This window comes from Medicago truncatula, chromosome 7, assembly GCF_003473485.1.
Source record: "Medicago truncatula cultivar Jemalong A17 chromosome 7, MtrunA17r5.0-ANR, whole genome shotgun sequence".
NCBI classification, from domain to species: Eukaryota; Viridiplantae; Streptophyta; class Magnoliopsida; order Fabales; family Fabaceae; genus Medicago; species Medicago truncatula.
Window position 1 is genome coordinate 15339169 of NC_053048.1, and position 72089 is coordinate 15411257.

General features: G+C 37.4%; 1 protein-coding gene and 4 non-coding genes across 5 annotated transcripts; 3 read left to right on the forward strand and 2 right to left on the reverse strand.

Annotated features, from left to right (window-relative positions):
- Positions 1-11753: 11753 nt before the first annotated feature.
- LOC120576982 (uncharacterized) lies at positions 11754-12386 on the forward strand. The gene has a single exon (XM_039827862.1). The coding sequence runs from the start codon at positions 11754-11756 to the stop codon at positions 12384-12386; it is 633 nt and encodes a 210-aa protein (XP_039683796.1).
- Positions 12387-18336: 5950 nt separating this feature from the next.
- LOC120577224 (small nucleolar RNA R71) lies at positions 18337-18443 on the reverse strand. Its single transcript, XR_005643299.1, has one exon. It is a non-coding gene; the product is annotated as a small nucleolar RNA R71 (small nucleolar RNA).
- Positions 18444-29784: 11341 nt separating this feature from the next.
- Positions 29785-29891, forward strand: LOC120577217 (small nucleolar RNA R71). Its single transcript, XR_005643292.1, has one exon. It is a non-coding gene; the product is annotated as a small nucleolar RNA R71 (small nucleolar RNA).
- A 17903-nt stretch (positions 29892-47794) lies between these two features.
- LOC112421475 (small nucleolar RNA R71) lies at positions 47795-47901 on the forward strand. Its single transcript, XR_003011801.2, has one exon. It is a non-coding gene; the product is annotated as a small nucleolar RNA R71 (small nucleolar RNA).
- A 21434-nt stretch (positions 47902-69335) lies between these two features.
- Positions 69336-69442, reverse strand: LOC120577211 (small nucleolar RNA R71). Its single transcript, XR_005643286.1, has one exon. It is a non-coding gene; the product is annotated as a small nucleolar RNA R71 (small nucleolar RNA).
- Positions 69443-72089: the final 2647 nt, after the last annotated feature.

The window sequence follows — 72089 nt, forward strand, 5'->3', positions numbered from 1 at the left end:
ACTTTGCCTTCCTTCTTTTTCTCATGGAAGGGCGTTTTGGAGGATTCAGAAGCAGGCTCCTCCTTCCTAGATTTGTTGAGGTTGTCCGCATACAGCTCCTCTTCATATGTGATATAGATTTTTGCGATCGCTAGGAACTCGTTGAGAGTCCTTAGGCGATCTAAGCAGATAGCTTTCTTGACGTATGTGCCTTTGCGATGACCTTTGGCAATGAGGTACCGCTTCATTGTTTCGTCAGCACCTCTTACCTTTACAACTTCTTTGTAGAACCTCTCGATGTAATCTCGGAGAGGTTTGCTTTTTCCTTGAACAATGGCTTCAAGGGATGCCACAATTATTGGTTGCATCCTTGAAGCGGTAAAGTGGGTCATGAAATCGTATCAAAGGTCGCTCCATGAGTCAATGGAGTTTCTCCGCACGTTCTTGAACCAGGTGACGGTTCCTCGTCGCAAAGTAGTGACGAAGAGTTTGCATTTTACGGCGCCTTACACTGATCGGTATGTGGGAACTGCCACACTATTCTCGATGTGCTCTTCTGGATCGGTTGTCCTGTCGTATGGGTTCATCTGGGAGGCTTTTCTAGTCTGCGAGGGATATGAGCTTCTCGAAGGCACCGTGTGAATGGACCATAAGCATTACGGTCATTTCGGGCATCGCAAGTATCCTCGGAGGTAAAGGAGGACCATGAGTGTCCGTTGTATCTTGGTGGGGATCTCCTGGGAGCGTATCGTCTAGGTGGAGATCGCCTCAAAGGAGTTCGTTTGGGTGATCTCCTTCTAACTAACCTCCTGGTGTAACTTGGAGATCTGATGCTTACTGAATGGCGCGGGGATCTGGAACGTGAACGACGAGGGCTACTTCCTCCTCTACTACGTGTCGGGGAAGGAGTTCGTTTGATTTGGACTAGTGGACGCGCTTGCTCCAGATCCATCAGGCGTCAGTTTTGAACCGTGCGGAACAAATATTCGACGAGGGCACCAGTTGGAATGGAATCTTCTGGTGTCTCTGTAGGTCACAAGGGACCCTGCAGAGGTCTTTCTTGGAGGGGAACTGCCTGCACTAGTTCCTCTCTGGGTGTACCCCCAGGGGAAGGTGAAGACATCATACCATCACGTTGAGGGATACGAATCTGACTTCTCAGCTTGGAGTTGGCAACGATGGTAAATTTTTGGAACGTTTTGGTTTTTAGCTAGGTAAAAACAGGGAGAGTTTGCAGTTCCTACAGACGGTACAACTGATGGTACCAGATCAGAACGTGACTGTCGGTGCCTTGAATATGGTGGTTTGAGTTGTGGTAGAATGCTTCGAGAATACTTATTGGAAAGGAGGGGGGTGTGTACCCGCATTCGCTCCGTTGTAATGGCACACCTGGCGGTTACGAAATTGTGGGAAGTGTAAACCGCTAGAGAGTTTATTGCAGGAACGTGCAGAGAGACGTTGTGGTTCGTTTGAACCAGTCTCGCTCCGTGCACCTGCTCGCGGGAAAGGGGTGTGTCGCAAGTAATTTTGCCAAACGTGGTGTTTGGGCTTTGAATAGTATTGGACCCAAGTAAATGGGCCAAAACTCCTCTAGGCCGGTCCATAACAAGACTAAAAAATGTGATTTTATTTTGTAGGGACTAAAAACAAAATTCTAAATATTTATAGGGACCATTTACTCAATTAACCCTATATTGAATTGAGAATAATGAAAAATAATATTAAAAGTATAATTAAAAAATAGTAATTAAAATTATATGAAAAAGTAAAATGAAACAATTTTTTTAAACAATTATTATAGAACGAGGGATGGTTACTATGACATACTACAAAAGATCTTCCTTTCCGAGATACATGAAATATGGGCTCAATATCTGAATCAAATCAAACAAAGCAGGAGTTGTTTTCACGGTCAAAATTTTGGAAACAATTTTGGAAGAGTTTACAAGATGCATTGGGTTCAAAATTAAGGTTGAGTTCGGCTTATCATCCGCAGACATATGGTCAGTCGGAGAGGACAATCCAATCTTTAGAGGATTTGCTAAGGGTATGTGTACTTGAGCAAGGTGGAGCTTGGGATAGTCACCTACCGTTGATAGAGTTCACATACAACAACAGTTACCATTCGAGTATTGGTATGGCACCATTCGAAGCTTTGTATGGTCGGAGGTGCAGGACTCCTTTATGCTGGTTTGGGTCGGGAGAAAGTGTTGTGTTGGGACCGGATTTGGTTCATGAGACTACAGAGAAAGTCAAGATGATCAGAGAGAAGATGAAAGCATCGCAGAGTCGACAGAAGAGCTATCATGACAAGCGTAGGAAAGACCTTGAGTTTCAGGAGGGTGATCATGTATTTCTGAGGGTTACTCCTATGACGGGTGTAGGACGTGCATTGAAGTCGAAGAAGTTGACTCCAAAGTTCATTGGTCCATATCAGAGTTCAGAAAGAGTTGGAACTGTGGCATATAGAGTTGGTTTGCCACCTCATCTTTCGAATTTGCATGACGTGTTTCATGTGTCGCAATTGCGGAAGTATGTACCAGATCCTTCGCATGTTATTCCAAGAGATGATGTGCAAGTTAGAGACAACCTGACGGTGGAGTCCTTACCTTTGAGGATTGATGATCGAAAGGTGAAGTCCTTGAGAGGTAAAGAGATACCTCTTGTGAGAGTTGTTTGGGGTGGATCGACTGGTGAAAGTTTGACGTGGGAGCTGGAAAGTAAGATGCAAGAATCGTATCCTGAGTTGTTTGTTTGAGGTAAGATTTCGAGGACGATATTCTCTAAGTTGGGGAGAGTTGTAACGCCCTAATTGTTATTTTTATTATTTTAGAATTATTTAGAGTCTTTTATCTGTTTTTAAATAATATATGTGAATTATGTGGTGTGTAGTATTTATTTATATAATTTATTTAATATAAATAGAATAATATGAGAAATTGAATTATTTAGGAGGTTAGGGAGTAATTAGAAATTAATAGTAATAAAGGGGATTAATGAGAAAAGAGGAGTTATACTTTGGAAGTTAAGGAAAGAATAAGGGAGAAATAGTTTGTACGTACAACTGAGAAGTTTCGGAGAAAAACCAGAGAAACCAAGAACAAGGGAGAGCTAGAGCAAGAGAGGATCGTTTTTGCTGGAGATTGTTCGTAAGTTTTTCTTCTAAATTAAGGTAAGGGTGAGATTATCTTGCAATGATCTTAATATGCAATTTTCTGAAAATTAATCTAATTGTTTGTTCATAAGGATAAAATTGGGGATTAAGGGTTGATGATGACTTTGAAAAGATTAGTGTGAAAATTGTGTTTAATGTATTGTAATTGGGTGTTCAGAATGATTCCTAATTCTTAATGTTGCTGTAATCAGAATTTGAGAGAGATTAGAATTTTTGGAGAGAATGGCTAAATTGTTTGAATGCTCTGAATTGTTGTTGTTGATGTCTGTTTTGTGTTCCTTTAGATGCCTAACTGTGTATAGGACCTGTAAACATTTGCTGGAAAACATTTTGGTGATCAGGGGATTAAAATTGCGTGTTTGGAGTGAGGAGAAGTCTGAAATCGTAGGTTTTTACCCTGCCCAGATGAGTTGTCGCTTGAGCGAGCTACCTGTCGCTTAAGCGAGCATTCAAGCTAGCAACCTAGAATTTGTTTTTAGCCGTTCGCTTAAGCGAACCGTAGGCGAGCCATAAGCGTAGGAACCTTTTACTTACGGCATTGAGTTCGCTCGAGCGAACCGCAAGCGATCCGTGAGCGAGCGAGAATCCAAACTTCCTGTAGCTGGTCGCTTAAGCGAACTACCCTTCGCTTAAGCGAGCTGAGCCTTAGTCAGCCTCTATCTGAACTTTGCTTCATGCACTAGGGGACCCTTTTGAGTATTTTTTAAGTTTTTCTTTTAGCTTGTATAACCCTTGTATAGGCATCAAATCCTACTTAAACACAATGATAATTGATTTGGTTAATTTTTATGAATTTTGGAGATGTTGATGTACTTGAACTAAGTGAATGAATATGTTGCATTAAAAGGGGTGGTGAGTCATATAAATACATATGCATTTGTTGAAGTTGTATGTAGATATACACAAGTGGGTCAGTTGCATAAGCATAAAAGCGGTGAGGGCCTCGGTCCTGGAACGCCTTGTCGTTCAAAGCGGTGGAACACTATGTTGTTCAAAGCGGTGTTAGCGGTGAGGACTCATGTCCTGATAAAAGAATGCTTTAACCATTCTATAGCGGTGAGGGCTCCGGCCCTGATATGGTACCACATGCATTGTAGAGGAGTCTTAGTGGAGTTGTGGAGTGTGCATGAGTCTATGTCGTTGGTCTTTGATTGCCTGGTTGTTGATATTGATAATGATGATACTTATAAATGTTGAAAGAAATTATTATGATGATAGGGTGTTAGATTGATTTGATGTTATTATATATTAATTTTATTGTTTGAGAGTCTCACCCCTTCTGCTTGAAAATGTTGTCCTTCCTATGGGTAACTTGCAGGTGATCTTGAGTGGTAGGTGGTGGCTCAAAGTGTCTAGGGCTCTGATACGTGGGATGGGATTTTATTGCTTGAATTCCTTCCTATGTATCAATTTTTGAATATTGCTGATGTAACCCTATGGTGATTGAATTTATGTTGAAATGGCTTTTATGCCAAAATTTATTCATGGAGATTTGAACAGTTGTTTGTCATTTGATGCAAATTATTTCGCTGCAAATTGATGTTATTTTTATGGAAGATGGTTATTAAATAGTTTTATATCTTACTTAATAAATTTTGAAAAGTAGTGTAGCATGCCCGTTGGGGTTTCACTCTGATGTTGAAAATATTATTATTTTATTGATTTTGGGAAACGGGGTGTTACAACGCCCACTTTCGTTTAATTATTTATTTAATCGAGTTTAGGCAATTATATTATATTTGTATAATATATGTGTGAGTTTTGTTGATTTACGTTGATTTGGATGATTTGATGTGTTTTGATGATATGATAAGATTATGAGACTTATTTTATTGATAAATAAAATAAGATTTGATAAGAAAATAAAAATATTTAGTTGAGGGCTGTTTTTAGATTTTAGAGAGTTTTGGGGGAGAAAGTGAGATAAAATAAGCTATTAAGAAGAGGTATAAAAGAGATAGACCTAGTTTTAGAAAACATTGTAGGTACGACTGTTTTTGGAGAAAAGGGAGAAAAAGCCAAGAGAAGAGAGAATCACTAGGAGTGCTGCGATTTTCTTCATACAAGGTAAGGGTGAGACTAATAATTCAGTAATATTGATTGTTATAATTCTAATGATTAATTGACAAAGTTATGATTGATTTAGAAAAGTTTTGAAATTAGATCAAATCCCTAAAATTGATGATCATACGGTAAAACTTGATTAGATTGATGTAGAAACCGTCCTATAACCTTAGAATATGTTTAGGATGAATTTGGGAATTGAAATTAGGCTTAGAACCTTGTTAGATCATGGAGATTGTGTAGAAACTGCATTGTGTTCGAGCCAAAGTTCATCGCTCGCTATAGCGAGCTATGATCCTCGCCTCGCGAGTGATGAATGTTCATCGCTCGCCACGCGAGCCAATACCATTCGCCTCGCGAGTTACTTATTGTAGCTCGCCACGGCGAGCAACCCTACTCGCCCTAGCGAGCTTGACCAGAGAGCATGTCATTTTCTGAGTTTTTGACTTTTGAGTTGAACCTTAGATGCCTTTGAGTACCTTTAGGTGCCTACTATTGATTAGGGAATGATTTAGAACGAGATTGAACCTGGAACAACCTTAGTTGGAAATCTGGCTTGTACTCGCTATGGCGAGCACTTCCAGAATTGAGTGTATTTGAGGATTGTGAGCCCTGAGTTGTTTGGATTGGTTAGGATAGGAACTTTAGGTGCTTATGAGACCTATTAAAGATATTGACTGAGAACTGTGAAGCTTTTATGATATGTTAAGTGGATATAAAGTGAATTATGGATTGATTGTACTTACTTGAATTATTATTGAATGATCAAGGAATTGTTGCAAATGAATTATTATTAAGCTTGATGTGATTGATTATGCTGCAATTGTTGTTTAACTAAGTTGCATGTGTATGAATAAGTTGAACGATGTTGCGTTAGCTGCTGCTCTACCAGCTGTTGCCCAAGCTGTGGGACAACAACCTAACGCGAATGCTGGTGTGAATGCTGAGACCAGGATGTTGGAGACCTTCATGAGGAATCATCCTCCAACTTTCAAAGGAAGATATGGCCCTGATGGAGCCCAGACGTGGCTAACAGAGATTAAGAGGATTTTCCGTGTGATGCAGTGCACTGAGGTCCAGAAAGTACGATTTGGTACTCATCAGCTAGCTGAGGAAGCTGATGATTGATGGGTTAGTCTGCTACCTAACCTTGAGCAAGATGGAGCTGCTGTGACTTGGGCTGTGTTCAGGAGAGAGTTCTTGAGAAGATACTTTCCGAAAGATGTTCGCGGGAAGAAGGAGATCGAGTTCCTTGAGCTAAAGCAAGGAAACATGTCTGTGACAAAGTATGCTGCCAAGTTTGTGGAGTTGGCAAAGTTCTATCCGCATTATGCTGCTGAGACTGCTGAGTTCTCGAAATGCATCAAGTTCGACAATGGTTTGAGGCCCAACATCAAGAGGGCGATCAGATACCAACAGATCCGAGTTTTCCCTGATTTAGTGAATAGCTGCAGAAGACCAAGGCTCACTACAAGGTTGTGAATGAGCGGAAGACCAAGGGCCAGCAGAGTCGCCCTAAGCCATATAGTGCCGCTGCTGATAAGGGCAAACAGAGAATGGTCGATGATAGGCGACCTAAGAAGAAGGATGCTCCTACGGAGATTGTTTGTTTCATGAGATTGTGTACTTCAATTGCAACGAAGAGGGTCATATTGGTTCCCAATGCAAGCAGCCTAAGAGGGCGCCTACTACTGGTCGAGTTTTTGCTCTGGCTGGTACTCAGACCGAGAATGAGGATCGTTTGATCAGAGGTACTTGCTATATTAATAATACTCCTTTAGTTGCTATTATTGATACTGGTGCTACGCATTGCTTTATTGCTTTCGATTGTGTTTCTGCTTTTGGTCTTGATTTGTCTGATATGAATGGAGAGATGGTTGTCGAAACTCCAGTTAAGAGTTCGGTGACTACTTCTCTCGTATGTTTGCGATGTCCTTTGTCTATGTTTGGTCGTGATTTTGAAATGGATTTAGTTTGTCTACCTTTGAGCGGTATGGATGTGATTCTGGGTATGAATTGGTTAGAGTACAACCATGTTCATATCAATTGTTTTAGCAAGTCCGTGTATTTCTCTTCTGCTAAAGAGGAAAGTTGTGCAGAGTTCTTAACTACTAAGCAGCTTAAGCAAATGGAACACGATGGTATTTTAATGTTTTCATTCATGACTTCTTTATCTATTGAGAATCAAGCAGTGATTGATAAGCTACAAGTGGTATGCGACTTTCCTGAAGTTTTTCCAGATAAAATTCCTGATGTACCTCCAGAGAGGGAAGTCGAGTTTTCTATTGATCTAGTTCCTGGAACGAAGCCGGTGTCAATGGCACCTTATCGTATGTCAGCTTCCGAGTTAGCTAAGTTGCAAAAACAGTTAGAAGATTTGCTTGAGAAGAAATTTGTTAGACCAAGTGTTTCACCTTGGGGAGCACCAGTTTTGCTAGTGAAGAAGAAAGATGGTAGCATGAGATTGTGTATTGACTATCGTCAGTTGAACAAGGTAACTATCAAGAATAGGTATCCACTTCCGAGAATTGATGATTTGATGGATCAGTTAGTGGGTGCAAAAGTTTTCAGCAAGATTGATTTGAGATCAGGGTATCACCAAATTAAAGTGAAAGATGAAGATATGCAGAAGACGGCTTTCAGAACGCGTTATGGTCACTATGAATATAAAGTTATGCCTTTCGGTGTGACCAATGCACCTGGAGTGTTTATGGAGTATATGAATCGCATCTTCCATGCATTTTTGGATTGGTTCGTTGTTGTGTTTATCGACGACATTTTGATTTACTCCAAGACTGAAGAAGAACATGCTGAGCATTTGAAGATTGTCTTGCAAGTGTTGAAAGGGAAGAAACTTTATGCTAAATTGTCTAAGTGTGAATTCTGGTTGAAGGAAGTAAGTTTTCTTGGCCATGTTATTTCTGGTGATGGTATTGCAGTATATCCGTCTAAAGTTGAAGCAGTATCGCAATGGGAGACTCCTAAGTCAGTTACAGAGATTAGAAGTTTCTTGGGTTTTGCTGGTTACTACAGAAGGTTTATTGAAAGATTTTCCAAGTTAGCACTTTCGTTAACACAGTTGACTTGTAAAGGTAAAACTTTTGTGTGGGATGTCCGTTGTGAGAACAGTTTCAGTGAATTGAAGAAGCGTTTGACGACTGCTCCAGTTTTGATTTCGCCGAAGTCCGATGAGCTTTTTGTGGTGTATTGTGATGCGTCCAAGTTGGGCTTAAGCGGTGTACTTATGCAAAACACAGTTGAGAATTCATGAGAAGAATTACCCGATGCATGATTTAGAGTTGGCGGCTGTGGTCTTTGTATTGAAGATATGGAGACATTACTTGTATGGTTCAAGGTTTGAGGTGTTTAGCGATCACAAGAGTTTGAAGTATTTGTTCGATCAGAAGGAATTGTTGGTGTAAGCCCTAGAGGCCAATAGCTTATGTTAAACCTATCTTATGTATCATGACTTTTATTATTGAATAATATATGGCACTCTTTATTATATTCAGATAATGTTAATAAAGTCCTTAGAATATATAGTTCGTGTAATAATATATTAAGTGTGGCTTAATCATGAGATTACATTATTTTAAAGAACCATATTCTTAAATGTATCCGTAGTCAAAGCTTTAATATGAATAAAGGATAATAATAAAGCGTCGAGACTATTATGTGTGTAGACTGATGACCGCATCTCATGGGTCATAGATATGAGATATCAAGTCTATACATAGATATAAATATTAGGAGTAATATTTATATTGGATTGACCCACCGTGAGAATACTACATAGTAAGTTATGAAATTGTCATAAGATATTCTCACAATGATAATAATGTATATCGCTCTTAGACATGAAACCACTATGATCCCTAGATGTGGACTCAAGTACTTTGTTGCGATTCTAACATTGTCTGTAAAAGGATAATCATAACGTTGGTTGACGGGTACTTGATGAATCATGCTAAGGGGCATGAGTGTCCTAGATGGGATTTGTCCCTCCTCATAAACATGAGATATATCTTTAGGCCTCTTCATGAAATATGACTGTAAAACTGCATGGCCATGCCGAACTAAGTCAATATGAGATATTGGACTTATTCGTTATTCAGTATATTTCGGAATCAATAAATATAATTATTGATCTATACAAGGGTGACAATACCTATGCCTTGAGATCAATAAAAGGTATCGAGACAAAGGAGTAATTGTACACATGAATATTATCATGAAAGGTTTCGTCAGATCACTTGACATTCTTGTCACTTGGGTAGCAATGATGTGTTGCTAGATACCGCTCATTGTTTATAATATTAAATATCAGATTTACTATTATTGCCAACGTGACTAGAACCTATGGAGTCACACAAAGAACAGTCAAAAGAGAGATATATAAGTACGACTTATATAAGGGGTGTGTTTAGTAAATAACGCTAATTAGTTAGCAAAATTACTAAACTCGTTATTGGGCTTAGTGAAGTCCAATAGTGACTTCTGACTTGCATAGCACACAAGGAGTTCTATAAATAGAATCCTAATGCTAAAGTTTAAGGTTACACATTTTGAAGAAACCCTAGCTCTCTGAGACTTCTGATTCCTTGGCTAGCACCGAGTTTTGGAGGAGCACTGTTTGTGTGGACTTGCTAGAGGCTTTGCTGCTTGCTGCTTGCTTTGCTGTGATCGTGATTCCGTTTTCCAGTTCCAGCTTTCAGTTTTCAGTTTCACACTTCGAGGTAACAATCGAATCACTGATTCACGTGTAATTCGTAATGATCCAAGGAAAGAAAATCGAATTATTTCCGCTGCTTATTCTGTATTAAAAATTGATTTTCCTTCAGTGGTATCAGAGCCTGGTTACAAAACCTTGAATCGGATTGCTTTGTTACTGCTTTATGTTTTAATTTGATTAAACATATTCAATGAACTTAAATAATAAAGAAAATTAAAATTGGCTTCGTATCATATTATGTTTTTTGTGCATGGCTTTTCGATTTGATTCAATGTTTCAGAAACCGTTTCTGGTGAAACATCGACGTTTCGATTATACATATCGACAGAAACATAATTGATCGATCATAAAACGCAGTTAAAAATAATATCAATCACGTGTATGTGCATGGCTTTTCGATCTGTTTTGATGTTTCAGAAACCGTTTCTGGTGAAACATCAAACCTTTCGATCATACATATCGACAGAAGCATGATTGGTAAATTCTGTATAAAAACGATATATATGATATACTAGATTTGATCATAGTTTAAATAAGTCAGATGATATTTTTTCATGTTAATTGATCTGATGTATGGAGCTGCGTAACTGATTCTGTGTACTCTGGTGAAGCATCCTAGACTCGATCATGATACGTGAATAAACAATCAAAGTACTTGTTTAATAAGATCAGATTATTGTAACAGAATTAGGGTTTGCCGAAACGATTAAGGTAATCAGAAAAGTGTCAAATGTTGATACGAAATACGGGTGTTAATTCAAAGTGAATCGTGCATGCCGTGCCTTTCTCTTATAAGGATAATCGTTCATGCCGGCTAATCTACGTAGGATGATCATATGTCGAATTTTAATTTAATTTATTTAATTATAAGGAATAATTAATAATAATAAAAGTGTGTTTGTTATTATTATTATCATGTGAATGATTATGGCCTTAGTCCTTTTATTTTATTTCTTTTGGATATTAAAACACGGCCTGCGTGCCGTGCCTTTCTCTTATATCTCTATTGTACATTCTCTTCTCATCCACTCCCTCGTATGTAAAACGAGTTTTCTTCATATGTAATGTAAATAGAATACAAAGGAGGTAATAGGGCTCAAGACGTAAGGATAGTCCTGGAAGTTAAGCTTGGAGAAGCAAGGTCGTTTCTAGGCTTGAGAGAGTCATAGCGTTAGGATGGCCATAATCATATCACTTTTATTTTGTATAAATGTTATGCATGTTTTGATTGCAGTGCGAATATATATGATATATAAGCCGTGGTGAGGTTAGATCAAATTTAATAAAAATCCTTCAAATCAAAATATTAAGTTTAAAGCTTTCCAAAAGTTTAACACCCTTCAAGACTAATATCGAATATGTGGGTTTTTCCTCCGTGAAGCGCATATTCTATACTAGTAAGTTGCGGTGCGGTAATCCAATTTACTCAAGTGTTATTCTTTTGGGACAAACTTAACTAAATTAATTTTAATAAGATTAGAATAAATTTAGAAGCTATAATTGGACGACTTCTATATGATAGATTTGAATAAAGAGTTATTCACCCAATTGATTTGAAAGTTGTATAGGATACAATTGGAAATGTTCCTACCTAAATAGCTGAGTTTTAAGTACAGTCCCCGTTGACTTAAAACAAGGTGAAATAAGGATTTCAATCCACTAGAAAATCTTCCAACGGGATTTTCCGAGTCAAGTGTTTGAAGGTCATTTGATTTGAGTAAAATAGTGGGAGCGTATTTAATTAAAGCCCTGTTTTCCACCAAGCTGTCAGAGGGAGGTCCCGTAGGACCTCATGTGCTCAAAATGATTGGGTACTCTGAAAACCTAACTCGTTTGGGATTTGTCCTTAAACAAGAGCTAGTCGTTGATCTTGTCCTGCAATCGTTGCCTAAAAGTTTCAACGGTTTTGTCCAGAACTTTCTAATGAATGACATGGACAAAGCGCTTCCACAGCTTGCAGCTATGTTGAGAACTGCTGAGAAAAACATGAAGGGAAAAGGAAAGGCTGCTGCCATTTTAATGGTTAATAATGGCAAGTTCAAAAAGCACCATAAGAAGCCTAATAAGTCTAAGGGAAATGGCAAAGGCAAAGCTGTTGCCAAGCCATCAACCAAAGCTTTGAAGCCTACTGGAGGCGTGGCTAAGGATGGTAAGTGCTTCTACTGCAACAACACTGGGCATTGGAAGCGAAATTGTGCCAAGTATCTGGAAGATAAGAAGAATGGAAATGTTCCTACTACTTCTGCAGGTATTGTTGTTATAGAAATTAATATGTCTACTTCTACATCATGGGTATTAGATACTGGATGTGGTTCTCATATTTGTACTAATGTGCAGGGTCTGAGAAAGAGTAGAGCATTGGCAAAAGGCGAGGTCGATCTAAGAGTTGGCAATGGAGCAAAGGTTGCTGCTTTAGCTGTTGGAACTTATGTATAGACCTTACCTAGTGGTCTTTTACTTAATTTAGAAAACTGCTATTATGTACCTGCCATTAGCAGGAATATTATTTCAATTTCTTGTTTGGACAAGGCTGGTTTTTATTTTACAATAAAGAACAAATGTTGTTCCGTTTATTTGGATAATATTCTTTATGCTAACGCAAATTTGAGTAATGGACTTTATATCCTAGATCTCGATATGCCTATCTATAACATTAACGCTAAAAGGTTGAAACCTAATGAGTTGAATCCAACTTACCTTTGGCATTGTCGTTTAGGACATATAAATGAGAATCGCATTTCCAAACTCCATAAAGATGGACTTTTGGATTCTTTTGATTTTGAATCATATGAAACATGTCGATCTTGTTTATTGGGAAAAATGACAAAAGCTCCATTTACCGGTCAAGGTGAAAGGGCTAGTGATCTTTTAGGTCTCATACATACTGATGTGTGTGGACCCCTAAACATAACTGCTAGAGGAAGCTTTCACTACTTCATTACATTCATTGATGACTTTAGTAGATTTGGATATGTGTATCTAATGAAACATAAATCTGAATCAATTACTTTATTCAAGGAATTTCAAAATGAAGTAGAAAACCAGCTAGGCAAGAAAATCAAAATGCTTCGATCTGATCGAGGTGGAGAATATTTGAGCTTAGAGTTTGACAATCATCTAAAAGAATGTGGGATATTGTCCTAACTCACACCTCGTGGAACACCGCAATGGAACGGTGTTTCTGAAAGGACAAATCGAACGTTGTTAGACATGGTCCGATCTATGATGAGTCATGCTGAACTTCCAAACTTCTTATGGGGATACGCCTTATTAACTGCAGCTTACACACTTAACCGAGTTCCGTCTAAAGCGGTAGAAAAGATACCATATGAGATATGGAATGGTCGAAAACCCAATGTGGGACATTTTAAGATTTGGGGTTGTGAAGCTTATATAAAACGACTTATGTCTACTAAGCTTGAACAAAAATCTGATAAATGTTTCTTTGTGGGATATCCTAAAGAAACTAGGGGATACTGCTTTTACAAACCATCTGAAGGCACAATTGTTGTTGCCAGAACTGGAGTCTTCCTTGAGAAGGATTTTGTCTCCAAAAGAATCAGTGGGAGCAAAGTAGATCTTGAAGAAATTCAAGACCCACAGAGTAATGAAATACCGATAGAGGAACAGGGACAGGATACACAAACTGTTATGACAGAAAATCCTATTCCAGTAACACAAGAGCCACGTAGGTCTAGCAGGATACGTAAAGAACCCGAGAGATATGGGTATCTTGTAACACCCCGACTTCCCAACAATTATATTAATAATAAAATCAGAGTTAAATCATCAACGGAGTGTTACACTGCCTTTCAAAATTTCTTAAATAGAATATAAAACATCATTCATAAACGACAATAATTCGCAGCGGAATATATCATTCAATGTTAAAACAACTTCCAATAACACCTTGGCACATGGCCTCAACAAAATATCTTTAAAGATTAAATCAACATCAACAAGTTCATAATGATACATAAGGAAAGAAAACATGACAACAATTTCCCATCCCGTACGTATCAGAGCCCTAAGACACTTGAGCCACCACTTCTAAAATACTTCAATACCTGCAAGTTACCCATACGAAGGGCAACAATTCCAAGCAGAAGGGGTGAGATTCACAAACAATAATAATAGTTATATAAATCATCAACTTAATTAAATAACATAATTAGCAGCATATATTCAACAATAATATTCATAATTAAATAACATACCTCAACAGTTGAATGACAAAGCATCTCAGGGCATGAGCCCTCAATAGTTGAATGACAAAGCATTCGAGGGCATGAGCCCTCAACAGTTGAATGACAAAGCATTCCAGGGCATAAGCCCTCAACGGTTTCCTAATCATGGAAGGACTCAACTTGTGTATTTCAACATACAACTCAACTACGACAACGACAATATAGGTAACAACAACGATAACGACTGTGCATAATAACTTATGACTTACTCCGTTACTTAGAACGTTAACTTGCAACCTTACGACCTGAATCAACATCTTGTATAATCCCATGGAATGCATTTATGCATAAACCAACAATCAGCATCAAATCATATTCAATCAACAGCAACACCAACAGTATATAAACAACGTGATATAACAATATCTTATGCAATTCAACAATTTTTAACATTTCCATATAAATCCAAGTAATGCGTAATTGATTATATCATATTAAATATAACTTCCATTCATCATAATCAGCTTCACAGATCATCAATTAATATCCTATACAACTTTCATTGCTATCCCAAGGTTCAACTCACAACCACCCGGGCGACATAGCCACAAGAAACCTAAACAAGGCAGTCTGCCAAGCACTAACTCGCGAGGCGAGAGCCTCTACTCGCCACGGCGAGTTAGGGTAAAACACTCTAGAATCCATTTTCAAAACCAAAACCAAATAAAACTCAAGGAAACCAATCACTACAATTTTCAGTAATCATATAATCTCTATTCTATCTTAATCCCATTCCATTTCTTTGAAGATCCCATTTTCCGGGAAAGTCAACGTTCTTGAGCAATTTTCAAAGTTATGTTTTGATTTCACAAACCAAGTCTAAATTTCATTCAAGGAGATGTTCCAGTAGGATTAAGTATGAGACTAATGATTATACAAGTTAAAAGAAGTGTTTTAAGAAATTCAGATTGACCCTAGGAAGCTCAGAACAAAATTCCAAAAGTGCTGGAAAAAGAACTGCTCGCTTAAGCGTCCACCTGCACGCTTAAGCGTCCAAATTCCAGTAGCTACTGTGACTGCACGCTTACCAGCTCGCTTACAGCACGCTTAAGCGTGCATTCATCAGACAGCAACTAGCGTCGCTTGCAGAGTCGCTTAAGCGAGCATTCAAAATTCTGTAGAACAAAAGTTACGGTTTTCACCCATTTTTCACCCAAAACTCCCAATTTTGATCTCCCAATGCCCAAACATGTTTCCAAAGAATGTTTATAGGTTCAATATACAATTAGTCATCTAAAGGAACATAAAACATGCATCAAAAACAACAATTCAGCTCATTCCAACAATCTTGCATAATCTCTCAAATTCTCTCCAACAACTCCCAACCTTTCCCAATTCTGATTACAACAATGTTACTAAATCCTGAAAACGATCTGAACATGATTCTAAGCATAATTAACATGTCTCCTACACTTTTCAACTCAAAATCAGTATTAGAACCCTAATTCCCCAATTCCTATTTCAAGAACAATTCATGTTAAATCAATTTTCAGAAGTTATATATTACAATCATTGAGAGTTAGTCTCACCCTTACCTTAATTCAGATGAACAAAGCTCTACAATTCTGATTCTCTTCACCTGGCTCTCCCTTGGTTCTCTTGCTTTCTCTTGTTTTCTCCCAAAACTGATGTTCTCTTGCAATCCTTGAGTAAGTGTATAAGTCGGTATTTTAAGGAACACGTTCTAGCTTTAATGGTAACCTGGACCCTTAAAAATCTTCAGAGTAAAAGTAGTATAAGATTGTGTGGGAATAATTCTAATGTGATGAAATGTGTAAACCGAAAATGGGGCAGAAGGATATCACCAGCATGTGGAGGAAAGGATACCCTCTCACTGACTTCCTAAATGTGGTGATGACTTCTCAAACAAATTGTGCTTAAATTAAACCCTCTAAAAAGAGGAACTTCCTAAGTGAAGTAAACAAGTTGTAGCACTACTTAGGGTGATCGTAGAAACTTGGAGGAAAGGATACCCCCTCACGGACTTCCAATGTGAAATGATAGCCCCTAGGCATCTACAAGCCCCTAAATGTATAAATTCATCAAATCTATCTTAACTCTCCCATCTCTCTTATACGAAATGAAGAAAAGATTTTTCTCGGTCATTTTAGTGTTAAGGTTAGAACTTGTTCCTCATAATATCTATCTTATACAGGAGCAAGAAAAGGGCTGGACTACACACACACACTCACTTGAGATTTGTTGTTGGATTGAATAAAGTTTACAAGGAATACTTGAAGTTGTGATTAGTGTACATTGAAATGAAACCTCAAGGGAGACATAAGTGATGAGTCATTTATATGCTATTTTATTATACTTTTTAGTTTAGTTTTATTTAGATTTTATATTATTTTATATTAGTATTATTTCCTTTTTAGGATAGTTTACTTTAAATTGCAATTTATTATATTTCAGGGAAGAATATTGGATAGATTGAGTCTTGGAGCAAAAGAAAGGGATTTGGAGCAAATTGGACACGAAAATACGAAGATTGGGAAACAAAATATATCTCCCACAAGTCAGAAGCCTGGCACGGCCCGTGCTAGCCTTGGCACGGCCGTGCCACCCTCCAGAGACCTTTTGCTGCTTTTGCTTGGACTCCAAGCTATTCTATTTTGGCGCACAATCTACTGAGGAATATTCTTGGAATATACTTGGTTAGATTTTAAGTCAATTGTGTACTATAAATAGAGTAGCTAGCCATCACAAATATTCATCTTTACTTGGAATACAATAAGTGACAATTGCTTTTCTAAATAAAGTTCTTTTCCTTTCCTTTATTTTCCTGTCTTTTACTTTCCTTTATTTTCCTGTCTTTTACTTTCATGCTTTCTCTCTTCTCCCCCATGTCTACGATGAACATGAGTGAGTAGACTTCTTCTTGTCTTGGGATTGTTGGATAAGTCTAAATGACATAATCCTAATCAAACAAAGCCCTAAGCCTTAATCTTATGTAACCCTAGTTTCTTATCTGAATTCACCGTCTTAACATGGATTAACCATTATCAAACTGTGGAAACGAAAGTGGAGGGTTTGATAATTGTTCGTCCATTATTCCAAATATCAATTCATAAAACCAAAGTGGAGCTTTGATATTCGAACAAGTGAATTCAGACAAGGATTGCAAAGTCAGCGAAATAGGCTTTGCAATCTTTGAGACATATAGTTTCGATCTTCAAGGGAACTAATAACAATCAAGTCAGCGAAATAGGCTTGGTTGTTAGAGGAACCAAAATCCAATAGTAATCAAGTCAGCGAAATAGGCTTGGTTGCTAGAGGAACTTAAGAGAAACTGTCTTGAGAAATTAGGTCTAACATAACATTATAAGCTTATGGTTTTGGTTTGAGAAGGACTTGTTATTTAGATGAAATCAACGATCCCAAGGCTCTTTTATTATATTGCTTTTTAACCGTTTAAAAACCCCCAACTTTCAATTCTCTTCTCTCTTCTAATCATCTCTAAAGATTAATTAAATTGAACTACTCCCTGTCGGAACGATACTCTTTTATACTACTTCGGTAAGACCGTGCACTTGCGGTTTTATCTCATCAAGTTTTTGGCGCCGCTGCCGGGGAGTAAACTAATTTGATTAACTCTTTCCTTGTGATTAGAACTCTCTTCTCTTCCTCTTTTCTTCTACTTCTTTCTTTGTTTTACCACTAACTTCTTGGGTTCTCGGTTTCTTATGCGAAGAAGCAAAAGTCTCGGAGAATTTATTCCTGAGATCGAAATATTTTTGCATAAGAAAAAGAGAGAGGCACAAAATAATACCGCTATGGCTGAACGCACTCTCAAAGAGTATGCTACTCCTTCAACGGAAGAGCCACAAGCTATTATCGTGTACCCAACGGTTGCGGGTAATAACTTCGAAATCAAGCCTGCACTACTCAATTTAGTGCAGCAAAACCAGTTTTCTGGATCACCCACTGAGGATCCAAATCTCCATATTTCTTCCTTCCTTAGACTCAGTGGCACCATAAAAGAGAACCAAGAAGCCGTAAGACTTCATCTCTTTCCCTTTTCCTTAAGGGATAGAGCTGGCGCTTGGTTCCATTCCCTAGAAGTCGGTTCCATTACTTCATGGGACGATATGAGGCGAGCATTCCTCGCCCGATTTTTCCCCCCATCCAAAACAGCTAAGCTTAGAGACCAAATTACGCGTTTCAATCAAAAAGATGGGTAGTCTCTCTATGAGGCGTGGGAGTGTTTCAAGGAAATGCTTAGACTTTGTCCCCACCATGGCCTAGAGAAGTGGCTTATAGTCCACACGTTTTATAATGGCTTGTCATATACCACTAAGATGTCTGTTGATGCAGCTGCAGGTGGAGCTCTAATGAACAAAAACTACACGGAGGCTTATGCTTTGATTGAGGACATGGCTCAGAATCACTACCAATGGACCAACGAAAGAGCCGTCACCACTCCTACTCCCTCTAAGAAAGAGGCAGGTATACACGAAGTCTCTGAATATAACCACCTTGCTGCTAAGGTTGAGGCATTAACACAAAAAATTGAAAAACTTAATGTTAATGCTGTCCCACCTTCTTCTGCATCCCCTCCTTGTGAAATCTGTGGTATAACTGGTCATATAGGTGTTGATTGTCAGTTAGGTAGTGCTGCCAACATTGAGCAACTGAATTACGCTCAATACAACCAAGGAATGAGGCCAAATCAAAATTTTTACAAAAATCCTCAAGGTTCCTATGGGCAAACAGCACCACCTGGCTATACAAACAACCAGAGAGTAGCTCAGAAATCTAGTTTGGAAATACTGTTGGAAAATTGCATGATGAATCAAAATAAACAACTTCAGGAATTAAAAAACCAAACAGGATCTCTGAACGACTCTCTCTCCAAGGTTGATTCCATCGCCACACACACCAAAATGCTTGAGACCCAAATCTCCCAAGTGGCCCAACAAGTGGCCATCTCTTCTCAAACACCAGGAGTCTTTCCTGGTCAAACTGAAACAAACCCCAAAGCCCATGTCAATGCCATTTCTCTTGGGGGCAATAAGTTAGAAGAGACCATTACCAAAGCCAAAAGTGTCAAGGGAGAGAGTGTTAAGCTTCTAGGTGAGAAGGATGCGATAAAGACACCGCTTGATAAGAACAAGCCCCTTAACCCATTAAGGCTCACTAAGCTCAACTTGGAGGCCCAATTTTCTTAAACAGACTTAAAAGGATTTGCATTAAGATTCCCTTTGCTGAAGCCTTGTCTCGTATGCCTCTATACACCAAGTTTTTAAAAGAAATTTTTTCAAAGAAAAAGGCTATGGATCACAAAGAGACAATAGCTTTAACTAGGGAAAGTAGTGCAATCGTCAAGAAGCAAACCCCAAAGCTTAGAGATCCAGGTAGTTTTGCCATCCCTTGTGTGATAGGGAAAGAAACCGTTGACAAGGCCTTGTGTGACTTAGGGGCTAGTGTGAGTTTGTTGCTCTTATCCCTCTTCAAAAGGATGGGAATAGGAGAGCTTAAACCTACCGAAATGATCTTGAAGTTAGCGGATCGTTCTACTATCCCTCTCGTTGGCTACATCGAGGACATACCCGTCAAAATAGAAGGGATATATATCCCGACTGATTTCGTGGTGGTTGACATAGAGGAGGACCATGATGTCCCTATAATCTTAGGACGACCCTTCCTAGCTACTGCAGGTGCTATAGTAGATGTTCAGAGTGGTAGGATAGTTTTTCAAGCGAGTGATGCGATGATTGGATTCGAGTTGGAAAATGTTATGAAAGGTCCCGCTCTTTATTCTTGTAACATGATTGAAGTACATAGTGTGAAAGAACGTTTCCTAGCGTTAACTACACAATATGATCTCTTTGATCCTTTCTAAGGACACTTTCTTAACGTCAATCTAATGACAATAAAAGAGCGCTTCGTGGGAGGCAACCCATGCATTTAACTGCTTTCGTTTTGTTTTTGTTGTTTTTAAGTTATTTTGTGGGTAATTGTCCGAAGGTGATTCAAGAAAACGAGAAAAATTTTGAGGCCCATGTCCAGAACCATGGCACGGCCCGTGCTCACACTGGCACGGCCGTGCCAGACCTTGCCTATCCAAACCAGCAAAAAAATTCCAGAATGTTGGCACGGCCCGTGCTAAGGTTGGCACGGCCGTGCCCGACCCAGGTGGGCTATTTGCTCGTTTTTCCCTCTTCTTCTTCCTTCATTCTCAAACACAAACATCTCTCTACCTTCACCTTCTCTCTAAAACCTCCATAACCATACAACCTCAAACCTCCACACCCACCCCAAATCTCACCAATTCCCAAAATTTCTCCACCCAATCAATCACAAACACCATTCCAATCATAACCCACCATTCAAAGACCAATTTCATCCATTCAAACAACATCCCCAAATTCGTAACCCTCATAAACCTAACCCAAAAACCTAAAATTCTTCACCAATCTCATAACCCAACCCCCAAAACTCACTTAAACCTTCACCACAACACTAATCCAACCTTTTTCCACCAAAACAACCCTTACCCAAACCACCACACCAAAGGCAAGGTCAAGGCAATGACTTCAAAGAGAAGTGGAAAGGAAGTTGCCAGCTCATCCGGAGGACCTCCCCCGAAGAAGAAAGCACAAGCCAAAAATCATGGCATCATCTTCCGGGACAACAAGCAAAGGGATAGGTACAAACTTCTAATCTCTAAACCTCTACAACCTTGCAGGTACCCTGATAACCATGACATGAATAAGCTAGGTATTAAAGATAATGTGTGGAATCTGCTAGAAAGGTTAGGATGGGTTGATATGTTGAGACCTATGCGAGGGTATGAGAATTTCACCTATGAATTTTTAAGTTCTATTGTTTTTACGAAAGATAGGTTGAACTTTGATAACCCTAACCATAGAGTTTCATTCCGGCTTTTGAATATTGATTACGAGATGTCTCTTCAGCACTTCTGTGATGCGATGGGCTTCGCAAATGCGGGGTTCATCCACGACTCTTGGGATCAAAATTTAAAACCGGTTGACTATCAACCCGCCGCCTTTTGGGAGCAAATCACCGGTCTTGACCAATTTAACACACGTGCCAACAAAGCTAGCAACATTCACAACCCCGTACTTAGGTACCTTCAAAGGGTTATGGCTTGCACCATTAGGGGACGGAAAGAACTAGGGAACACTAGGAATGATGAACTCTTCATGCTTTGGGCTATGCTGCACAACCAACCCATTAACACTTGTTTTTACTTGCTTGACTACCTTTCCCTTATAGGAAATAGGTCCGATAGTAGGGGAGAAATAGTAGTTGGTGGTATCATAACATACATAGCTGGGCGATTCGGTGTGAGTGAAGACCTAGGGATAAACAAGATCGAGGGTAACAATAGACTAAACATAGAAACTCTCATCTCTATGAATTTCATCAAAACTCGAGTCCCCTTTGTCTATACACTACAACTCAATGTGCCCATCTTGATTTTATTGCCTAACCCATCTCGAACTAACACCGAGGTGGAAGCAAATTTGTTGTATGTTGATGATGACCCGCAGGTGCACATAGAACAGCATAATGAAGAAACAGAGGATGCACACTTGCATCAAGAAGAGGAAGGTGCTCAACTGCACCATGATGAGGAACACCATGACCCTAATGAAGGTGAAACAAATGAAGATGCAAGATGGGCATGGATGACTACCGAGGTCGAAAGAATAAGCACCGAGCAACAAAGGCAAGGTGTTGAACTCATGAGCATAAGACAGGATGCCCAAAGGGGCAACCGCATATCCGAAGAAAATAACCAAATGCTTCGGAACATGATGCACCACTTTCACCTCCAAGGTCCTCCATATGGACCTCAATAATAAAAATGTGAGCTTTCCTCTTCCACTCTTCCCTTCTTTCTCTTTCTTCCTCTTCTTCTTCTTCTACCTCTCCTTCTCTTTTAATTTTCTTTTATCTTGAATCATTGAGGACAATGCTTCTCCTAAGTGTGGGGGGAGCCTAATAAAGTGTCTTTAGTCGTAGTGTTTCCAAACTCCCTTGAACTTCATTCTTTTGTTTTGTTTTATGGTAAAAGGCATAGTTAAGTAGCTAATTTTTATTGAAAACATCATGACACAAAAATTTTCATTGTCTCCTCTTATTTTGTTGATTCTTGTGCATAAAAGCAAACTCCTGTGTTTTAAGTCTTCTTGATATAACCACATCTTGTTTCAAAGTGAATAAAATTCTCCAATGAGAAAAACACAAAGTTGCTTCCCTTGAGTAAATGTATGAATAGGTATTTTAAGGAAACGCGTTCTAATCTTAGTGGTGCATTAACCTTTAAAGACTCTCAAAGCGCCAGTAGTATAAGTGAGTATAAGGGAGATCATAAAAAGCCAAAAAGCCAAATAATTTCCAAGATCTCATCACTGAATCTAGATTGGGGAAGGAGGTAGGCCCTCCGACTTCCTACGTGAAGGTGATTGTTATCTTGAGAAAAAACTTTAAAAAGCATCGTTGAAACTAGATCGGGGAAGGAGGTAGGCCCTCCGACTTCCTACGTGAAGACGATGTTTTAAGGGATACCATTGAATCTAGATTGGGGAAGGGGGTAGGCCCTCCGACCTCCTACGTGAAAATGTTGTTCCTTAAATAAAGAACTTAAAATGTGCATATGGCAAAGAACAAAGATTCTCAAATACTCCCTTCTCTCTTATATGAATTGTAGAAGGAATCTTTCTTGGTTAGTTTAGTGCTAGGATTAGACCATGTTTCCTCATAATGACTATCTTATACAGGAGCAAGAAAAGGGTTGGACTTCACACACACACTCACTTAAAACTTGATCGTTGGGTAGAATAAAGATTTCAAGAAATACTTGAGTTTGTGATTAGTGTACATTTGGGATTTAAGGCCTTGAGGAGACATGTGCTTTAATTAAATTGTCATTTGATTTAACTGTTGATGCTACTATGTTTATGCCTTTTGCTTGAGGACAAGCAAAGATTCAAGTATGGGGGAGTTTGATGAGTCATTTATATGCTATTTTAATATACTTTTTAGTTTAGTTTTATTTAGATTTTATATTATTTTATATTAGTATTATTTCCTTTTTAGGATAGTTTACTTTAAATTGCAATTTATTATATTTCAGGGAAGAATATTGGATGGATTGACTCTTGGAGCAAAAGAAAGGGATTTGGAGCAAATTGGACACGAAAATACGAAGATTGGGAAACAAAATATATCTCCCACAAGTCAGAAGCCTGGCACGGCCCGTGCTAGCCTTGGCACGGCCGTGCCACCCTCCAGAGACTTTTTGCTGCTTTTGCTTGGACTCCAAGCTATTCTATTTTGGCGCACAATCTACTGAGGAATATTCTTGGAATATACTTGCTTAGATTTTAAGTCAATTGTGTACTATAAATAGAGTAGCTAGCCATCACAAATATTCATCTTTACTTGGAATACAATAAGTGACAATTGCTTTTCTAAATAAAGTTCTTTTCCTTTCCTTTATTTTCCTGTCTTTTACTTTCATGCTTTCTCTCTTCTCCCCCATGTCTACGATGAACATGAGTGAGTAGACTTCTTCTTGTCTTGGGATTTTTGGATAAGTCTAAATGACATAATCCTAATCAAACCAAGCCCTAAGCCTTAATCTTATGTAACCCTAGTTTCTTATCTGAATTCACCGTCTTAACATGGATTAACCATTATCAAACTGTGGAAACGCAAGTGGAGGGTTTGATAATTGTTCGTCCATTATTCCAAATATCAATTCATAAAACGAAAGTGGAGCTTTGATATTCGAACAAGTGAATTCAGACAAGGATTGCAAAGTCAGCGAAATAGGCTTTGCAATCTTTGAGACATATAGTTTCGATCTTCAAGGGAACTAATAACAATCAAGTCAGCGAAATAGGCTTGGTTGTTAGAGGAACCAAAATCCAATAGTAATCAAGTCAGCGAAATAGCCTTGGTTGCTAGAGGAACTTAAGAGAAACTGTCTTGAGAAATTAGGTCTAACATAACATTATAAGCTTATGGTTTTGGCTTGAGAAGGACTTGTTATTTAGATGAAATCAACGATCCCAAGGCTCTTTTATTATATTGCTTTTTAACCGTTTAAAAACCCCCAACTTACAATTCTCTTCTCTCTTCTAATCATCTCTAAAGGTTAATTAAATTGAACTACTCCCTGTCGGAACGATACTCTTTTATACTACTTCGGTAAGACCGTGCACTTGCGGTTTTATCTCATCAATCAGGTTTTACTTAAATTGTCATATATTAATCTTTTTGTTGCTGCCATGTCTATGCCTTTTGCTTGAGGACAAGCAAAGATTCAAGTGTGGGGGAGTTTGATGAGTCATTTATTGACTATTTTTAATGCTTTTTAGTTTAGTTTTAATTAGATTTTATTTTATTTTATATTAACATTATTTCCTTTTTAGGATAGTTTACTACAAATTGCATTTTATTTTATTTCAGGAATGAATATTGGATGGATTGAGTCTTGGAGCAAAAGAAAGGGACTTGGAGCTGATTGGATGCAAAAATATGAAGATTGAGAGACAAAAATATGTCTCCCCAAAGTCAGAAGCGTGGCACGGCCCGTGCTAGCATTGGCACGGCCGTGCCAAGGCTAGCACGGGCCGGGCCAGGCTTCTGACTTGTGGGAGATATATTTTGTTTCCCAATCTTCGTATTTTCGTGTCAAATCTGCTCCAAATCCCTTTCTTTTGCTCCAAGACTCAATCCATCCAATATTCTTCCCTGAAATATAATAAATTGCAATTTAAAGTAAACTATCCTAAAAAGGAAATAATACTAATATAAAATAATATAAAATCTAAATAAAACTAAACTAAAAAGCATATTAAAATAGCATATAAATGACTCATCAAACTCCCCCATACTTGAATCTTTGCTTGTCCTCAAGCAAAAGGCATAAACATAGTAGCATCAACAGTTAAATCAAATGACAATTTAATTAAAGCACATGTCTCCTCAAGGCCTTAAATCCCAAATATACACTAATCACAAACTCAAGTATTTCTTGAAATCTTTATTCTACCCAACGATCAAGTTTTAAGTGAGTGTGTGTGTGAAGTCCAACCCTTTTCTTGCTCCTGTATAAGATAGTCATTATGAGGAAACATGGTCTAATCCTAGCACTAAACTAACCAAGAAAGATTCCTTCTACAATTCATATAAGAGAGATGGGAGTATTTGAGAATCTTTGTTCTTTGCCATATGCACATTTTAAGTTCTTTATTTAAGGAACAACATTTTCACGTAGGAGGTCGGAGGGCCTACCCCCTTCCCCAATCTAGATTTAATGGTATCCCTTAAAACATCGTCTTCACGTAGGAAGTCGGAGGGCCTACCTCCTTCCCCAATCTAGTTTCAACGATGCTTTTTAAAGTTTTTTTTCTCAAGATAACAATCACCTTCACGTAGGAAGTCGGAGGGCCTACCTCCTTCCCCAATCTAGATTCAGTGATGAGATCTTGGAATTTATTTGGCTTTTTGGCTTTTTATGATCTCCCTTATACTCACTTATACTACTGGCGCTTTGAGAGTCTTTAAAGGTTAATGCACCACTAAGATTAGAACACGTTTCCTTAAAATACCTATTCATACATTTACTCAAGGGAAGCAACTTTGTGTTTTTCTCATTGGAGAATCTTATTCACTTTAAAACAAGATGTGGTTATATCAAGAAGACTTAAAACACAAGAGTTTGCTTTTATGTACAAGAATCAACAAAATAAGAGGAGACAATGAAAATTTTTGTGTCATGATGTTTTCAATAAAAATTAGCTACTTAACCATGCCTTTTACAATAAAAAAAAACAAAAGAATAAAGTTCAAGGGAGTTTGGAAACACTACGACTAAAGACACTTTATTAGGCTCCCCCCACACTTAGGAGAAGCATTGTCCTCAATGATTCAAGATAAAAGAAAAGTAGAAGAAAAGGAGAGGTAGAAGAGTAAGATAGAGATTGAAGAGATAAGGTGAAAAAGAGGAAGAGGAAAGCTCACATTTTTATTGAGGTCCATAGGGAGGGCCCTGAAGGTGTAAGTGTTGCATCATGTTCCGAAGCATTTGGTTATTTTCTTCGGATATGCGGTTGCCCCGTAGGACATCATTTCTTAGCCCAGATAATTCAACACCTTGCCTTTGTTGCTCGGTGCTTATCCTTTGTACCTCGGTTTGCATCCATGCCCATCTTTCATTGTTGTCGTTATGGTCAAGGGGCTCTTCTTCATGGTGCATGTGGGCACCTTCTTCGTCACCTTGATTATGCTCTTCATATACCTGTAATCCATCACCAACATACAACAAATTTTCCTCCACCTCGGGGTTAGTCTGAGATGAGTTAGGAAGTAGAAATAAAAGTGGTATGCGAAGTTGAAGTGCATAAGTCATGGGTGGGTGAATCTTAATGAAGTTCATAGCAACAAGGGTTTCAATATTAAGTCTATTGTTGCCCTCAATTGGATTTATCCCATCTTCTTCACCTACTCCAAACTTTCTAGCGATGAAGGTAATGATACCACCGACTACTATCTCAGCTCTATTGTCAGGTCTAGCTCCTATGGAGGAAAGGTAGTCAAGTAGGTAGAAACAAGTATTAACGGGATTGTTACTAAGCATTGCCCAAAGCATAAAAAGTTCATCCGTCCTAGTTGTTCCTACTTCTTTTCTACCCCAAATGGTACAAGCCATGACTCTCTAGAGGTATCTAAGCACGGGGTTGTGAATGTTACTAGCCTTGTTGTTGCGAGAATTGTATTGCCTTAACCCGGTAATGCGTTTCCAAAAGAGAGCGGGGTCATAGTGTTCTGACTTTAAATTTGGATTCCAAGAGTCATGGATGAACCCCGCATTTGCAAAGTCCATCTCTAAGCAGAAATTTTCAAGAGACATCTCGTAATCCATATTCAAAAGTCGGAAAGAGACTCTATGATCGGGGTTGTCAAAATTCACCTTATCCTTCGTAAATTCAATAGAACTTAAGAATTCATAAGTGAAATTTTCGAAGCCCTTCATAGGTCTAAGCATATCAACCCATCCTAAATTTCCTAGTAAGCTGAACACATTATCCCTTAGTCCTAGCACACTCAAAGTATAAGGATCTGGATATCGACAAGGATGCAAAGGTTTAGAGATAAGAATTTTATACCTGTCCCTTTGCTTGGTGTCCTTGAAGATTATGCCATGATTCTTGGCTTGAGTCTTCTTCTTTTGTTGTGGTCCTCCGGAAGAGCTTGCTCCACCTTTCCTAGATGCCATTTATCTGGAACCTTGGTTGACCGTTTGTGTTTTAGGTGAGGGTTGGGTGTTGGGAAATGTTTTGAGTAGAAAAGGTTGGTTGGGTGATGGGGTTGGGGTTTGAGTAAGTGGTAGGAGTTGGATTGGGTGAATTGATGAAGAAATTGTGGGTTTTTAGGTAGGTGAATGGGGGCTACGAATTTGATGATATTTGGGAGGGATGGAGGAAAGTTGTTTTTGATTGATGGGTTATGATTGAAATGGGTTTGTGATTGATTGGGTGAAGAAATTATGTGAAATGGTTAGGTTTTGGGGGAGATATGGAAGCTTTGAACTTCTACGGTTATGGAGGTTTTTGAGAGAAGTGTAAATGGAGAGAGAGTTTGTGGTGGAGAATGAGGGAAGAAGAAGATGAAAAGGTGGGTTTATCCTTACCTGTGGTCGGGCACGGCCGTGCCAACCTTAGCAAGGGCCGTGCCAACTTTCTGGATTTAAGCTGGCATTTGGATGGTTATGGTCTGGCACGGCCGTGCTAGAGTGAGCACGGGCCGTGCCAAGGTTCTGGACAGTGGCCTCAAAATTTTTCTCGTTTTGCTTGAATCACCTTCGGACAATTACCTACAGAATAACTTAAAAACAAAAACGAAAGCAGTTAAATACGTGGGTTGCCTCCCACGAAGCGTTTCTTTATAGTCATTAGCTTGACGTTATAAGAAAGTGTCCTTAGAATGGATCAAAGAGGTCATGTTGTGTAGATGGCGCTAATAAGCGTTCTTTCACATTATGACCTTTAATCATATTACAAGAATAAAGGGCGGGACCTTTCATATAATTCTCCAACTCAAATCCTATCAACTCATCACTCACTTGGAAAACAATCCTACCGTTTTGAACATCTACTATAGCACCCGCAGTGGCGAGAAAGGGTCGTCCTAAGATTATAGGGCACGCATTGTCCTTATCTATGTCAAGCACAATGAAATCAGTTGGGATGTCTATCCCTTCTATCTTAACGGGGATGTCCTCGACATATCCGACAGGTTGGATATCAGAACGATCGGCTAACTTCAATGTTGTTTCGGTAGGCTTTAGCTTGCCCAACCTCAGCCTTGTAAAGAGGGGTAAGGGCAACAGACTAACACTAGCTCCTAAGTCACACAAGGCTCGGTTGAAGGTTTCATTCCCTATCATACAAGGGATGGCAAAACTTCCTGGATCTCTAAGCTTTGTAGGTGGCTTCTTGATGATTGCACTATTGTCCTTTGTCAAAGCTATTGTTTCATTATGATCTATAGCCTTTTTCTTTGAAAAAATTTCCTTTAAAAACTTGGCGTATAGAGGCATACGAGACAAAGCTTCAGCATAGGGGATTTTAACGCAAATCTTTCGAATTATGTTAAAGAGTTTAGTGAATTGAGCCTCCAAGTTGAGCTTAGTAAGCCTTAAAGGTGTTAGGGCTTTGTTTTTATCAAGCGGTTTCTCACTTTTTATCACACCATTCTTACCTAGACACCTGACACTCTCCTTCTTGACATTTTTGGCCTTAGTAACAGTCTCTTCTATCTTACTACCCCCTAGAAAAATAGCGTTGACATGGGCTTTGGGGTTTGTTTCAGGCTGACCAGGAAAGACTCCTGGTGTTTGAGAAGAGGTGGCCACTTGTTGTGCCACTTGCGAGATTTGGGTCTCAAGCATTTTGGTGTGCGTGGCGATGGAATCAACCTTGGTATTGAGTTTGGAGAGAGAGTCGTTCAGAAATCCTGTTTGGTTTTTCAATTCTTGAAGATTTTTATTTTGATTTGCAATGCAATTTTCCAGTAAAATCTCCAAACTTGATTTCTGAGCCACTCTCTGGTTGTTTGTATAGCCAGGTGGTGCTGCTTGTCCATAGGAACCTTGAGGATTTTTGTAAAATTTTTGGTTAGGCCTCTTTCCTTGGTTGTATTGAGCGTAATTCAGTTGCTCAATGTTGGCAGCATTACCTAACTGACAATCAACACCTATATGACCAGTTATACCACAGACTTCACAAGTAGGGGATGCAGGGGAAGGTTGGGCAGCATTAACATTAAGTTTTTCAATTTTTTGTGTTAATGCCTCAACCTTAGCAGCAAGGTGGTTATATTCAGAGACTTCGTGTATACCTGCCTCTTTCTTAGAGGGAGTAGGAGTGGTGACGGCTCTTTCGTTGGTCCATTGATAGTGATTTTGAGCCATGTCCTCAATCAAAGCAAAAGCCTCCGTGTAGTTTTTGTTCATTAGAGCTCCACCTGCAGCTGCATCAACAGACATCTTAGTGGTATATGACAAGTCATTATAAAACGTGTGGACTATAAGCCACTTCTCTAGGCCATGGTGGGGACAAAGTCTAAGCATTTCCTTGAAACGCTCACACGCCTCATAGAGAGACTCCCCATCTTTTTGGTTGAAACGCGTGATTTGGTCTCTAAGCTTAGCGGTTTTAGATGGGGGGAAAAATCGGGCGAGGAATGCTCGCCTCATATCGTCCCATGAAGTAATGGAACCGACTTCTAGGGAATGGAACCAAGCGCTAGCTCTATCCCTTAAGGAAAAGGGAAAGAGATGAAGTCTTACGGCTTCTTGGTTCTCTTTTATGGTGCCACTGAGTCTAAGGAAGGAAGAAATATGGAGATTTGGATCCTCAGTGGGTGATCCAGAAAACTGGTTTTGCTGCACTAAATTGAGTAGTGCAGGCTTGATCTCGAAGTTATTACCCGCAACCGTTGGGTACACGATAATAGCTTGTGGCTCTTCCGTTGAAAGAGTAGCATACTCTTTGAGAGTGTGTTCAGCCATAGCAGTATTATTTTGTGCCTCTCTCTTTTTCTTATGCAAAAATCTTTCGATCTCAGGAATGAATTCTCCGAGACTTTTACTTCTTCGCATAAGAAACCGAGAACCCAAGAAGTTAGTGGTAAAACAAAAGAAAGAAGTAGAAGAAAAGAGGAAGAGAAGAGAGTTCTAATCACAAGGAAAGAGTTAATCAAATTAGTTTACTCCCCGGCAACGGCGCCAAAAACTTGATGAGATAAAACCGCAAGTGCACGGTCTTACCGAAGTAGTATAAAAGAGTATCGTTCCGACAGGGAGTAGTTCAATTTAATTAACCTTTAGAGATGATTAGAAGAGAGAAGAGAATTGTAAGTTGGAGGTTTTTAAACGGTTAAAAAGCAATATAATAAAAGAGCCTTGGGATCGTTGGTTTCATCTAAATAACAAGTCCTTCTCAAACCAAAACCATAAGCTTATAATGTTATGTTAGATCTAATTTCTCAAGACAGTTTCTCTTAAGTTCCTCTAGCAACCAAGCCTATTTCGCTGACTTGATTACTATTGGATTTTGGTTCCTCTAACAACCAAGCCTATTTCGCTGACTTGATTGTTATTAGTTCCCTTGAAGATCGAAACTATATGTCTCAAAGATTGCAAAGCCTATTTCGCTGACTTTGCAATCCTTGTCCGAATTCACTTGTTCGAATATCAAAGCTCCACTTTCGTTTTATGAATTGATATTTGGAATAATGGACGAACAATTATCAAACCCTCCACTTTCGTTTTATGAATTGATATTTGGAATAATGGACGAACAATTATCAAACCCTCCACTTTCGTTTCCACAGTTTGATAATGGTTAATCCATGTTAAGACGGTGAATTCAGATAAGAAATTAGGGTTACAGAAGATTAAGGCTTAGGGCTTGGTTTGATTAGGATTATGTCATTTAGACTTATCCAACAATCCCAAGACAAGAAGAAGTCTACTCACTCATGTTCATCGTAGACATGGGGGAGAAGAGAGAAAGCATGAAAGTAAAAGACAGGAAAATAAAGGAAAGGAAAAGAACTTTATTTAGAAAAGCAATTGTCACTTATTGTATTCCAAGTAAAGATGAATATTTGTGATGGCTAGCTACTCTATTTATAGTACACAATTGACTTAAAATCTAAGCAAGTATATTCCAAGAATATTCCTCAGTAGATTGTGCGCCAAAATAGAATAGCTTGGAGTTCAAGCAAAAGCAGCAAAAGGTCTCTGGAGGGTGGCACGGCCGTGCCAAGGCTAGCACGGGCCGTGCCAGGCTTCTGACTTGTGGGAGATATATTTTGTTTCCCAATCTTCGTATTTTCGTGTCAAATCTGCTCCAAATCCCTTTCTTTTGCTCCAAGACTCAATCCATCCAATATTCTTCCCAGAAATATAATAAATTGCAATTTAAAGTAAACTATCCTAAAAAGGAAATAATACTAATATAAAATAATATAAAATCTAAATAAAACTAAACTAAAAAGCATATTAAAATAGCATATAAATGACTCATCAATAGGCTTGGTTGTTAGAGGAACCAAAATCTAATAGTAATCAAGTCAGCGAAATAGGCTTGGTTGCTAGAGGAACATAAGAGAAACTGTCTTGAGAAATTAGGTCTAACATAACATTATAAGCTTATAGTTTTGGTTTGAGAAGGACTTGTTATTTAGATGACACCAACAATCCCAAGGCTCTTTTTATATTATTAATTTTCAATCGCTTGAAAATCCCTAACTTACAATTCTTTTCTCTTCTAATCATTTCCAAAGGTTAATTGAATTGAACTACTCCCTATCGGAACGATACTCTTTTAATACTACTTCGGTAAGTCCGTGCACTTGCGGTTTTATCTCATCAACCCGTTTGTTTGGGATTTTTGAGATGCATCGATGTGAAGTAATTTATTGATTCATGACATGTATATATTTGGATTACTCTGGTTTATATTCCGCTGCAACTGTTGAGGTTTATATACATGTTTATTGGTTTTTGATTTTTGAATGTGGCGTATCCTCTATTTCTTGAATAAATGTATTATTCGCATGTTTAATTGCTTCAATAGAAATAGGAGCGTTACACCTAACACCGACACCTACATGCATGTAGTACAAAGCACAACAACATCTAGGCCGTTACCCCATGATGCCAATCGCACATCATTTGTAAGAGTACACCTCCTGTTACGCACAACTATGTAAAAGTACACCTCTTTTTACATGTCACAAATGACAATGATGCATGGACTTTGCAAAGACCAAATAATGCAACTCCACAACTTACAACAACACAATGTAACAATACGCCTCCAATTACATTATACAATTTCAACAACAATTGCATTATCAAGCATTCACATCCACACAACTATCATGTCATTATTCAATTAAGAGTCACCACCAAAATATCACAATTCATCAACACACATTCATTAATCAACTACTTCATATAGTTTCACCAATCCAATTGTCTCATATTCCAAGTAAGAGAACATACAACATCTTATGATAAATATCATATCAACATATCACCATTCATTCATACATCTTCATTTAGTCATATGAAGTTAGTCACAAGAGATCATAAGATAATTGACTTAAAGGAATCATTCCGATAAAACCGTATCAAGTGGAAAACGGCCAACATCGATAAATCTCAAAGTAAGGTAGCAATATAAAGTTTGAAAACTCACCAAACAATCTTAATCAATCATGTAATCAAGAACTTAAGCCACTTACAAACTATTAGACATTAGTTCAAAGAATAGCTTAAGTTCGTATGATAAAACCTAAGTTAACATTTTCCACATTCCCACCCAAAATTCACGTTTAACATGATTAAGATGTTTGACCAACTTTACAAGTCTTACCTAAGTCTATATGAGATGTAGGCTTAACTTGTAATCTCATTCATTTCATAAAAGTTCGTTTCAACAAATCCGGAATTTCCAAAAATCTCCAAGTTTTAACCCAAAATGGAAAATCCCAAGTATGAATGAGCGAAACATGTTCTAGTAGGTTTAAGGGCTCAAACAGTAGTTAAACAAGTTGAAAGAATCATTTTACAAAGCTCTAATCGGACCCCTAAAAACCGGAACAAAAATCAAAAGTGGTTGAATCTGGGCAGCTTTGCTGAAGCAAACAAGTTCTAGTAGCTACCTATAATGTACACTTAGTGATCGCTCACTGTTCGCTTACCTGTTCGCTTAAGCGAACAAGTTCCAGTAGTTATTAGTATTGTACGCTTACCGGTCGCTTACCGGTTCGCTTAAGCGACCTGTTTCCAGAACTTGTTATAGAAAAATATTACGGGTTTCAACCTCTTTTTACCCAAAACCCTCAATTTTGATCTCCCAATGCCCAAATGTGTTTCCAGAGTTTGTTTACATGTCAATATAACTAAATTGATTCACAAGGACACAACAAACATGGAAACCAATGACATTTACACCAATTCACCCAGTTTACAAAACCACCAACAACAACTCATTTCTCATCAACAAATCATGAATTATGAGCACCCAAGGCATGAATCATCAACAAAAACATCACTTAGCAGCAACAACATCAATTGAACATGACTCTTACCACAATTCAACAATAACATAGCATAATTCAACAATTTGAGCAAAATTCAACATACTTTGAACATGAAATTTCACCAACAACAATATAATTATCAACAACTTCATGCATTCAAACATAACATCATAATTATAGGACGAATTATAACAACTTGAACAATTAATCATTTACTCAATTAAGCACTTATTCATACAACAATTGAAAATTTACACTAAAAATGATTATGATTCAATTCTAACCCCCTTACCATAATTATCACCAATTCCTAGCCCAAGCTTCAATTTAGCTCCTAGGATCTCTACCAATTCTTGAATCTTCAAGCTCCTTTTCTCTCTAACCCTTTTTCCTCTTCTCCTTCACTTTCTCTCTCTACCTCTCTCAAAATATCTTATGTAATAAAAAATGAGTGATATTTTCTCTTAAGACAAGTCTTATATAGTCTATCCTCCTAATGGGCTTAACCCTAAAACCTTAGTTGACTTAACCCACTCAAACTAAATTCTAAAATGTTTCTACACTCACAACGGTAAAATACTATTAACGGTCACTTAACGATAAAATACTAGCAACGGTCACTTAATGGTAAAATACTAATTACTACACTAATAACTTAGCAAAATAGTGGTTCTCACTAAACACTAAAAATAATTCTCACCAAAAATTACTAATTTTACCCCTCTAGCACGAAAACCCATGAAAATGCACCCAATGATGAACAATCACACAAAAGCACAAATAAACACACCTAAAATAATTAAAAATAAATCTAACGAAAATTGGGTTGTTACATTTTATGGACATGAAGCTCTATGATCTTTCTCTCCGACTCTGAGTTCTTGAGGAACTGTTTGAGGCGTCCTCGTTGGATGAGGAGTTCGAGGAGTTCAATGGAATCCTTTAGATGGATGCAATCGTCAGTGACGTGACCATGACACTTGTGGAATCGACAATATTTTGTTTTGTCGACCCCCTTCCTCTCCAGAAACGGAGCCTTTGGTGGGTTGACGCCAGCTTCTCCTAGATCAGCTACTGCGATCTCAGCGATGATTTTTGTAACGCCCTCTTTGAATTATTTGTTTTGTTTGATTATTTTATTGAGTTTAGAGTGTTTTTGAATAATTTATTTATTTATGATGATGTGTGTTATTTTTGTGTTATAGGTTGGTGTTTTAGTAGCATATTATATTATAATATATATTATTTGGTGTAGAGATATTATGTTAGTTGTTAGTATAATATATATGTTATTTGGTGTAGAAATATATTATATTATATTATATTATCTAGTGTAGAAATATATTTGTTATTTGGTGTAGAAGTATTATATATATATATATACATATATATATATATATGTATATATATTAAAATAGAATATTGAGACTTTGGGGGCTGATTTGGGAATTTAGAAGAGTTTAAGAGAATAAGTGGAGTTAAGAGAAAATAGGTATGTTTAGGTTATAAAAAAAGAAAATAGGTATGTTAAGGTTATAACGAAAACCTTTGTCAAATTAAGATGTGGCAATATAACAAACTTGTTGTGCGTCAAAATTGATAACATGTTTGTAACTTTTGTGGAGGGACCAAAAACAAAAAATTTTGGAATGATCTTTTTTAAAAACAAAATATTTTGCAGGGACTAAAAACTAAAAAATTGGTTCAGTTTTAATGTGTCACATATGCAAATCATCACAAAAGTGGGGTCAGGGACTATTTTCAAAAACAAAAAAAAAATTTAGGGACCAAAAACAATTTTTTTTTTCTACAGGTACTAAAACCATATTTTAGCCTTTCTCTTATTTGTTTTCAAAAGAATGTTTCAATCTGATTTGCTGGAAAAGTGAATATATGTGCCTTTATTTGTTGAATTGTAATTAGCGATTCTTGATTAGTGTGATTTCAAGCAATTATCATTCTCGTAACCAAATTATATTGGTCAATTTCTTCTATTAATTTCATATTTAGTAGTTGTTTGTTTTCTTCAAATTTTGAAACGGCATATATAATCTTTGCGATGCACGGATTTTTGAGTTAGTCTACATAGGTCCTTGAGTGTGTATGTGATATTTTGGAGTAGGATTCAATTAGTTTTTAATATTTATGGTTTCAATTTTATATGAAGATGAATCATGAGACTATGATACTATAATAAAAAAAAAAACGCTGCCCAGGAATAAAAACAGTGATACAATGTCAATGGTACGCTAGTGGAATTTACAAGAAGTAGTTTTTAATTTATTTTGAAGTTAGGAATGACATAGTCCAAACCTTTATATCCTAATTGATCTATTATCTATGAACTAGTGTGAGTTAATGTATTATTATAGTACCGTATGGCCTCTGTTGTGAAACAAAGAGATAATAACTTACTTGTCTGAAATAATGTGTATTTAGAAGATGAATTAATTTAAAAATGTGTTACTCAAGGACATATGATATTATGATGCAAAGTCGTTGTTGGAGTCTTAAGTTGTTAATATTATCTAAATTGTTGAAGTCGTAGTTGAAGTTGTTATTGGTGACCTTTTTATGTTCAAGTGTTTGTGAGAGGTGGTGTACTCTTACGTTGTTGTCTATAAGAGGTGGTGCACTCTTACGTTGTTATTCTTTAAGAGGTGGTGTACTCTTACGTTGTCGTATTATAAGAGGTAGTGTACTCTTACGTTGTTATTCTTTAAGAGGTGGTGTACTCTTACGTTGTCGTATTATAAGAGGTGGTGTACTCTTACGTTGTTATTCTTTAAGAGGTGGTGTACTCTTACTTTGTCGTATTATAAGAGGTGGTGTACGCTTACGTTGTTTTTCTTTAAGAGGTGGTGTAATCCGCCTACGTGCCAAGACTATTTATGATGTTAAATTAAATCCGCTGCGAAGTTTTGAATTAATTATGTTGAAAAATAAATTGTTATTTATCTCATTTATGATTTTAAGAAGTGTAGCATTCCGTTTATGTGTTGAAATACTCTTATAATTATTAAATTTTTATGTTGGGAAAACGGGGTGTTACAATTTTCTCCCTTGACATGGCCAAGGGCGTATACTCGGTGAAGCGATCGTTAGGTCCTTTGCCTTCGCGAGCTACTTTGCCTTCCTTCTTTTTCTCATGGAAGGGCGTTTTGGAGGATTCAGAAGCAGGCTCCTCCTTCCTAGATTTGTTGAGGTTGTCCGCATACAGCTCCTCTTCATATGTGATATAGATTTTTGCGATTGCTAGGAACTCGTTGAGAGTCCTTAGGCGATCTAAGCAGATAGCTTTCATGACGTATGTGCCTTTGTGCCGACCTTTGGCAATGAGGTACCACTTCATTGTTTCGTCAGCACCTCTTACCTTTACAACTTCTTTGTAGAACCTCTCGATGTAATCTCGGAGAGGTTTGCTTTTTCCTTGAACAATGGCTTCAAGGGATGCCACAATTATTGGTTGCATCCTTGAAGCGGTAAAGTGGGTCATGAAATCGTAGCAGAGGTCGCTCCATGAGTCAATGGAGTTTCTCCGCACGTTCTTGAACTAGGTGACGGTTCCTCGTCGCAAAGTAGTGACGAAGAGTTTGCATTTTACGGCGCCTTACACCGATCGATATGTGAGAACTGCCTCACTATTGTCGATGTGCTCATCTGGATCGGTTGTTCCGTCGTATGGGTTTATCTGGGGAGGCTTTTCTAGTCTGCGAGGGATATGAGCTTCTCGGAGGCACCATGTGAATGGACCATAGGCATTACAGTCATTTCGGGCATCACAAGTATCCTCGGAGCTAAAGGAGGACCAAGAGCGTCCGTTGTGTCTTGGTGGGGATCTCTTGGGAGTGTATCGTCTAGGTGGAGATTGCCTTAGAGGAGTTCGTTTGGGTGATCTCCTTCTAACTAACCTCCTGGTGTAATTTAGAGATCTGATGCTTACTGAATGGCGCGGGGATCTGGAACGTGAATGGCGAGGGCTACTTCCTCCTCTACTACGTGTCGGAGAAGGAGTCCGTTTGATTTGCACTAGTGGATGCGCTTGCTCCAGATCCATCAGGCGTCAGTTTTGAACCGTGCGGAGAAAATATTCGACGAGGGCACCAGTTGGAATGCAATCTTCTGGTGTCTCTGTAGGTCACAAGGGACCCTGCAGAGGTCTTTCTTGGAGGGGAACTGCCTGCACTAGCTCCTATCTGGGTGTACCCCCAGGGGAAGGTGAAAACGTCATACCATCACGTTGAGGGATACGAATCTCACTTCGCAGCTTGGAGTTGGCACCGTTGGCAGCGATGGTAAATTTTTGGAAAGTTTTGGTTTTTAGCTAGGTAAAAACAGGGAGAGCTTGCAGTTCCCACAGACGATACAACTGATCGTACCAGATCAGAAGGTGACTGTCAGTGCCTTGAATGCGGTGGTTTGAGTTGTGGTCGAATGATTCGAGAATACTTATTGGAAAGGAGGGGGGATGTATGAAGGGATAAAACCGCAAGTGCACGTTCTTACCGAAGTAGTATGAAAAGAGTATCGTTCTGACAGGGAGTAGTTTAATTCTATTAACCTTTGAAAATGATTAGAGGAGAAGAGAATTGTAAGTTGGGGTTTACAAACGATTGAAAATTAATAATATAAAAGGAGCCTTGGGATCGTTGGTTTCACCTAAATAACAAGTCCTTCGCAAACCAAACCATAAGCTTATAATGTTATGTTAGACCTAATTTCTCAAGACAGTTTCTCTTATGTTCCTCTAGCAACCAAGCCTATTTCGCTGACTTGATTACTATTAGATTTTGGTTCCTCTAACAACCAAGCCTATTTCGCTGACTTGATTGTTATTAGTTCCCTTGAAGATCGAAACTATATGTCTCAAAGATTGCAAAGACTATTTCGCTGCCTTTGCAATCCTTGTCTAAATTCACTTGTTCGAATATCAAAGCTCCAGTTTCGTTTTATGAATTGACATTTGGAATAATGGATAAACAATTATCAAACCCTCCACTTTCGTTTCCACTGTTTGATAATGCTTGATCCATGTTAAAGCGGTGAATTTAGATAAGAAATTAGGGTTACATAAGATTAAGGCTTAGAACTTGGCTTGATTAGGATTATGTCATTTAAACTTATCCAACAATCCCAAGACAAGGAGAAGTCTACTCACTCATGTTCATCGTAGACATGGGGGAGAAGAGAGAAAGCATAAAGGTAAATGACAAAAAAATAAAAGAAAAGAAAAGAACTTTAATTAGAAAAGCAATTGTCACTTATTGAATTCCAAGTAAAGATGAATATTTGTGATGGATGGCTACTCTATTTATAGCATTCATTTGACTTAAAATCTAAGCAATTACATTCGGGCTAAAAAGAGAGTAGCTTAAAATCTAAGCAAAAGCAGCAAAAGACACTCTGGAGGGTGGCACGGCCGTGCCAATGCTAGCACGGGCCGTGCCAAGCATCTGACTTTGGGGAGACATATTTTTGTCTCTCAATCTTCATATTTTCGCATCCAATTAGCTCCAAGTCCCTTTCTCTTGCTCCAAGACTCAATCCATGCAATATTCATTCCTAAAATAAAATAAAATGCAATTTGTAGTAAACTATCCTAAAACAGAAATAATACTAATATAAAATGAAATAAAATCTAATTAAAACCAAACTAGAAAGCATATAAAAATAGGCAATAAATGACTCATCAAACTCCCCCACACTTGAATCTTTGCTTGTCCTCAAGCGAAAGGCGTAGACATGGCAGCAACGAAAGGATTAATATATGACAATTCAAATAAAAGCTTATGTCTCTTTCAAGGTTTCATTTCAATGTACACTAATCACAACTTCAAGTATTCCTTGTGAACCTATTCAACCCAACAACAAGTGTTAAGTGAGTGTGTAGTCCAACCCTTTTCTTGCTACTGTATAAGATAGATATTATGAGGAATCAGGTTCTAACCTGAACACTAAAGTGACCGAGAAAAATCTTTTCTTCATTTCATATAAGAGAGGTGGGAGAGTTTAGATAGATTTGATGAATTTTTACACTTGGGGGCTTGTAGATGCCTAGGGGCTATCATTTAACATTGGAAGTCCGTGAGGGGGTATCGTTTCCTCCAAGTTTCCATGATCACCCTAAGTAGTGCTAAAACTTATTCATCTTCACTTAGGAAGTTCCTCTTTGTCAAGGGTTTAATTTAAGCACAATTTGTTTGAGAAGTCATCACCACATATAGGAAGTCAGAGAGGGGGTATCCTTTCCTCCACGTGCTGGTGATATTCTTCTGCCCCATTTTGGTTTACACATTTCATCACATTAGAATTATTCCCAAACAAACTTATACTACTTTTACTCTGAAGATTTTTAAGGGTCCAAATTACCATTAAAGTTAGAACGTGTTCCTTAAAATACCCATTCATACACTTACTCAAGGATTGCAACTAGGTGCTTTTCTCATTGGATAATTTTCAAAATAAAACTTGATGTGGGTATAGCAAAAACACTTACAACACAAGAAATCACTTTCATGTACAAGAAACGACCATTGAAGAGACAACAAAAAATTATGTCATAATAAAACAATAAAATCAAGCTGCTTATTCATGCCTTTTACAATAAAACAAAACAAAAGAATAAAGTTCAAGGGAGTTTGGAAACACTACGACTAAAGACACTTTATTAGGCTCCCCCCACACTTAGGAGAAGCGTTGTCCTCAATGATTCAAGATAGAAAAATAAAAGAGAAGGAGAGGAAGAAGAAGAAGAAGAAGAAGAAGAAGAAGGAGGAGGAGGAGGAGGAGAAAGAAGGGAAGAGAGGAAGAGGAAAGCTCACATTTTTATCATTGAGGTCCATATGGAGGACCTTGGAGGTGAAAGTGGTGCATCATGTTCCGAAGCATTTGGTTATTTTCTTCGGATATGCGGTTGCCCCGTTGGACATCATTCCTTATTACTTTTAATTCAACACCTTGCCTTTGTTGCTCGGTGCTTATCCTCTCGACCTCGGTATGCATCCATGCCCATCTTGCATTTTCATTTGTTTCACCTTCATTATGGTCATGGTGCTCCTCATCATGGTGCAATTGTGCACCTTCCTCTTCTTGGTGCGGGTGTGCACCTTCCACGTCTTCATTATGCTGTTCTATATGCACCTGTGGGTCATCATTAACATACAGCAAATTTTCTTCCACCTCGGTGTTAGTCCGAGATGGGTTAGACAATAATATCAAAGTGGGCACATTGAGCTTGAGTGTATAAACAAAGGGGATTCGAGGTTTTATGAAATTCATAGAAATAAGGGTGTCTATGTTTAGCCTATTGTTTCCCTCAATCTTGTTTATCCCTTGGTCTTTAGTCACGCCTAGTTGCCTAGCTATGTATGTTATGATACCACCAACTACTATTTCTCCCTTACTATCGGACCTATTTCCTATATGGGAAAGGTATTCAAGCAAGTAAAAACAAGTGTTAACGGGGTGGTTGTGCAGCATAGCCCAAAGCATGAAAAGTTCATCACTCCTAGTGTTCCCTAATTCACTCCTTCCCCAAATAGTACAAGCCATAACCCTTTGAAGGTACCTAAGTACGGGGTTGTGAATGTTGCTAGCTTTGTTGGCATGTGTGTTAAACTGGTCAAGACCTGTAATTCGTTCCCAAAAGGTGGCGGGTTGATTGTCAACCGGCTTTAAATCTTGATTCCAAGAGTCGTGGATGAACCCCGCATTTGCGAAGCCCATCTCATCACAGAAGTGTTGAAGAGACATCTCATAATCAATATTCATAAGCCGGAAAGAAACTCTATGGTTAGGGTTATCAAAATTCAACCTATATTTTGTAAAAACAATAGAACTTAAAAATTCGTAGGTGAAATTCTCATACCCTCTCATAGGTCGCAACATATCAACCCATCCTAACCTTTCTAGCCGACTAAACACATTGTCTTTAAGTCCTAGCTTATTCAAGTCATGGTTATCAGGGGAGGGCCCCCTGATGAGCTTGCAACTTCTTTTCCACTTCTCTTTGAAGCCATTGCCTTAACCTTGCTTTTGGTGTGGTGGGTGGTTTGTCTTAGGGTTGCTTTGGTGGAAAAGGTTGGTTTAGTGATGTGGTGAAGGTTTAAGTGAGTTTTAGGGGTTTGGTTATGGAGATTGGTGAAGGATTTCTGGTTTTTGGGTTAGGTTAATGAGGGTTACGAATTTGGGTGATGTTGGTTGGCATGGATGAAAGTTGTTTCTAGATGGGGGTTTATGAGTGGAATGGTGTTTGTGATTGATTGGGTGGAGAAATTTTGTGAATTGGTGAGGTTTTGGGGTAGAAATGGAGGTTTAAGGTTTTGTGGTTATGGAGGTTTTAGAGAGAAGTTTGAAGGTGGAGAGATGTTTGTGGTTGAGAGTGAAGGAAGAAGAAAGCCAAAAGATGTGTATAAGCAAACCTGATGGTCGGGCACGGCCGTACCAACCTTGGCACGGGCCGTGCCAACTTCCTAGAATGTGGGGTTGAATTTGGCTTTGCAAGTTCTGGCACGGCCGTGCCATTGTGAGCACGGGCCGTGCCAAGGTTCTAGATAGATTGGCTTCAAAATTTTCCATTTTCTTGAATCATACTCGGATAATTACCTACAAAATAATTAAAAGCAACAAAACAAAACAAAAGCAGTTAAATGCGTGGGTTGCCTCCCACGAAGCGCTTCTTTATAGTCATTAGCTTGATGTTAAAGAAAGTGTTCATTAGAAAGGGTCAAAGATATTGTATTGTGTAGATGACGCTAAAAAGCGTTCTTTCACATCATGTTCTTTGACCATATTGCAATAATAAAGGGCGGGACCTTCCTTAACATTTTCGAACTCAAATCCTACCATGTTATCACTCACTTGAAAAACTATCCTACCACTCTTAACATCAACTATAGCACCCGCAGTGTCGAGGAAGGGTCTTCCTAGAATCATAGGGCAATCATGGTCTTCCTCGATGTCAACAACCACAAAGTCAGTTGGGATGTATATCCCTTCTATCTTAACGGGGATGTCTTCAACATATCCAACTATGGGGATAACAGAAGAATCGACTAACTTTAATGTCATCTCGGTAGGTTTCAACTCTCCTATTCCCATCTTCTTAAAGAGGGATCGAGGCAACAAACTAACACTGGCTCCTAAGTCGCACAAGGCTTTGTCAACGGTTTCTTTCCCTATCACACAAGGGATGGCAAAACTACCTGTATCTCTAAGCTTTTGGGGTTGCTTCTCGATGATTGCACTACATTCCCTAGTAAAGGATATTGTCTCTTTGTGATCTATAGCCTTTTTCTTTGAAAAAATTTCTTTTAAAAACTTGGCGTATATAGGCATACGAGACAAAGCTTCGGCAAAGGGAATCTTAATGCAAATCTTTTTAAGTATGTTTAAGAATTTAGTGAATTGAGCCTCCAAGTTGAGCTTAGTAAGCCTTAATGGATTAAGGGCCTTGTTCTTATCAAGTGGTTTCTCACCTAAAAGCTTGACACTCTCTCCCTTGACACTTTTGGCTTTAGCAACTGTCTCTTCTAACTTAGTACCCCCGAGAGAAATAGCATCTCTAGATCCATCTCTCACTGCTTGATTCTTAATAGATAAGGAAGCCATTAACGAAAACATCAAGATACCATCGCGTTCCAGTTGCTTCAGCTGCTTAGTAGATAAAAACTCTGCACCACTTTCCTCTTCGACGGAAGAGAAATGCACTGACTTGCTAAACCAATTAATAAGAACGTGGTTGTACTCTAACCAATTCATACCCAGAATCACATCCATACCGCTCAAAGGTAGACAAACTAAATCCATTTCAAAATCACGACCAAACATAGACAAAGGACATTTCAAACATATGAGAGAAGTAGTCATCGAACCCTTATTGACAACCATCTCTCTATTCATATCAGACAAATCAAGACCCAAAGCAGAAACACAATCGAAAGCAATAAAGCAATGCGTAGCACCAGTATCAATAATAGCAACTAAAGGAGTATTATTAATATAGCAAGTACCTCTGATCAAGCGATCCTCGTTCTCTGTCTGAGTACCAGTCAAAGCAAAAACCCTACCAGTAGTCGGCGCCCTCTTAGGCTGAGTACACTGTGAACTAATGTGACCCTCTCCATTGCAGTTAAAACACACAATGTCCTCACGCTTGCAATCATCTACAATATGACCCTTCTTGCCACACCGGACACATTTCTTAATCTCTTCAGGACAAACATTGCTTTTGTGGCCTTTCACACCACAGTTGAAGCACACAATCTTGGTAGTATCCTTCTTCTTAGGCCGCCTATCATCGACCATCCTCTGTTTCCCTTTATCAGCAGAGCCACTGTACGGCTTAGGACGACTCTGATGTCCCTTGCCCTTCCTCTCGTTCACAATCTTATAGTGAGCCTTAGTATCCTCTTCATAGATCCTGCAGCTATTGACCAAATCTGGAAAAACTCAAAGTTGTTGGTATCCAATCGCCCTCTTAATGTCGGGCCTCAAACCGTTCTCGAACTTGATGCATTTTGAAAACTCAGCAGTCTCTGCAACATAATGCGGATAAAACTTCGCCAACTCAACAAACTTGGCAGCATACTCAGTCACATACATGTTTCCTTGCTTCAGCTCCAGGAACTCGATCTCCTTCTTCCCGCGAACATCTTCCGAAAAGTATCTTCTCAGGAACTCTCTCCTGAACATAGCCCAAGTCACAACAGGTCCTTCTTGCCCAAGGGTAGGGAGAAGACCAACCCACTAGTCATCAGCTTCCTCAACTAGCTGATGAGTACCAAACCGCACTTTCTGATCTTCAGTGCACTGCATAACACGGAAAATCCTCTCAATCTCTTTAAGCCACGTCTGGGCTCCATCAGGGTCATATCTTCCTTTGAAAGTTGGAGGGTTCTTCTTCATGAAAGTCTCCAACATCCTAGTCTCGGCATTCGCACCAGCATTCGCGTTAGGTTGTTGTCCCACAGCCTGGGCAACAGCTTGTAGAGCAGCAGCTAACGCAACATCGTTCCTTCCAGCCATTCTGATATTCTACAAAAGTAGCAACAACAACATAAGATAGTAATATAAATATTACTAAGACTCGACACGACTCTTCTAATTGACCGGACGGACCGACCTGCCCGGATACCAATTGTAACACCCCGTTTTCCCAATATACAAATTTCTTAAATCATTTATCAGCGTAAGCATCATAAACAATGGGATATCACATATAATATAATCCAAACAGTTAAATAATAATTTAACCAAATATCTTAAACAATGCAGCGGAAATTATATCATAATCCATAAAACGTTTTGGCACGCAGGCCCCATCAAAATAATCTCAAAAGAGTTAGTTCAATATAACAAATAGCATATTATTCACGTAATAGAACGAAGCATGCATAACATATAGCCCCATCCCGTTACGTATCAGAGCGACCTAGATGACACAGTGAAAGCAAGGCCACTCACGACGGAAACTGCACACTAAGCACGATCACCTGCAAGTTACCCATACGAAGGGCAACATTTTCAAGCAGAAGGGGTGAGATTTCAAAACAAAATAATGTTAATCAAAGTAATTTGAATCATAATTAACATCATATCAATCTTAAACAACTTTGCATATTTGATAAACAATCATCACGTAATCACATATTCAATCATCATCAACAACATAGCATATTAGACATGACAATGCGACAATGCTCTTAGACTCCTTATATGCGTGTGGTACCAATCGTCATCATAAGTATTAATATACTTTAAACGTGCGGAGGACAAAGCTCCTAATAAATCGTTCGGAGGACAAAGCTCCTAATAATCGTGGTGAGGACTAAGCTCAATGAATGCTAATGCATGGACTATTATCAACAAATCACCGTAATCAACATATCAGTAAGCATCCAATAATTTGGAGCTAAACGTCATCTTATTCATCATATATAGAGATTATGCACTTAGTTAAATAATAGCAGCAGAATAGTCAAGTCACACAACAACAGGATGATATCATTCTATCAATTGCAATCAATGGCATCATAACATTTCATTCATATCTTACATAATGTATAATACATTAATTCATGCTCAATTAATATCAACATATCCTAAACGGCTTTACAGATTGCATTAAACGTCATCATTAGGTTCTATTACCAATAAGGGTTCGCTCTTGAATCAAAACGTGCGACACAGATCGCACAAACACTCAATGCACTCCAATTTGGAAGTGCTCGCGAGGCGAAAGTTCCTACTCGCCATGGCGAGTACCAGACAAAAACCAAACTAAAGCTGTTCTGGGTTTAATCTTGTCCTACATTCATCCCTAATCATTACTAGGTATGTTCAGGCACTCAAAGGCACTCAAGGTCCAACTAAAAAGTCGAAATTACAAAATCTAACATGCTCTCTGCCTTAGCTCGCTATGGCGAGTAAGGTTGCTCGCTGTGGCGAGCTGTACCAAAAGAACTCGCGAGGCGAAGGGAAGGGCTCGCGTGGCGAGCGATGAAGTTCATCACTTGCGAGGCGAGTTTCATAGCTCGCCATGGCGAGCGATGAATCTTGGATCGGACATGATGCACTTTATACACGAAAATCATCATCTAACAAGGTTCTAAGCCTAATTTCAATCTCAGAATTCATCCTAAACATATTCTAAGGTTGTAGGATGGTTTCTACATCAATCTAACATCATTATACCGTTTGATCATCAATTTTTAGAGTTTTGACCTAATTTTCGTTTTCTCCAATTCAATCCTAATCATTGCTAACTAATCATCAGAATTACATTCAATTACCATTACTGAGTTATTAGTCTCATCCTTACCTGGTTATGAAGAAATCGCAGCTCTCTCTTTGATCTTCTCTCTTCTAAGCTTTTTCTCCCTTTTCCAAAAGTTTTCACGTACAATAGTTTTTCTAACAATTAGGTCTTCTCCTATTTATATCTCTTCCTAATAACTTACCTTATCTCACTTTCTCCCCCGAAACTCTCTAAAATCTCAAAACAACCCTTAACTAAATATTTTATATTATTTTCAAATCTTTATTTTATTTAACAATAAAATAAGTCCCTTAATCTTATCAAATCTTCCAAAACTCATAGCTTATCACAATTTCAACCAAACCATCAAGATAGTCGTAAATCATTCAAATCATACCAAAATCATGCATATATTATATAAATATAATATAATCGCCTAAACTCGATTAAATAAACAATTAACGAAAGTGGGCGTTACAACATGAGCTTTCGGGTTTGTTTCAGGTTGACCAGGAAAGGCTCCTGGTGTTTGAGAAGAGGTGGCCACTTGTTGGGCCACTTGGGAGATTTGGGTCTCAAGCATTTTGGTGTGTGTGGCGATAGAATCAACCTTGGTAGTGAGTTTGGAGAGAGAGTCGTTCAGAAATCCTATTTGGTTTTTCAGTTCTTGAAGATTTTTATTTTGATTAGCTATGCAATTTTCCAACAAAATTTCCAAACTTGATTTCTGAGCCACTCTCTGGTTGTTTGTATAGCCAGGTGGTGCTGCTTGTCCATAGGATCCTTGAGGATTTTTGTAAAAATTTTGATTTGGCCTCGTTCCTTGGTTATATTGAGCGTAATTCAGTTGCTCAATATTGGCAGCACTACCTAACTGACAATCAACACCGATATGATCGGATATACCACAGATTTCACAAGGAGGGGATGTAGAAGAAGGTGTGACAGCATTAACATTAAGTTTTTCGAATTTTTAGGTCAACGCCTCAACCTTAGCAGCAAGGTGGTTATATTCAGAGACTTCGTATATACCTTCCTCTTTCTTAGAGGGAGTAGAAGCGGTGACGGCTCTCTCGTTGGTCCATTGGTAGTGATTCTGAGCCATGTCTTCAATCAAGGCATAAGCCTCCGTATAATTTTTGTTCATTAGAGCTCCGCTTGCAGCTGCATCAATAGACATCTTAGTGGTATATGACAAGCCATTATAAAAAGTGTGGACTATAAGCCACTTTTCCAAGCCATGGTGTGGACAAAGTCTAAGCATTTCCTTGAAACGCTCCCACGCATCATAGAGAGACTCCCCATCTTTTTGATTGAACCGCGTGATTTGATCTCTTAGTTTAGCGGTTTTAGATGGGGGGAAAAATCGGGCAAGGAATGCTCGCCTCATATCGTCCCATGAAGTGATGGAACCGACTTCTAGGGAATGGAACCAAGCGCTAGCTCTATACCTTAAGGAAAAGGGAAAGAGATGAAGTCTTACGGCTTCTTGGTTCTCTTTTATGGTGCCACTGAGTCTAAGGAAAGAAGAAATATGGAGATTTGGATCCTCAGTGGGTGATCCAGAAAACTGATTTTGCTGCACCAAATTGAGTAGTGCAGGCTTGATCTCGAAGTTGTTACCCTCAACCGTTGGGTACACGATAATAGCTTGTGGCTCTTCCGTTGAAGGAGCAGCATACTCTTTGAGAGTGTGTTCAGCCATAGCAGTATTATTTTGTGCCTCTCTCTTTTTCTTATGCAAATATCTTTCGATCTCAGGAATAAATTCTCCGAGACTTTTACTTCTTCGCATAAGAAAACGAGAACCCAAGAAGTTAGTGGTAATAAAAAGAAAGAAGTAGAAGAAAAGAGGAAGAAGAGGGAGTTCTAATCACAAGAAAGAGTTAATTAAATTAGTTTACTCCCCGGCAGCGGTGTAACACCCCGTTTTCCCAACATAAAAATTTCATAAAAATAATCAGAGTTTTCCACGTAAACGGAATGTCACATTCCTTTCTTAAAATCATAAACTGAATAAATAACTATTTATCTTTAAAATTCAATAACAAAATCTTTAATACTTCGCAGCGGAATTTATTCGATAACTAAAACAGTCTTTGGCACGAAGGCCTCATCATTAATATCTCATACAAATCCGATCAACATCTTATTCATGAAAATTCTTTAAGCAATACGTAAAGAATAGAAAGACAACATTAAAATTCTCATCCCGTTACGTATCAGAGCACCTAAAGACACACATGAGAGCTAATCCACTCACAACAGCAACTTAAACTCGATCACCTGCAAGTTACTCATATGAAGAGCAACATTTCCAAGCAGAAGGGGTGAGATTTCACAAAACAATAATATCAAGCATATAATTCAATAATTATATTTAACAACACAAATAACATCTTATTCATGAAAATTCTTTAAGCAATACGTAAGGAATAGAAAGACAACATTAAAATTCTCATCCCGTTACGTATCAGAGCACCTAAAGACACACATGAGAGCTAATCCACTCACAACAGCAACTTAAACTCGATCACCTGCAAGTTACTCATACAAAGAGCAACATTTCCAAGCAGAAGGGGTGAGATTTCACAAAACAATAATATCAAGCATATAATTCAATAATTATATTTAACAACGCAAATAACTTCATCTATAGTAATAATAATTCTTCATGTATAATTCTTAATAGTCCAACCAACTTCTAATTATCATTTACTTCATATTCACCACATTATAACATCATCATATAACATGTATTAACCAACATAACATCACATAATACTCATAGTTCATATTCAATATAACATCTTAATCATAATTCATATACAACATAACAACATCTTAATCCTAATTCATATAAGACATAACAACATCATTAATTTGTAATAACATTTCTCCACCAAGCATCTCATGAATAGAAGACAACTTATCAACTTAACATAACCATCATCAAGTACATTTAACAACTCCTAGATAACATCATGTAATCATCATCACTAATAACTTAAACTACACAATATAATCATCACTTAATAGTAATAATAATTATATACATCATAACATAAACATCTTCTTATAATAATATAACAATAACAACATAGTCATCATTTTATAATAATAATACAACAACATAACATAATATTCACTTAATAATAATAATAATAATTATATATACATCATCTCGTCATAATATAATAATATAACAACAACATATTCATCTTCTTATATTAATATATCAATAACGTATTCATCATCTTATGAAAATATAACAACAACATATTCATAACATTCACTTAATAATAATTAATCATATATAGTACAACATATTAATCACTTAATAGTAACAATTATATACAACATCATAACAACATAACAATATCATAATCAATATCTTAAACAATATAGCAACGCAACAATATCATAATCAATATCTTAAACAAGATAGCAACGTAACAATATCATAATCAACATGTTAAACAACATAGAAACTTCTTAGTCAACATCATATAATTCACATCATAAATATCGTATAATCTTCGTAGGTACTTCTTTAACAACACATAGGTAGAAGACAACTCGACAACTCGTAGATGATAATTCATCGACAACTTAACAACTCATGGATGATAATTCATCAACAACGACCTTGACTCGACAAATGCGACAATGCAACTTAGACACTTATATGCATGTGGTACCAATCATCATCATAAGTATTAATATACTTTCATCATGCGGAGGACAAAGCTCCTAAACGTGCGGAGGACAAAGCTCCTAATCGTGGTGAGGACAAAGCTCAATGAATGCTAATGCATGGACTCTATCAGCAAGACACCTTAATCAACTTATCACTTATACATCCAATAATTTGGAGTTCATCATCAACTTATTCACACTCATGCAACTTAGTTAAATAACAATTGCAGCATAATCAAATCACATCAAGCTTAATAACAATTCATTTCAACATCTTGATCATTCAATAATATTTCGAGCAATGCATTTAATCATTAAATCACAGTATATAATATTCTCTCATTAATCATATCATCAAAGTAAATCATATTCATCACAACAACAAATTAGCATCAATCAATAATGATAATCATCATATATAACAATTACAAGTGCACGTCATCAACATCTCAATCATCAAACATAATTCATGCAATATATATATCTAATTATAAATATCATCAAATCATCTTAATCATTATCTAAGGTCTAAGGACAGTTTCTACATCTTTTTAACAAGTTTCCACCGTTTATTCATTAATTCTACAATTTTAACCTACTTTTCAATTCCTCAAAAACTTATCCTACATCATGTTAAACCTAACCATTGATTCACATACTTAATAGAATTGCAAAGTTAGTCTCACCCTTACCTTTGGATTGATCGACGAAGGACTCTACCGCTTTCTCTTCTCTAAAAGGATATTAAACCGAAGAGGGATTATGGTCTTAAGAACACTTTTAATTCCGAAGGGACAGAAAGGAGTAGAAAAAGAAGAAAGACTCGTCAACACAAGTCAAAAGAGGGAGAAGAGAAGAAAAGCACAGGAAGCATCAACTGTGAATTTCGGTGTATAGAATGCACTGTGTGAGTTCTCTATTTATAGAGATTGTTTACAACTAATAAGTGAGAAACTTTGGAAACAAGTAATGCACCTATTAGATCTAGTAATTAAATATATCAATTGAGTACCAAAATATATTATATTAAGTACAAAAATATATTATTCAGTACAAAAATATATTAGATTGCCTACCAAAATCTCAATATTCTATTCTAATATATATAAAATATTTATACAACAAATAACAATTATATCTCTCTAACAAATATATTTCTATAACATATATATATATATTTCTACACCAAATAAGAAATATATTTCTACACCAGATAACATATATTTCTACACAAATTAACATATACTTCTACAACAAATCATGTGTATTTCTACAACAAATTATATATACTTCTACAACAAATAACATTTATTTCTATAACAAATCACATTTATTTCTGCAACAAATCATATGTATTTCTATAACAAATAACATTTATATTTCTAAACCAAATAATATATATATATATATATATATATATATATATATATTTCTAAATCAAATAACATATATATTTCTAAATCAAATAACATATATATATTTCTAAATCAAATAACGTTTATATTTCTAAACCAAATAACATATATATATTTCTAAATCAAATAATATATATATATATATATATATATTTCTAAATCAAATAGCATATATATTATACTAATAAATACCAACATATATCATAACAAAATATCACTCATCAAAATAAATCATATAAATCATACAAATTATATAAGTATATTCTAAACTCATTAAAAATAATCAAATAATTAGAGAGGGCGTTACAAGCGGCGCCAAAAACTTGATGGGATAAAACCGCAAGTGCACGGTCTTACCGATGTAGTATGAAAAGAGTATCGTTCCGACAGGGAGTAGTTTAATTCAATTAACCTTTGAAAATGATTAGAGGAGAAGAGAAATGTAAGTTGGGGTTTTCAAACGATTGAAAATTAATAATATAAAAGGAGCCTTGGGATCGTTGGTTTCACCTAAATAACAAGTCCTTCGCAAACCAAACCATAAGCTTATAACGTTATGTTAGACCTAATTTCTCAAGACAGTTTCTCTTATGTTCCTCTAGCAACCAAGCCTATTTCGCTGACTTGATTGTTATTAGTTCCCTTGAAGATCGAAACTATATGTCTCAAAGATTGCAAAGACTATGTCGCTGCCTTTGCAATCCTTGTCTAAATTCACTTGTTCGAATATCAAAGCTCCACTTTCGTTTTATGAATTGATATTTGGAATAATGGATAAACAATTATCAAACCCTCCACTTTCGTTTCCACAGTTTGATAATGGTTGATCCATGTTAAAGTGGTGAATTTAGATAAGAAATTAGGGTTACATAAGATTAAGGCTTAGAGCTTGGCTTGATTAGGATTATGTCATTTAGACTTATCCAACAATCCCCAGACAAGGAGAAGTCTACTCACTCATGTTCATCGTAGACATGGGGGAGAAGAGAGAAAGCATAAAGGTAAATGACAAGAAAATAAAAGAAAATAAAAGAACTTTAATTAGAAAAGCAATTGTCACTTATTGAATTCCAGGTAAAGATGAATATTTGTGATGGATGGCTACTCTATTTGTAGCATTCATTCGACTTAAAATATAAGCAATTACATTCGGGCTAAAAATAGAGTAGCTTAAAATCTAAGCAAAAGCAGCAAAACACACTCTGGAGGGTGGCACGGCCGTGCCAAGCTTCTGACTTTGGGGAGACATATTTTTGTCTCTCAATCTTCATATTTTCGCATCCAATCAGCTCCAAGTCCCTTTCTTTTGCTCCAAGACTCAATCCATCCAATATTCATTCCTGAAATAAAATAAAATGCAATTTGTAGTAAACTATCCTAAAAAGGAAATAATACTAATATAAAATGAAATAAAATCTAATTAAAACCAAACTAGAAAGCATATAAAAATAGGCAATAAATGACTCATCAATGTACCCGCATTTGCTCCGACGATCCAGTCAGTAGAGATCAGAGAGTGAGGGTTTAAAGGAAGAGTTAGATTCCACCTTGGAGACTGCAATGAGTCCCCTATATATAGAGGTGGAGGCTGCAAAGCCGTTGTAATGGCACACCTGGCGGTTACGAAATTATGGGAAGTGTAAACCGTCAAAGAGTTTATTGCAGAAACGTACAGTGAGACGTTGTGGTTCGTTTGAACCGGTCTCGCTCCGTGCACCCGCTCGCGGGAAAGGGGTGTGTCGCAAGTAATTTTGCCAAACGTGGTGTTTGGGCTTTGAATAGTATTGGACCCAAGTAAATGGGTCAAAACTCCTTTTGGCCGGTCTAGAACAAAACTAAAAAATGTGATTTTATTTTGTAGGGACTAAAAACAAAATTCTAAATATTTATAGGGACCATTTACTCAATTAACCCTATATTGAATTGAGAATAATGAAAATAATATTATAATTATAATTAAAAAATAGTAATTAAAATTATATGGAAAAGTAAAATGAAACAATTTTTTTAAACAATTATTATAGAACGAGGGATGTGTACTATGACATACTACAAAAGATCTTCCTTTCCGAGATACATGAAATATGAGCTCAATATCTGAATCAAATCAAACAAAGCGGGAGTTATTTTCACGGTCAAAATTTTGGAAACAATTTTAATGCTGAAACGTCAAACAGTTTTAAGCGGGAGTCATAATTGTGTCCTTAGGTGAGAGTTAGTAGATAGGACAAACACAATTTAACGTCAAACAAAAACAACACAATTTGTATGTGTCAAGTAAGTAAGAATTTAATGTCGGGGCTACCAAATAATAATTTTATGGTTTAACACACTCAACTCATCCATCGGAGCTAATCTAGCAATACGACATTACAGTCTATATTTTAGATGCAGCCCAGGCCTAGTATGATAAGACAAGAATTCAAGTATTTTATTTTGTCGAGACCTATAAATTGGCATTTTCCTATCTAATTGGAGGATTTGAATTTGGTGCACCAATTGTATTCTAATATGTTTGCCTCAATCATCTTATCTTAACTAGCGGAAAGACGGACACTATCGTACCCGTCTGTCCGCTCTTTCTACTGCACTAACGCATGTGATTATTTTATTATATTTGTTAGTATAATTTTGATTAAAAAATTTAAATTTTTAATATTCATGAAAATTATTGATATATTGATTTATAAACCAAATATTTTCAAGACATACTCAACATATTTTAGTTTTGCCTGCATATAATATTAAGATAAATAATGATCATTTATTGATTATTCTAATAATAATTAGTAACATCATAACTTAAATGTATAAATGACATTCCCAAATTCATTTTCCAAAGCCTTACACAACACTCATTTTTCCAAAACGGTTAACAATTGAATTTTCATCCGAAACTCCCGTTTTCTCCCAAAACGACTCGACTATCACAACTACAACCTAAAAACAGAAATCCCATCAAGTTTAACTCATCCAACCACATAGACAACTCAATCAACAACTTTGTATATCAAATTTCACTTTGGGTCCTTCACATGAACATCTAGCACAACTTCACCAATACAAACAACTTATTTCATAAAAATGGGATGCCCATGATATCATTCAACAACAACAACATATCTACTTCAACAACACTTCATTTAGACATGAATTCAACCATAATTGAAGAACACAATATTCCAATCCAACAATTTGAGCAAAACTCATAAGTACCCATTTTCACCAAACCAACAACAACAACTTATTTCACAACAATAAATTATGAATCATGCATACCCAAGCCATGAATTAACATTCATAACATCACTTAACAACAACAACATCTATTGATCATGAAACTTATCACAATTCATCAACAACATAGCATAATTCACCAAGTGAGCAGATTTTCAACACATACCCATTTTTCATACTTTGAACATGTAATTCAACTAACAACAATTCAATTATCCATAACTTCATACATCTAAACATGTCATCATAATTAGAGCACGAATTTAGCAACACTTATCCGTAAGCAAAATTCATACAACATTTGAAAATTTACAAAATGATGATGACTATGATAAAGACTAACCCCCTTACCTTAGATAAAGATTAATCCCAACTTATGCTTCAATTTAGCTCCTAAGCTCACTCCAATATTGATTCTTCAAGCTCTCCCTCTTCTCTCTAACCCTTGTTCTTCTCTTCTCCCACTTTCTCTCTCTACGTCTCTCTAGAAAATATCTTATGAAATGAATGAAGTGATATTTTCCTAAGACAACTCCTTAGGTATGACCCTTAATGGGCTTAACCTAGTTTTTAGTGGGCTTAACCCATTTCTATTCAAACCAAAAATATTTCTACACTCCAAACGATATTTAACTAATAACGGTAAAATGTCACTAACGGTCACTAAACGGTAAAATCTCAATTTACTCTAGTAACTTATCGAAATAAATATGCAACTGACTCCACTTGTGTATATCTACATACAACTTGACAATGCATATATGTACATATGACTTACAACTCCGCAAATTAAACACCATGTATGATTTAATTAATGTAACATACGTCACAGATAGCAACAGGTCATCAATTCAGTAATTCCAGAAAAATGCACAATTAATCATAATCATGCTTAAACATCAATATCATCCAACATTCTTCAATTAAATAACAAACAGCTCTGAAACAGGGCAACTCGCCTCGCGAGTACATCTACTCGCCACGACGAGCACAAGAAAAATGCTGCTCACCGTGGCGAACTCAAAACAGGTGCTCTCGGTAGTTTTGACATTTTTCTCACTAAATCTTCATTTTTAAGTTCCCTATTCATCATTTTAATCTGAAAATTGTCCCAGACCTCTCTAAAATCATTTAGGCACTTAAAACTATCCATATTACACCTTATAACAACGATCTGAAAATCCAGGTTTTCTCACAGGTACTCGCCACGGCGAGTTGTCTTGCTCGCCAGGCAAGCTATGAAGTAGCTCGCTCGCTAAGGCGAGCACAGGCTACTCGCGAGGTGAGTGATGAACTTCTGTACGGGCAGAATGCAGGTTTTTCCCTAAATCCCATTTTCCTCAAATTCACTCCCCAAATTAGTTTATAGATATGAAATGAGATGATGTATGTACTCAGAACATATTTCTAACATCAGAACAACAATTCCTACACTCAACCCAATAATTCACCATAAACCCTAAATTCCCAATTCCAACATAAACCTGTTAAAATCGAAATCAGAATTAACCATCTACACTATTGAAGTAAACCTCACCCTTACCTTACTTTTGCAGAAAGAAATGCACAACAATTGATTCTCTTGTCTCTACTTGCTCTTCTCTCCCTTTTCTCCCAAAAGCTTGGTTTCACATAAAAACAGTTCTCTGACTTCTCTTTTCTTAACTCCTCAAAATTGAACTTCCCTTTATTTCTATTAAACTCCCCTTAATTCTATTAAATCCTAATTAACTCCCCAACCTCCAAAATAATATTAATTTCTCACTTATTCTAATTATTATTATAATAAAATAATGCACACCACACAAATCACAAATATTATTTAAAATCCCATAAAAGACTCTAAATAAATCCAAAATAATTAAAATAACGACTAGGGCGTTACAACTCTCCCCAACTTAGAGAATTTCGTCCTCGATATCTTACCTCAATCAAACAACTCTGAATACGACTCCCGCATCTTACTCTCCAGCTCCCAAGTCAAACTCTCACCGATTACTCCACCCCAAACAACCTTCACTAGAGGTATATCCTTGCCTCTCAACTTCTTCACCTCACGGTCTTCAATCCTCAACAGTAAAGTCTCAACTGTAAGGTTGTCTCTAACCTGCACATCATCTCTTGGAATAACATGCGAAGGATCCACTACGTACTTCCGAAGCTGCGACACATGAAACACATCATGCAAGTTCGAAAGATGTGGTGGCAAACCAACTCTATATACCACTGTTCCAACCCTCTCTGAAATCTGATACGGACCAATGAACTTTGGAGTCAACTTCCTCGACTTCAATGCACGTCCTACACCCGTCATAGGAGTAACTCTCAGAAATACATGATCACACTCCTGAAACTCAAGGGCCTTCCTACGCTTGTCATGATAACTCTTCTGTCGACTCTACGACGCTTTCATCTTCTCTCTGATCATCTTGACTTTCTCTGTAGTCTGATGAACCAAATCTGGTCCCAACACAACACTCTCTCCTGACTCAAACCAGCATAAATGATTCCTGCACCTCTGACCATATAAAGCTTCGAACGGTGCCATACCAATACTCGAATGGTAACTGTTGTTGTATGTGAACTCTATCAACGGTAGGTGACTATCCCAAGCTCCACATTGCTCAAGCACACACACTCTTACTAAATCCTCCAAAGATTGTATCGTCCTCTCCGACTGACCATCTGTGTGCGGATGATAAGCCGAACTCAGCCTCAACTTCGATCCCAAGGCGTCTTGCAAAGTCTTCCAGAATCTATAAGTGAACCTCGGATCCCTATCTGACACAATACTCGACGGTACACCATGTAGCTTCACAATATTATCGATATAAATCTCCGCCAACTGAGCTACCGGATAACTGATATTAATCGGAATAAAGTGCGCCGACTTCGTCAACTTGTCGACCACAACCCATATAGTATCATGCCCTCTCTAAGTGTTCGGTAAACTCATCACAAAATCCATAGAAATGCTATCCCACTTCCACTTCGGCACATCCAACGGTGACAACAACCCTGCAGGCTTCTGATGTTCAACCTTAGACTTCTGACAAGTCAAACATGCATACACAAAATGAGCGACGTCACGCTTCAAACCGGACCACCAAAATAGCTTCTTCAAATCATGATACATTTTCGTAGCTCCCGGATGAATACTCAAGCTACTCTTGTGACTTTCCTCTAAAACTAACTTTTTCAAACCATCATCATCAGGAATGCAAATTCAGGAGAAGATGAAGGCGTCTCAGAGTAGACATAAGAGTTATCATGATAAGAGGAGAAAGGATATTGAGTTTCAAGTTGGTGATCATGTGTTTTTGAGGGTGAATCCTGTGACCGGTGTTGGTCGTGCTTTGAAGTGTAGGAAGTTGACTCCTCGTTTTGTTGGACCGTTTGATGTTATTGAGAAGGTTGGGGTTGTAGCGTATCGGATTGCGTTACCACCGTCTTTGTCGAATCTTCATAATGTGTTTCATGTTTCTCAGTTGAGGAAGTACGTGCATGATGCGTCTCATGTGATTCAAGTGGATGAATTGGAAGTAAGAGATAATTTTACCGTTGAGACTTGGCCGGTTAGGATTGAGGATCGTGAGTTGAAGCGTTTCCGTGGAAAAGAGATTGTTTTGGTCAAGGTGATTTGGGTTGGATCAACTGGTGAGAGTGCCACTTGGGAACCGGAGAGTAGGATGAAGGTTTTGTATCCGGAGTTGTTTCCTTCAAGTAATTTTCGAGTTGTAACAGCCCGATTTTTAGCTAGATTTATTTTAATTACTTTTATTATGTGTTTTATGTGTTTGTGTGTGATTATTCTTCATTGGGTGCATTTTCATGAGTTTCCGTATTAGAAAGGTATTTTAGTCATTTTAGACTTAGGGGTATCATAATCACCATCATTTTGTGACTTCATTGGGTACTTTTATTTTAATCTTTATCTAAGGTAAGGGGGTTAGTCTTTATCATAATCACCATCATTTTGTGAAATTTTCAAATGTTGTATGAATTTTGATTATGGATAATTGTTGCTAAATTCGTGCTCCAACTGTGATGATATGTTTGTATGCATGAATTGATGATAATTCTATGATTGATGGTGAAATTCAATGTTCAAATAGGAACAAATGATAAGTTGTGAAAATTGTGCTCAATTGGTGAAGTTTGCTAAGTTGTGGTTGGATTGAGTTATGATTCTTGTTCAATTGATGTTATGGATGTTAATTGATGTTGTGGTTGATGAATCATTGCTTGGGTATGCATATTCATGATTTGTTTTAGAGAAATGGATTGTTGTTGGTGGTTTTGTGAAATTGGTGAATTATGACATGTTATTGTTGAAATATGATGGAATGCATGATTACAAGTTGTGGTTGTGGTTAATTGTTGATGATAATATCATTGCATGACTTGGGTATGAATTATGTGGAGATGTTGTTGTGAATTGTGTTGAATTGGAAGAAATGAATTGTTATTGTTGTTGAAGATTTCTTGTTTCGAGAAAAATCATTTTAACAATTGCTTGGGTATTTACTATGATTTAATTGTGTATGCGCATGTTTTCTTGATAATGCAAATGATGTGGAGATGAACAATATAATTGGGTGTTGTCCTATATATTGAGGAGAAAATTATGATTGTTGTCGCATTATCGAGTCTTGCTACATGTCCATGCATCATAGTCGTGTTGTTGTAAAAGGGTTGAGCTCTTTTACTTCGGAGATTATGTAAGGCGGGGGTGAACCCTTACATACGATGTTGAGTTGTTCCATCGGAGGTGACGACCTTTTGGAGATTTGGTACCACATGCATTTATGTGTCAATAAGTGCATATCATGACATTACTCTTATTTGATATATGTGATTGGTGATTGTTCATGAAATGTGATTAATGATTATTCATAATAAATGTGATTGGTGATTGTGAATGCATAATTATGAATTTATAACTGTTCATGGCTTATGATTGGTGATTGTTCATCAAATATGATTAATGATTGTTCATGGCTTATGATTGGTGATTGCTCATGATGTATATGATTGGTGATTGTGTATGAATAACTGTAAATTGATATTTGTTCATGACACATGTAATTGGTGATTATTGATGTGAGATATTAGAGTTTGATGTAAGTATTGATATGAGAATATTATTATTGATCAAGTGCATGATGTTTAAATTGAAATATTCATGTTAACTGTTATTTGGATTATGATGATGTAATACTTACCCCCAGTGGATCTGTGATGAACCGCGTGCCTGTCTGTATGGATGGGTAGACGTTGTGGAGGATTACTTGCTTAGTGAGTTCTTGTACTTTGTGGATATCGGGAGCTTTCACCGATATCGGTGCTTAGAGTTAGTCGGCTCTGATCTAGGCTTGTTGTATCGGTCTAGATTAGGTTATTTTTGGATTCTATTATGTTGGAGTTTACCCGTTTGTTTGGGATCTTTGAGATGCATCGATGTGGTGTAATTTATTGATTCATGACATGTATATATTTGGATTACTCTGGTTTATATTCCGCTGCAACTGTTGAGGTTTATATACATGTTTATTGGTTTTTGATTTTTGAATGTGGCGTAGCCTCTATTTCTTGAATAAATGTATTATTCGCATGTTTAATTGCTTCAATAGAAAAAGGAGCGTTACACCTAACACTGACACCTACATGCATGTAGTACAAAGCACAACAACGTCTAGGCCGTTACCCCATGATGCCAATCGCACATCATTTGTAAGAGTACACCTCCTGTTACGCACAACTATGTAAAAGTAAACCTCTTTTTACATGTCAAAAATGACAATGATGCATGGACTTTTCAAAGACCAAATAATGCAACTCCACAACTTACAACAACACAATGTAACAATACACCTCCAATTACATTGTACAACTTCAACAACAATTGCATTATCAAGCATTCACATCCACACAACTATCGTGTCATTATTCAATTAAGAGTCACCACCAAAATATCACAATTCATCAACACACATTCATTAATCAACTACTTCATATAGTTTCACCACTCCAATGGTCTCATATTCCAAGTAAGAGAACATACAACATCTTAGGATAAATATCATATCAACATATCACCATTCATTCATACATCTTCATTTAGTCATATGAAGTTAGTCACAAGAGATCATAAGATAATTGACTTAAAGGAATCATTCTGATAAAACCGTATCAAGTGGAAAACGGCCAACATCGATAAATCTCAAAGTAAGGTAGCAATATAAAGTTTGAAAACTCACCAAACAATCTTAATCAATCATGTAATCAAGAACTTAAGCCACTTACAAAATATTAGACATTAGTTCAAAGAATAGCTTAAGTTCGTATGATAAAACCCAAGTTAACATTTTCCACATTCCCACCCAAAATTCACGTTTAACATGATTAAGATGTTTGACCAACTTTACAAGTCTTACCTAAGTCTATATGAGCTGTAGGCTTAACTTGTAATCTCATTCATTTCATAAAAGTTCGTTTCAACAAATCCGGAATTCCCAAAAATCTCCAAGTTTTTACCCAAAATGGAAAATCCCAAGTTTGAATGAGCTAAACATGTTCCAGTAGGTTTAGGGGCTCAAACAGTAGTTAAACAAGTTGAAAGAATCATTTTACAAAGCTCGAATCGGAACCCTAAAAACCGGAACAAAAATCAAAAGTGGCTGAATCTGGGCAGGTTCGCTTAAGTAAACAAGTTCTAGTAGCTACCTATAATGTACGCTTATTGATCGCTCACTGTTCGCTTAAGCGAACAAGTTCCAGTAGTTATCATTAATGTACGCTTACCGGTCGCTTACCGGTTCGCTTAAGCGACCTGTTTCCAGAACTTGCTACAGATAAATATTACGGGTTTCAACCTCTTTTTACCCAAAACCCCCAATTTTGATCTCCCAATGCCCAAATGTGTTTCGAGAGTTTGTTTATAGGTCAATATAACTAAATTGATTCACAAGGACACAACAAACATGGAAACCAATGACATTTGCACCAATTCACCCAGTTTACAAAACCACCAACAACAACTCATTTCTCATCAACAAATCATGAATTATGAGCACCCAAGGCATGAATCATCAACAAAAACATCACTTAGCAACAACAACATCAATTGAACATGACTCTTACCACAATTCAACAATAACATAGCATAATTCAACAATTTGAGCAAAATTCAACATACTTTGAACATGAAATTTCACCAACAACAATATAATTATCAACAACTTCATGCATTCAAACATAACATCATAATTATAGGACGAATTATAACAACTTGAACAATTAATCATTTACTCAATTAAGCACTTATTCATACAACAATTGAAAATTTACACTAAAAATGATTATGATTCAATTCTAACCCCCTTACCATAATTATCACTAATTCCTAGCCCAAGCTTCACTTTAGCTCCTAGGATCTCTACCAATTCTTGAATCTTCTAGTTCTTTTTCCTCTTCTCCTTCACTTTCTCTCTCTACCTCTCTCAAAATATCTTATGTAATAAAAAATGAGTGATATTTTCTCTTAAGACAAGTCTTATATAGTCTATCCTCCTAATGGGCTTAACCCTAAAACCTTAGTTGACTTAACCCACTCAAACTAAATTCTAAAATGTTTCTACAGTCACAACGGTAAAATACTATTAACGGTCACTTAACGATAAAATACTAGCAACGGTCACTTAACGGTAAAATACTAATTACTACACTAATAACTTAGCAAAATAGTGGTTCTCACTAAACACTAAAAATAATTCTCACCAAAAATTACTAAATTTATCCCTCTAGCACGAAAACCCATGAAAATGCACCCAATGATGAACAATCACACACAAGCACAAAAAAGACACCATAAAATAATTAAAAATAAATCTAACGAAAATCGGGCTGTTACATTTTACGGACATGAAGTTCTATGATCTTTCTCTCCGACTCTGGGTTCTTGAGGAACTGTTTGAGGTGTCCTCGTTGGATGAGGAGTTAAATGGAATCCTTCAGATGGATGCAATCGTCAGTGACGTGACCGTGACACTTGTGGAATCGACAATATTTTGTTTTGTCGACCCCTTTCCTCTCCAGAAACGGAGCCTTTGGTTGGTTGACGCCAGCTTCTCCTAGATCGGCTACTGCGATCTCAGCGATGATTTTTGTAACGCCCTCTTTGAATTATTTGTTTTATTTGATTATTTTATTGAGTTTAGAGTGTTTTTGAATAATTTATTTATTTATGATGATGTTTGTATCGTCTAGGTGGAGATCGCCTCGGAGGAGTTCGTTTGGGTGATCTCCTTCTAACTAACCTCCTGGTGTAACTTGGAGATATGATGCTTATTGAATGGCGCGGGGATCTGAAACGTGAATGGCGAAGGCTACTTCCTCCTCTACTACGTCTCGGGGAAGGAGTCCTTTTGATTTGGACTAGTGGACGCGCTTGCTCCAGATCCATCAGGCGTCAGTTTTGAACCGTGCGGAGCAAATATTCGACGAGGGCACCAGTTGGAATGGAATCTTCTGGTGTCTCTGTAGGTCATAAGGGACCCTGCAGAGGTCTTTCTTGGAGGGGAACTGCCTGCACTAGTTCCTCTGGGTGTACCCCGAGGGGAAGGTGAAGACGTCATACCATCACGTTGAGGGATACGAATCTCACTCCTCAGCTTGGAGTTGGCACCGTTGGCAGCGATGGTAAATTTTTGGAAAGGGGTGTGTCGCAAGTAATTTTGCCAAACGTGGTGTTTGGGCTTTGAATAGTATTGGACCCAAGTAAATGGGCCAAAACTCCTTTTGGCCGGTCCAGAACAAAACTAAAAAATGTGAATTTATTTTGTAGGGACTAAAAACAAAATTCTAAATATTTATAGGGACCATTTACTCAATTAATCCTATATTGAATTGAGAATAATGAAAATAATATTAAAATTATAATTAAAAAATAGTAATTAAAATTATATGGAAAAGTAAAATGAAACAATTTTTTTAAACAATTATTATAGAACGAGGGATGTGTACTATGACATACTACAAAAGATCTTCCTTTCCGAGATACATGAAATATGGGCTCAATATCTGAATCAAATCAAACAAAGCGGGATTATTTTCACGGTCAAAATTTTGGAAACAATTTTAATGCTGAAACGTCAAACAGTTTTAAGCGGGAGTCATAATTGTGTCCTTAGGTGAGAGTTAGTAGATAGGACAAACACAATTTAACGTCAAACAAAAAAAACACAATTTGTATGTGTCAAGTAAGTAAGAATTTAATGTCGGGGCTACCAAATACTAGAATGAACCAAATAATAATTATATGGCTTAACACACTCCACTCATCCATCGGAGCTAATCTAGCAATACGACATTACAGTCTATATTTTAGATGCAGCCCAGGCCTTGTATGATAAGACAAGAATTCAAGTATTTTATTTTGTCGAGACCTATAAATTGGCATTTTCCTATCTAATTGGAGGATTTGAATTTGGTGCACCAATTGTATTCTAATATGTTTGCCTCAATCATCTTATCTTAACTAGCGGAAAGACGGACACTATCGTATCCGTCTGTCCGCTCTTTCTACTGCACTAATGCATGTGATTATTTTATTATGTTTGTTAGTATAATTTTGATTAAAAAATTTAAATTTTTAATATTCATGAAAATTATTGATATATTGATTTATAAACAAAATATTTTCAAGACATACTCAACATATTTTAGTTTTCCTGCAAAAAATATTAAGATAAATAATGATCATTTATTGATTATTCTAATAATAATTAGTAACATCATAACTTAAATGTATAAATGACATTCCCAAATTCATTTTCCAAAGCCTTACACAACACTCATTTTTCCAAAACGGTTAACAATTGAATTTTCATCCGAAACTCCCGTTTTCTCCCAAAACGACTCGACTATCACAACTACAGCCTAAAAACAGAAATCCCATCAAGTTTAACTCATCCAACCACATAGACAACTCAATCAACAACTTTGTATATCAAATTTCACTTTGGGTCCTTCACATGAACATCTAGCACAACTTCACCAATACAAACAACTTATTTCATAAAAATGGGATGCCCATGATATCATTCAACAACAACAACATATCTACTTCAACAACACTTCATTTAGACATGAATTCAACCATAATTGAAGAACACAATATTCCAATCCAACAATTTGAGCAAAACTCATAAGTACCCATTTTCACCAAACCAACAACAACAACTTATTTCACAACAACAAATTATGAATCATGCATACCCAAGCCATGAATTAACATTCATAACATCACTTAACAACAACAACATCTATTGATCATGAAACTTATCACAATTCATCAACAACATAGCATAATTCACCAAGTGAACAGATTTTCAACACATACCCATTTTTCATACTTTGAACATGTAATTCAACTAACAACAATTCAATTATCCATAACTTCATACATCTAAACATGTCATCATAATTAGAGCACGAATTTAGCAACACTTATCCATAAGCAAAATTCATACAACATTTGAAAATTTACAAAATGATGATGACTATGATAAAGACTAACCCCCTTACCTTAGATAAAGATTAATCCCAACTTATGCTTCAATTTAGCTCCTAAGCTCACTCCAATCTTGATTCTTCAAGCTCTCCCTCTTCTCTCTAACCCTTGTTCTTCTCTTTTCCCACTTTCTCTCTCTACGTCTCTCTAGAAAATATCTTATGAAATGAATGAAGTGATATTTTCCTAAGACAACTCCTTAGGTATGACCCTTAATGGGCTTAACCTAGTTTCTAGTGGGCTTAACCCATTTCTATTCAAACCAAAAATATTTCTACACTCCAAACGATATTTAACTAATAACGGTAAAATGTCACTAACGGTCACTAAACGGTAAAATCTCAATTTACTCTAGTAACTTATCGAAATAACTATGCAACTGACTCCACTTGTGTATATCTACATACAACTTGACAATGCATATATGTACATATGACTTACAACTCCGCAAATTAAACACCATGTATGATTTAATTAATGTAACATACGTCACAGATAGCAACAGGTCATCAATTCGGTAATTCCAGAAAAATGCACAATTAATCATAATCATGCTTAAACATCAATATCATCCAACATTCTTCAATTAAATAACAAACAGCTCTTAAACGGGGCAACTCGCCTCGCGAGTACATCTACTCGCCACGACGAGCACAAGAACAATGCTGCTCGCCGTGGCGAACTCAAAACAGGTGCTCTCGGAAGTTTTGACATTTTTCTCACTAAATCTTCATTTTTAAGTTCCCTATTCATCATTTTAATCTGAAAATTGTCCCAGACCTCTCTAAAATCATTTAGGCACTTAAAACTATCCATATTACACCTTATAACAACAATCTGAAAATCCAGGTTTTCTCACAGGTACTCGCCACGGCGAGTTGTCTTGCTCGCCAGGCGAGCTATGAAGTAGCTCGCTCGCTAAGGCGAGCACAGGCTACTCGCGAGGTGAGTGATGAACTTCTGTACGGGCAGAATGCAGGTTTTTCCCTAAATACCATTTTCCTCAAATTCACTCCCCAAATTAGTTTATAGATATGAAATGAGATGATGTATGTACTCAGAACCTATTTCTAACATCAGAACAACAATTCCTACACTCAACCCAATAATTCACCATAAACCCTAAATTCCCAATTCCAACATAAACCTGTTAAAATCAAAATCAGAATTAACCATCTACACTATTGAAGTAAACCTCACCCTTACCTTACTTTTGCGGAAAGAAATGCACAACAATTGATTCTCTTGTCTCTACTTGCTCTTCTCTCCCTTTTCTCCCAAAAGCTTGGTTTCACGTAAAAACAGTTCTCTGACTTCTCTTTTCTTAACTCCTCAAAATTGAACTTCCCTTTATTTCTATTAAACTCCCCTTAATTCTATTAAATCCTAATTAACTCCCCAACCTCCAAAATAATATTAATTTCTCACTTATTCTAATTATTATTAAAATAAACTATATAATAAAATAATGCACACCACACAAATCACAAATATTATTTAAAATCCCATAAAAGACTCTAAATAAATCCAAAATAATTAAAATAACGACTAGGGTGTTACAACTCTCCCCAACTTAGAGAATTTCGTCCTCGATATCTTACCTCAATCAAACAACTCTGAATACGACTCCCGCATCTTACTCTCCAGCTCCCAAGTCAAACTCTCACCGATTACTCCACCCCAAACAACCTTCACTAGAGGTATATCCTTGCCTCTCAACTTCTTCACCTCACAGTCTTCAATCCTCAACAGTAAAGTCTCAACTGTAAGGTTGTCTCTAACCTGCACATCATCTCTTAGAATAACATGCGAAGGATCCACTACGTACTTCCGAAGCTGCGACACATGAAACACATCATGCAAGTTCGAAAGATGTGGTGGCAAACCAACTTTATATACCACTGTTCCAACCCTCTCTGAAATCTGATAAGGACCAATGAACTTTGGAGTCAACTTCCTCGACTTCAATGCACGTCCTACACCCATCATAGGAGTAACTCTCAAAAATACATGATCATGATGAGTCAATTATATGTTATTTTAATATGCTTTTTAATTTAGTTTTAATTAGATTTTATATAATTTTATATTAGTATTATTTCCTTTTTAGGATAGTTTACTTTAAAATGCAATTTATTATATTTCAGGGAAGAATATTGGATGGAGAGAGTCTTGGAGCAAAAGAAAGGGATTTGGAGCAGATTGGACACAAAAACATGAAGATTGGGAAACAAAATATATCTCCCACAAGTCAGAAGCTTGGCACGGCCCGTGCTAGCCTTGGCACGGCCGTGCCACCCTCCAGATGCCTTTTGCTGCTTTTGCTTTGACTCCAAGCTATTCTATTTTGGCGCACAATCTACCGAGGAATATTCTAGGAATATACTTGCTTAGATTTTAAGTCAATTGTGTACTATAAATAGAGTAGCTAGCCATCACTAATATTCATCTTTACTTGGAATACAATAAGTGACAATTGCTTTTCTAAATAAAGTTCTTTTCCTTTCCTTTATTTTCTTGTCTTTTACTTTCATGCTTTCTCTCTTCTCCCCCATGTCTACGATGAACATGAGTGAGTAGACTTCTTCTTGTCTTGGGATTGTTGGATAAGTCTAAATGACATGATCCTAATCAAGACAAGCCCTAAGCCTTAATCTTATGTAACCCTAATTTCTTATCTGAATTCACCGTCTTAACATGGATTAACCATTATCAAACTGTGGAAACGAAAGTGGAGGGTTTGATAATTGTTCGTCCATTATTCCAAATATCAATTCATAAAACGAAAGTGGAGCTTTGATATTCGAACAAGTGAATTCAGACAAGGGTTGCAAAGTCAGCGAAATAGGCTTTGCAATCTTTGAGACATATAGTTTCGATCTTCAAGGGAACTAATAACAATCAAGTCAGCGAAATAGGCTTGGTTGTTAGAGGAACCAAAATCCAATAGTAATCAAGTCAGCGAAATAGGCTTGGTTGCTAGAGGAACTTAAGAGAAACTGTCTTGAGAAATTAGGTCTAACATAACATTATAAGTTTATGGTTTTGGTTTGAGAAGGACTTGTAACTTAGATGAATCCAACGATCCCAAGGCTCTTTTATTATATTGCTTTCAACCGTTTAAAAATCCCCAATCTACAATCTCTTCTCTCTTCTAATCATCTCTAAAGGTTAATTAAATTGAACTACTCCCTGTCGGAACGATACTCTTTATTACTACTTCGGTAAGACCGTGCACTTGCGGTTTTATCTCATCAAGTTTTTGGCGCCGCTGCCGGGGAGTAAACTAATTTAATTAATTCTTTCTTTGTGATTAGAACTCTCTTCTCTTTTCTCTTCCTCTTCTCTTCTACTTTTCTTTCTTTTTAGTTTTACCACTAACTTCTTGGGTTCTCGGTTTCTTATGCGAAGAAGTAAAAGTCTCGGAGAATTTATTCCTGAGATCGAAAGGTTTTTGCATAAGAAAAAGAGAGAGGCACAAAATAACACCGCTATGGCTGAACGTACTCTCAAAGAGTATGCTACTCCTTCAACGGAAGAGCCACAAGCTATTATCGTGTACCCAACGGTTGCGGGTAATAACTTCGAAATCAAGCCTGCACTACTCAATTTAGTGCAGCAAAACCAGTTTTCTGGATCACCCACTGAGGATCCAAATCTCCATATTTCTTCCTTAGACTCAGTGGCACCATAAAAGAGAACCAAGAAGCCGTAAGACTTCATCTCTTTCCCTTTTCCTTAAGGGATAGAGCTAGCGCTTGGTTCCATTCCCTAGAAGTCAGTTCCATTACTTCATGGGACGATATGAGGCGAGCATTCCTCGCCCGATTCTTTCCCCCATCTAAAATAGCTAAGCTTAGAGACCAAATTACGCGTTTCAATCAAAAAGATGGGGAATCTCTCTATGAGGCGTGGGAGCATTTCAAGGAAATGCTTAGACTTTGTCCCCACCATGGCCTAGAGAAGTGGCTTATAGTCCACACGTTTTATAATGGCTTGACATATACCACTAAAATGTCCGTTGATGCAGCTGCAGGTGGAGCTCTAATGAACAAAAACTTTACGGAGGCTTACGCTTTGATTGAGGACATGGCTCAAAATCACTATCAATGGACCAACGAAAGAGCCGTCACCACTCCTACTCCCTCTAAGAAAGAGGCAGGTATATACGAAGTCTCTGAATATAACCACCTTGCTGCTAAGGTTGAGGCATTAACACAAAAAATTGAAAAACTTAATGTTAATGCTGCCCCAACTTCTCCTGCATCCCCTACTTGTGAAGTCTGTGGTATAACTGGTCATACAGGTGTTGATTGTCAGTTAGGTAGTGCTGCCAATATTGAGCAACTAAATTACGCTCAATACAACCAAGGAATGAGGCCAAATCAAAATTTTTACAAAAATCCTCAAGGTTCCTATGGGCAAACAGCACCACCTGGCTATACAAACAACCAGAGAGTAGCTCAGAAATCTAGTTTGGAAATAATGTTGGAAAATTGCATAATGAATCAAAATAAACAACTTCAAGAGTTAAAAAACCAAACAGGATCTCTGAACGACTCTCTCTCCAAGCTCAATACCAAGGTCGATTCCATCGCCACGCACACCAAAATGCTTGAGACTCAAATCTCCCAAGTGGCCCAACAAGTGGCCACCTCTTCTCAAACACCAGGAGTCTTTCCCGGTCAACCTGAAACAAACCCCAAAGCCCATATCAACGCTATTTTTCTAGGGGGTAGTAAGATAGAAGAGACTGTTACTAAGGCTAAAAATGTCAAGAGGGAGAGTGTCAGGTATCTAGGTAAGAATGGTGTGATAAAAAGTGAGAAACCGCTTGATAAAGCCCTAACACCCTTAAGGCTTACTAAGCTCAACTTGGAGGCTCAATTCACTAAACTCTTTAACGTAATTAGAAAGATTTGCATTAAAATCCCCTATGCTGAAGATTTGTCTCGTATGCCTCTATACGCCAAGTTTTTAAAAGAAATTTTTTCAAAGAAAAAGGCTATAGATCATAATGAAACAATAGCTTTGACAAAGGACAATAATGCAATCATCAAGAAGCCACCTACAAAGCTTAGAGACCCAGGAAGTTTTGCCATCCCTTGTATGATAGGGAATGAAACCTTAAACCATGCCTTGTGTGACTTAGGAGCTAGTGTTAGTCTGTTGCCCCTACCCCTCTTTACAAGGCTGGGGTTGGGCAAGCTAAAACCTACCGACACAACATTGAAGTTAGCCGATCGTTCTGATATACAACCTGTCGGATATGTCGAGGACGTCCCCGTTAAAATAGAAGGGATGGAAATCCCAACTGATTTCATGGTACTTGACATAGATGAGGACATTGCGTGCCCTATAATCTTAGGACGACCCTTTCTCACCACTGCGGGTGCTCTAGTAGATGTTCAAAACGGTAGGATTGTTTTTCAAGTGAGTGATGAGTTGATAGGATTTGAGTTGGAGAACTATATGAAAGGTCCCGCCCTCTATTCTTGTAATATGATTAAAGGTCATAAAGTGAAAGAACGCTTATTAGCGCCATCTACACAACATGACCTCTTTGATCCATTCTAAGGACTCTTTCTTATAACGTCAAGCTAATGACTATAAAGAAGCGCTTCGTGGGAGGCAACCCACGTATTTAACTGCTTTTGTTTTTGTTTTTGTTTTTAAGTTATTTTGTAGGTAATTGTCCGAAGGTGATTCAAGCAAAACGAGAAAAATTTTGAGGCCAATGTCCAGAACCTTGGCACGGCCCGTGCTCACACTGGCACGGCCGTGCCAGACCACGCCTATCCAAAACCACCCAAAAGTCCAGAATGTTGGCACGGCCCGTGCTAAGGTTGGCACGGCCGTGCCCGACTACAGGTAAGGATAAACCCACCTTTTCATCTTCTTCTTCCCTCATTCTCCACCACAAACTCTCTCTCCATTTACACTACTCTCAAAAACCTCCATAACCATAGAATTTCAAAGCTTCCATATCTCCCCCAAAACCTCACCATTTCACATAATTTCTTCACCCAATCAATCACAAATCCCATTTCACACATAACCCATCAATCAAAAACAACTTTCCTCCATCCCTCCCGAATATCATCAAATTCGTAGCCCCCATTCACCTACCTAAAAACCCACAAATTCTTCATCAATTCACCCAATCCAACCCCTAACACTTACTCAAACCCCAACCCGATTACCCAACCAACCTTTTCTACTCAAAACATTTCCCAAAACCCCACCCTCACCCAAAACACAAACGGTCAACCAAGGTTCCGGATAAATGGCATCTAGGAAAGGTGGAGCAAACCCTTCTGGAGGACCACAACAAAAGAAGAAGACTCAAGCCAAGAATCATGGCATAATCTTCAAGGACACCAAGCAAAGGGACAGGTATAAAATTCTTATCTCTAAACCTTTGCATCCTTGTCGATATCCAGATCCTTATACTTTGAGTGTGCTAGGACTAAGGGATAGTGTGTTCAGCTTACTAGGTAAATTAGGATGGGTTGATATGCTTAGACCTATGAAGGGCTTCGAAAATTTCACTTATGAATTCTTAAGTTCTATTGAATTTACGAAGGATAAGGTGAACTTTGACAA

What these genes read in the sequence shown, in the direction of transcription:
- LOC120576982 (XM_039827862.1), top strand. Translation starts at nt 11,754, where the DNA reads ATGATTGGGTACTCTGAAAACCTAACTCGTTTGGGATTTGTCCTTAAA.